Here is a 72,089-nt window from a genome sequence, read left to right as displayed (position 1 = left end):
GCTTTGCAAATAACATTAAATTTCATGAGAAACATCTTTCATGTATTTGAGCTTTACTCTTAAAATTGCATAAACCAACTTTCTCTGACTGAGAAAGAAGCTTTGCAGCAAATGTGGCCTTGCTTTCTCTTCATTTGCACTAAACACAGCCTTAGTGTTCTTAGAAGGTTTAATCTAGTGATAATGTGCATTGAAGCTCAAACGACTTTCTCTGCAAAAAAACTTTAACACATAAAAATCTGTCTTCTGCATTGCAAATAACATGACATTTCATGAGAAAGAAACATCTTTCATGTATTTGAGCTTTACTCTTAAAATTGCATAAACCAACTTTCTCTGACTGAGAAAGAAGCTTTGCAGCAAATGTGGCCTTGCTTTCTCTTCATTTGCACTAAACACAGCCTTAGTGTTCTTAGAAGGTTTAATCTAGTGATAATGTGCATTGAAGCTCAAACGACATTCTCTGCAAAAAAACTTTAACACATAAAAATCTGTCTTCTGCATTGCAAATAACATGACATTTCATGAGAAAGAAACATCTTTCATGTACTTGAGCTTTATTCTTAAAATTGCATAAACCAACTTTCTCTCACTGAGAAAGAAGCTTTTTAGCAAATGTGGCCTTGCTTTCTCTTCGTTTGCACTAATCACAGCATTAGTGTTCTTAGAAGGTTTAAACTATTGATAATGTGCATTGAAGCTCAAACATGACTTGCTCTGCAAAAAAACTTTAACACATGAAAATCTGACTTCTGCTTTGCAAATAACATTACATTTCATGAGAAAGAAACATCTTTCATGTATTTGAGTTTTACTCTTAAAATTGCATAAACCAACTTTCTCTGACTGAGAAAGAAGCTTTGCAGAAAATGTGGCCTTGCTTTCTCTTCATTTGCACTAAACACAGCCTTAGTGTTCTTAGAAGGTTTAATCTAGTGATAATGTGCATTGAAGCTCAAACGACTTTCTCTGCAAAAAAACTTTAACACATAAAAATCTGTCTTCTGCATTGCAAATAACATTACATTTCATGAGAAAGAAACATCTTTCATGTACTTGAGCTTTATTCTTAAAATTGAATAAACCAACTTTCTCTGACTGAGAAAGAAGCTTTGCAGCAAATGTGGCCTTGCTTTCTCTTCATTTGCACTAAACACAGCATTAGTGTTCTTAAAAGGTTTAAACTAGTGATAATGTGCATATAAGCTCAAACATGACTTGCTCTGCAAAAAAACTTTAACACATGAAAATCTGTCTTCTGCAAAGCAAATAACATTACATTTCATGAGAAAGAAACATCTTTCATGTACTTGACCTTTACTCTTGAAATTGCAGAAACCAACTTTCTCTCACTTAGAAAGAAGCTTTGCAGCAAATGTGGCCTTGCTTTCTCTTCATTTGCACTAAACACAGCATTAGTGTTCTTAGAAGGTTTAAACTAGTGATAATGTGTATTGAAGCTCAAACATGACTTTCTCTGCAAAAAAACTTTAACACATAAATATCTGTCTTCTGCATTGCAAATAACATTACATTTCATGAGAAAGAAACATCTTTCATGTACTTGAGCTTTATTCTTAAAATTGCATAAACCAACTTTCTCTCACTGAGAAAGAAGCTTTTTAGCAAATGTGGCCTTGCTTTCTCTTCGTTTGCACTAATCACAGCATTAGTGTTCTTAGAAGGTTTAAACTAGTGATAATGTGCATTGAAGCTCAAACATGACTTGCTCTGCAAAAAAACTTTAACACATAAAAATCTGTCTTCTGCATTGCAAATAACATTACATTTCATGAGAAAGAAACATCTTTCATGTACTTGAGCTTTGTTTTTAAAATTGCATAAACCAACTTTCTCTCACTGAGAAAGAAGCTTTTTAGCAAATGTGGCCTTGCTTTCTCTTCATTTGCACTAATCACAGCATTAGTGTTCTTAGAAGGTTTAAACTAGTGATAATGTGCATTGAAGCTCAAACATGACTTTCTCTGCAAAAAAACTTTAACACATGAAAATCTGACTTCTGCTTTGCAAATAACATTACATTTCATGAGAAAGAAACATCTTTCATGTATTTGAGTTTTACTCTTAAAATTGAATAAACCAACTTTCTCTGACTGAGAAAGAAGCTTTGCAGCAAATGTGGCCTTGCTTTCTCTTCATTTGCACTAAACACAGCATTAGTGTTCTTAAAAGGTTTAAACTAGTGATAATGTGCATATAAGCTCAAACATGACTTGCTCTGCAAAAAAACTTTAACACATGAAAATCTGTCTTCTGCAAAGCAAATAACATTACATTTCATGAGAAAGAAACATCTTTCATGTACTTGACCTTTACTCTTGAAATTGCAGAAACCAACTTTCTCTGACTTAGAAAGAAGCTTTGCAGCAAATGTGGCCTTGCTTTCTCTTCATTTGCACTAAACACAGCATTAGTGTTCTTAGAAGGTTTAAACTAGTGATAATGTGTATTGAAGCTCAAACATGACTTTCTCTGCAAAAAACTTTAACACATAAAAATCTGTCTTCTGCATTGCAAATAACATTACATTTCATGAGAAAGAAACATCTTTCATGTACTTGAGGTTTGTTTTTAAAATTGCATAAACCAACTTTGTCTCACTGAGAAAGAAGCTTTTTAGCAAATGTGGCCTTGCTTTCTCTTCATTTGCACTAAACACAGCATTAGTGTTCTTAGAAGGTTTAAACTAGTGATAATGTGCATTGAAGCTCAAACATGACTTTCTCTGCAAAAAAACTTTAACACATGAAAATCTGACTTCTGCTTTGCAAATAACATTAAATTTCATGAGAAACATCTTTCATGTATTTGAGCTTTACTCTTAAAATTGCATAAACCAACTTTCTCTGACTGAGAAAGAAGCTTTGCAGCAAATGTGGCCTTGCTTTCTCTTCATTTGCACTAAACACAGCATTAGTGTTCTTAGAAGGTTTAAACTAGTGATAATGTGCATTGAAGCTCAAACATGACTTGCTCTGCAAAGAAACTTTAACACATGAAAATCTGACTTCTGCTTTGCAAATAACATTACATTTCATGAGAAAGAAACATCTTTCATGTATTTGAGCTTTACTCTTAAAATTGCATAAACCAACTTTCTCTGACTGAGAAAGAAGCTTTGCAGCAAATGTGGCCTTGCTTTCTCTTCATTTGCACTAAACACAGCATTAGTGTTCTTAGAAGGTTTAAACTAGTGATAATGTGCATTGAAGCTCAAACATGACTTTCTCTGCAAAAAAACTTTAACACATGAAAATCTGACTTCTGCTTTGCAAATAACATTAAATTTCATGAGAAACATCTTTCATGTATTTGAGCTTTACTCTTAAAATTGCATAAACCAACTTTCTCTGACTGAGAAAGAAGCTTTGCAGCAAATGTGGCCTTGCTTTCTCTTCATTTGCACTAAACACAGCATTAGTGTTCTTAGAAGGTTTAAACTAGTGATAATGTGCATTGAAGCTCAAACATGACTTTCTCTGCAAAAAAACTTTAACACATGAAAATCTGACTTCTGCTTTGCAAATAACATTACATTTCATGAGAAAGAAACATCTTTCATGTATTTGAGCTTTACTCTTAAAATTGCATAAACCAACTTTCTCTGACTGAGAAAGAAGCTTTGCAGCAAATGTGGCCTTGCTTTCTCTTCATTTGCACTAAACACAGCATTAGTGTTCTTAGAAGGTTTAAACTATTGATAATGTGCATTGAAGCTCAAACATGACTTGCTCTGCAAAAAAACTTTAACACATAAAAATCTGTCTTCTGCATTGCAAATAACATTACAGTTCATGAGAAAGAAACATCTTTCATGTACTTGAGCTTTGTTTTTAAAATTGCATAAACCAACTTTCTCTCACTGAGAAAGAAGCTTTTTAGCAAATGTGGCCTTGCTTTCTCTTCATTTGCACTAATCACAGCATTAGTGTTCTTAGAAGGTTTAAACTAGTGATAATTTGCATTGAAGCTCAAACATGACTTTCTCTGCAAAAAAACTTTAACACATGAAAATCTGACTTCTGCTTTGCAAATAACATTACATTTCATGAGAAAGAAACATCTTTCATGTACTTGAGCTTTGTTTTTAAAATTGCATAAACCAACTTTCTCTCACTGAGAAAGAAGCTTTTTAGCAAATGTGGCCTTGCTTTCTCTTCATTTGCACTAATCACAGCATTAGTGTTCTTAGAAGGTTTAAACTAGTGATAATGTGCATTGAAACTCAAACATGACTTTCTCTGCAAAAAAACTTTAACACATGAAAATCTGACTTCTGCTTTGCAAATAACATTACTTTTCATGAGAAAGAAACATCTTTCATGTACTTGAGCTTTACTCTTAAAATTGCATAAACCAACTTTCTCTGACTGAGAAAGAAGCTTTGCAGCTAATGTGGCCTTGCTTTCTCTTCGTTTGCTTACTTGCACTAAACACAGCATTAGTGTTCTTAGAAGGTTTAAACTAGTGATAATGTGCATTGAAGCTCAAACATGACTTGCTCTGCAAAAAAACTTTAACACATGAAAATCTGACTTCCTGCTTTGCAAATAACATTACATTTCATGAGAAAGAAACATCTTTCATGTACTTGAGCTTTACTCTTAAAATTGCATAAACCAACTTTCTCTCACTGAGAAAGAAGCTTTGCAGCAAATGTGGCCTTGCTTTCTCTTCATTTGCTTACTTGCACTAAACACAGCATTAGTGTTCTTAGAAGGTTTAAACTAGTGATAATGTGCCTTGAAGCTCAAACATGACTTGCTCTGCAAAAAAACTTTAACACATGAAAATTTGTCTTCTGCATTGCAAATCACATTACATTTCATGAGAAAGAAACATCTTTCATGTACTTGTGATAATGTGCATTGAAGCTCAAACATGACTTGCTCTGCAAAAAAACTTTAACACATAAAAATCTGTCTTCTGCATTGCAAATAACATTACATTTCATGAGAAAGAAACATATTTCATGTACTTGAGCTTTATTCTTAAAATTGCATAAACCAACTTTCTCTCACTGAGAAAGAAGCTTTTTAGCAAATGTGGCCTTGCTTTCTCTTCATTTGCACTAATCACAGCATTAGTGTTCTTAGAAGGTTTAATCTAGTGATAATGTGCATTGAAGCTCAAACATGACTTTCTCTGCAAAAAAACTTTAACACATGAAAATCTGACTTCTGCTTTGCAAATAACATGACATTTCATGAGAAAGAAACATCTTTCATGTATTTGAGCTTTACTCTTAAAATTGCATAAACCAACTTTCTCTGACTGAGAAAGAAGCTTTGCAGCAAATGTGGCCTTGCTTTCTCTTCATTTGCACTAAACACAGCATTAGTGTTCTTAGAAGGTTTAAACTAGTGATAATGTGCATTGAAGCTCAAACATGACTTGCTCTGCAAAGAAACTTTAACACATGAAAATCTGACTTCTGCTTTGCAAATAACATTACATTTCATGAGAAAGAAACATCTTTCATGTATTTGAGCTTTACTCTTAAAATTGCATAAACCAACTTTCTCTGACTGAGAAAGAAGCTTTGCAGCAAATGTGGCCTTGCTTTCTCTTCATTTGCACTAAACACAGCCTTAGTGTTCTTAGAAGGTTTAAACTAGTGATAATGTGCATTGAAGCTCAAACGACTTTCTCTGCAAAAAAACTTTAACACATGAAAATCTGACTTCTGCTTTGCAAATAACATTACATTTCATGAGAAAGAAACATCATTCATGTATTTGAGCTTTACTCTTAAAATTGCATAAACCAACTTTCTCTGACTGAGAAAGAAGCTTTGCAGCAAATGTGGCCTTGCTTTCTCTTCATTTGCACTAAACACAGCATTAGTGTTCTTAGAAGGTTTAAACTAGTGATAATGTGCATTGAAGCTCAAACATGACTTTCTCTGCAAAAAAACTTTAACACATGAAAATCTGACTTCGGCTTTGCAAATAACATTACATTTCATGAGAAAGAAACATCTTTCATGTACTTGAGCTTTATTCTTAAAATTGCATAAACCAACTTTCTCTCACTGAGAAAGAAGCTTTTTAGCAAATGTGGCCTTGCTTTCTCTTCGTTTGCACTAATCACAGCATTAGTGTTCTTAGAAGGTTTAAACTAGTGATAATGTGCATTGAAGCTCAAACATGACTTTCTCTGCAAAAACACTTTAACACATTAAAATCTGACTTCTGCTTTGCAAATAACATTACATTTCATGAGAAAGAAACATCTTTCATGTATTTGAGCTTTACTCTTAAAATTGCATAAACCAACTTTCTCTGACTGAGAAAGAAGCTTTGCAGCAAATGTGGCCTTGCTTTCTCTTCATTTGCACTAAACACAGCATTAGTGTTCTTAGAAGGTTTAAACTAGTGATAATGTGTATTGAAGCTCAAACATGACTTTCTCTGCAAAAAAACTTTAACAGATGAAAATCTGACTTCTGCTTTGCAAATAACATTACATTTCATGATAAAGAAACATCTTTCATGTATTTGAGCTTTACTCTTAAAATTGCATAAACCAACTTTCTCTGACTAAGAAAGAAGCTTTGCAGCAAATGTGGCCTTGCTTTCTCTTCATTTGCACTAAACACAGCCTTAGTGTTCTTAGAAGGTTTAAACTAGTGATAATGTGCATTGAAGCTCAAACATGACTTGCTCTGCAAAAAAACTTTAACACATGAAAATCTGACTTCTGCTTTGCAAATAACATTACATTTCATGAGAAAGAAACATCTTTCATGTACTTGAGGTTTGTTTTTAAAATTGCATAAACCAACTTTCTCTCACTGAGAAAGAAGCTTTTTAGCAAATGTGGCCTTGCTTTCTCTTCATTTGCACTAAACACAGCATTAGTGTTCTTAGAAGGTTTAAACTAGTGATAATGTGCATTGAAGCTCAAACATGACTTTCTCTGCAAAAAAACTTTAACACATGAAAATCTGACTTCTGCTTTGCAAATAACATTAAATTTCATGAGAAACATCTTTCATGTATTTGAGCTTTACTCTTAAAATTGCATAAACCAACTTTCTCTGACTGAGAAAGAAGCTTTGCAGCAAATGTGGCCTTGCTTTCTCTTCATTTGCACTAAACACAGCATTAGTGTTCTTAGAAGGTTTAAACTAGTGATAATGTGCATTGAAGCTCAAACATGACTTTCTCTGCAAAAAAACTTTAACACATGAAAATCTGACTTCTGCTTTGCAAATAACATTACATTTCATGAGAAAGAAACATCTTTCATGTATTTGAGCTTTACTCTTAAAATTGCATAAACCAACTTTCTCTGACTGAGAAAGAAGCTTTGCAGCAAATGTGGCCTTGCTTTCTCTTCATTTGCACTAAACACAGCCTTAGTGTTCTTAGAAGGTTTAATCTAGTGATAATGTGCATTGAAGCTCAAACGACTTTCTCTGCAAAAAAACTTTAACACATAAAAATCTGTCTTCTGCATTGCAAATAACATGACATTTCATGAGAAAGAAACATCTTTCATGTATTTGAGCTTTACTCTTAAAATTGCATAAACCAACTTTCTCTGACTGAGAAAGAAGCTTTGCAGCAAATGTGGCCTTGCTTTCTCTTCATTTGCACTAAACACAGCCTTAGTGTTCTTAGAAGGTTTAATCTAGTGATAATGTGCATTGAAGCTCAAACGACTTTCTCTGCAAAAAAACTTTAACACATAAAAATCTGTCTTCTGCATTGCAAATAACATGACATTTCATGAGAAAGAAACATCTTTCATGTACTTGAGCTTTATTCTTAAAATTGCATAAACCAACTTTCTCTCACTGAGAAAGAAGCTTTTTAGCAAATGTGGCCTTGCTTTCTCTTCGTTTGCACTAATCACAGCATTAGTGTTCTTAGAAGGTTTAAACTATTGATAATGTGCATTGAAGCTCAAACATGACTTGCTCTGCAAAAAAACTTTAACACATAAAAATCTGTCTTCTGCATTGCAAATAACATTACAGTTCATGAGAAAGAAACATCTTTCATGTACTTGAGCTTTGTTTTTAAAATTGCATAAACCAACTTTCTCTCACTGAGAAAGAAGCTTTTTAGCAAATGTGGCCTTGCTTTCTCTTCATTTGCACTAATCACAGCATTAGTGTTCTTAGAAGGTTTAAACTAGTGATAATTTGCATTGAAGCTCAAACATGACTTTCTCTGCAAAAAAACTTTAACACATGAAAATCTGACTTCTGCTTTGCAAATAACATTACATTTCATGAGAAAGAAACATCTTTCATGTATTTGAGTTTTACTCTTAAAATTGAATAAACCAACTTTCTCTGACTGAGAAAGAAGCTTTGCAGAAAATGTGGCCTTGCTTTCTCTTCATTTGCACTAAACACAGCCTTAGTGTTCTTAGAAGGTTTAATCTAGTGATAATGTGCATTGAAGCTCAAACGACTTTCTCTGCAAAAAAACTTTAACACATAAAAATCTGTCTTCTGCATTGCAAATAACATTACATTTCATGAGAAAGAAACATCTTTCATGTACTTGAGCTTTATTCTTAAAATTGAATAAACCAACTTTCTCTGACTGAGAAAGAAGCTTTGCAGCAAATGTGGCCTTGCTTTCTCTTCATTTGCACTAAACACAGCATTAGTGTTCTTAAAAGGTTTAAACTAGTGATAATGTGCATATAAGCTCAAACATGACTTGCTCTGCAAAAAAACTTTAACACATGAAAATCTGTCTTCTGCAAAGCAAATAACATTACATTTCATGAGAAAGAAACATCTTTCATGTACTTGACCTTTACTCTTGAAATTGCAGAAACCAACTTTCTCTCACTTAGAAAGAAGCTTTGCAGCAAATGTGGCCTTGCTTTCTCTTCATTTGCACTAAACACAGCATTAGTGTTCTTAGAAGGTTTAAACTAGTGATAATGTGTATTGAAGCTCAAACATGACTTTCTCTGCAAAAAAACTTTAACACATAAATATCTGTCTTCTGCATTGCAAATAACATTACATTTCATGAGAAAGAAACATCTTTCATGTACTTGAGCTTTATTCTTAAAATTGCATAAACCAACTTTCTCTCACTGAGAAAGAAGCTTTTTAGCAAATGTGGCCTTGCTTTCTCTTCGTTTGCACTAATCACAGCATTAGTGTTCTTAGAAGGTTTAAACTAGTGATAATGTGCATTGAAGCTCAAACATGACTTTCTCTGCAAAAAAACTTTAACACATGAAAATCTGACTTCTGCTTTGCAAATAACATTACATTTCATGAGAAAGAAACATCTTTCATGTATTTGAGTTTTACTCTTAAAATTGAATAAACCAACTTTCTCTGACTGAGAAAGAAGCTTTGCAGCAAATGTGGCCTTGCTTTCTCTTCATTTGCACTAAACACAGCATTAGTGTTCTTAAAAGGTTTAAACTAGTGATAATGTGCATATAAGCTCAAACATGACTTGCTCTGCAAAAAAACTTTAACACATGAAAATCTGTCTTCTGCAAAGCAAATAACATTACATTTCATGAGAAAGAAACATCTTTCATGTACTTGACCTTTACTCTTGAAATTGCAGAAACCAACTTTCTCTCACTTAGAAAGAAGCTTTGCAGCAAATGTGGCCTTGCTTTCTCTTCATTTGCACTAAACACAGCATTAGTGTTCTTAGAAGGTTTAAACTAGTGATAATGTGCATTGAAGCTCAAACATGACTTTCTCTGCAAAAAAACTTTAACACATGAAAATCTGACTTCTGCTTTGCAAATAACATTAAATTTCATGAGAAACATCTTTCATGTATTTGAGCTTTACTCTTAAAATTGCATAAACCAACTTTCTCTGACTGAGAAAGAAGCTTTGCAGCAAATGTGGCCTTGCTTTCTCTTCATTTGCACTAAACACAGCCTTAGTGTTCTTAGAAGGTTTAATCTAGTGATAATGTGCATTGAAGCTCAAACGACTTTCTCTGCAAAAAAACTTTAACACATAAAAATCTGTCTTCTGCATTGCAAATAACATGACATTTCATGAAAAAGAAACATCTTTCATGTACTTGAGCTTTATTCTTAAAATTGCATAAACCAACTTTCTCTCACTGAGAAAGAAGCTTTTTAGCAAATGTGGCCTTGCTTTCTCTTCGTTTGCACTAATCACAGCATTAGTGTTCTTAGAAGGTTTAAACTATTGATAATGTGCATTGAAGCTCAAACATGACTTGCTCTGCAAAAAAACTTTAACACATAAAAATCTGTCTTCTGCATTGCAAATAACATTACAGTTCATGAGAAAGAAACATCTTTCATGTACTTGAGCTTTGTTTTTAAAATTGCATAAACCAACTTTCTCTCACTGAGAAAGAAGCTTTTTAGCAAATGTGGCCTTGCTTTCTCTTCATTTGCACTAATCACAGCATTAGTGTTCTTAGAAGGTTTAAACTAGTGATAATTTGCATTGAAGCTCAAACATGACTTTCTCTGCAAAAAAACTTTAACACATGAAAATCTGACTTCTGCTTTGCAAATAACATTACATTTCATGAGAAAGAAACATCTTTCATGTATTTGAGTTTTACTCTTAAAATTGAATAAACCAACTTTCTCTGACTGAGAAAGAAGCTTTGCAGCAAATGTGGCCTTGCTTTCTCTTCATTTGCACTAAACACAGCCTTAGTGTTCTTAGAAGGTTTAATCTAGTGATAATGTGCATTGAAGCTCAAACGACTTTCTCTGCAAAAAAACTTTAACACATAAAAATCTGTCTTCTGCATTGCAAATAACATTACATTTCATGAGAAAGAAACATCTTTCATGTACTTGAGCTTTATTCTTAAAATTGCATAAACCAACTTTCTCTCACTGAGAAAGAAGCTTTTTAGCAAATGTGGCCTTGCTTTCTCTTCATTTGCACTAAACACAGCATTAGTGTTCTTAAAAGGTTTAAACTAGTGATAATGTGCATATAAGCTCAAACATGACTTGCTCTGCAAAAAAACTTTAACACATGAAAATCTGTCTTCTGCAAAGCAAATAACATTACATTTCATGAGAAAGAAACATCTTTCATGTACTTGACCTTTACTCTTGAAATTGCAGAAACCAACTTTCTCTCACTTAGAAAGAAGCTTTGCAGCAAATGTGGCCTTGCTTTCTCTTCATTTGCACTAAACACAGCATTAGTGTTCTTAGAAGGTTTAAACTAGTGATAATGTGTATTGAAGCTCAAACATGACTTTCTCCGCAAAAAAACTTTAACACATAAAAATCTGTCTTCTGCATTGCAAATAACATTACATTTCATGAGAAAGAAACATCTTTCATGTACTTGAGGTTTGTTTTTAAAATTGCATAAACCAACTTTCTCTCACTGAGAAAGAAGCTTTTTAGCAAATGTGGCCTTGCTTTCTCTTCATTTGCACTAAACACAGCATTAGTGTTCTTAGAAGGTTTAAACTAGTGATAATGTGCATTGAAGCTCAAACATGACTTTCTCTGCAAAAAAACTTTAACACATGAAAATCTGACTTCTGCTTTGCAAATAACATTAAATTTCATGAGAAACATCTTTCATGTATTTGAGCTTTACTCTTAAAATTGCATAAACCAACTTTCTCTGACTGAGAAAGAAGCTTTGCAGCAAATGTGGCCTTGCTTTCTCTTCATTTGCACTAAACACAGCATTAGTGTTCTTAGAAGGTTTAAACTAGTGATAATGTGCATTGAAGCTCAAACATGACTTTCTCTGCAAAAAAACTTTAACACATGAAAATCTGACTTCTGCTTTGCAAATAACATTACATTTCATGAGAAAGAAACATCTTTCATGTATTTGAGCTTTACTCTTAAAATTGCATAAACCAACTTTCTCTGACTGAGAAAGAAGCTTTGCAGCAAATGTGGCCTTGCTTTCTCTTCATTTGCACTAAACACAGCCTTAGTGTTCTTAGAAGGTTTAATCTAGTGATAATGTGCATTGAAGCTCAAACGACTTTCTCTGCAAAAAAACTTTAACACATAAAAATCTGTCTTCTGCAAAGCAAATAACATTACATTTCATGAGAAAGAAACATCTTTCATGTACTTGACCTTTACTCTTGAAATTGCATAAACCAACTTTCTCTCACTGAGAAAGAAGCTTTTTAGCAAATGTGGCCTTGCTTTCTCTTCGTTTGCACTAATCACAGCATTAGTGTTCTTAGAAGGTTTAAACTAGTGATAATGTGCATTGAAGCTCAAACATGACTTTCTCTGCAAAAAAACTTTAACACATGAAAATCTGACTTCTGCTTTGCAAATAACATTACATTTCATGAGAAAGAAACATCTTTCATGTATTTGAGTTTTACTCTTAAAATTGAATAAACCAACTTTCTCTGACTGAGAAAGAAGCTTTGCAGCAAATGTGGCCTTGCTTTCTCTTCATTTGCACTAAACACAGCATTAGTGTTCTTAAAAGGTTTAAACTAGTGATAATGTGCATATAAGCTCAAACATGACTTGCTCTGCAAAAAAACTTTAACACATGAAAATCTGTCTTCTGCAAAGCAAATAACATTACATTTCATGAGAAAGAAACATCTTTCATGTACTTGACCTTTACTCTTGAAATTGCAGAAACCAACTTTCTCTCACTTAGAAAGAAGCTTTGCAGCAAATGTGGCCTTGCTTTCTCTTCATTTGCACTAAACACAGCATTAGTGTTCTTAGAAGGTTTAAACTAGTGATAATGTGTATTGAAGCTCAAACATGACTTTCTCTGCAAAAAAACTTTAACACATAAAAATCTGTCTTCTGCATTGCAAATAACATTACATTTCATGAGAAAGAAACATCTTTCATGTACTTGAGGTTTGTTTTTAAAATTGCATAAACCAACTTTCTCTCACTGAGAAAGAAGCTTTTTAGCAAATGTGGCCTTGCTTTCTCTTCATTTGCACTAAACACAGCATTAGTGTTCTTAGAAGGTTTAAACTAGTGATAATGTGCATTGAAGCTCAAACATGACTTTCTCTGCAAAAAAACTTTAACACATGAAAATCTGACTTCTGCTTTGCAAATAACATTACATTTCATGAGAAAGAAACATCTTTCATGTATTTGAGCTTTACTCTTAAAATTGCATAAACCAACTTTCTCTGACTGAGAAAGAAGCTTTGGAGCAAATGTGGCCTTGCTTTCTCTTCATTTGCACTAAACACAGCCTTAGTGTTCTTAGAAGGTTTAATCTAATGATAATGTGCATTGAAGCTCAAGCGACTTTCTCTGCAAAAAAACTTTAACACATAAAAATCTGTCTTCTGCATTGCAAATAACATGACATTTCATGAGAAAGAAACATCTTTCATGTATTTGAGCTTTACTCTTAAAATTGCATAAACCAACTTTCTCTGACTGAGAAAGAAGCTTTGCAGCAAATGTGGCCTTGCTTTCTCTTCATTTGCACTAAACACAGCATTAGTGTTCTTAGAAGGTTTAAACTAGTGATAATGTGCATTGAAGCTCAAACATGACTTTCTCTGCAAAAAAACTTTAACACATGAAAATCTGACTTCTGCTTTGCAAATAACATTACATTTCATGAGAAAGAAACATCTTTCATGTACTTGAGCTTTATTCTTAAAATTGCATAAACCAACTTTCTCTCACTGAGAAAGAAGCTTTTTAGCAAATGTGGCCTTGCTTTCTCTTCGTTTGCACTAATCACAGCATTAGTGTTCTTAGAAGGTTTAAACTAGTGATAATGTGCATTGAAGCTCAAACATGACTTGCTCTGCAAAAAAAACTTTAACACATAAAAATCTGTCTTCTGCATTGCAAATAACATTACATTTCATGAGAAAGAAACATCTTTCATGTACTTGAGCTTTGTTTTTAAAATTGCATAAACCAACTTTCTCTCACTGAGAAAGAAGCTTTTTAGCAAATGTGGCCTTGCTTTCTCTTCATTTGCACTAATCACAGCATTAGTGTTCTTAGAAGGTTTAAACTAGTGATAATGTGCATTGAAGCTCAAACATGACTTTCTCTGCAAAAAAACTTTAACACATGAAAATCTGACTTCTGCTTTGCAAATAACATTACATTTCATGAGAAAGAAACATCTTTCATGTATTTGAGTTTTACTCTTAAAATTGAATAAACCAACTTTCTCTGACTGAGAAAGAAGCTTTGCAGCAAATGTGGCCTTGCTTTCTCTTCATTTGCACTAAACACAGCATTAGTGTTCTTAAAAGGTTTAAACTAGTGATAATGTGCATATAAGCTCAAACATGACTTGCTCTGCAAAAAAACTTTAACACATAAAAATCTGTCTTCTGCAAAGCAAATAACATTACATTTCATGAGAAAGAAACATCTTTCATGTACTTGACCTTTACTCTTGAAATTGCAGAAACCAACTTTCTCTCACTGAGAAAGAAGCTTTTTAGCAAATGTGGCCTTGCTTTCTCTTCGTTTGCACTAATCACAGCATTAGTGTTCTTAGAAGGTTTAAACTAGTGATAATGTGCATTGAAGCTCAAACATGACTTTCTCTGCAAAAAAACTTTAACACATGAAAATCTGACTTCTGCTTTGCAAATAACATTACATTTCATGAGAAAGAAACATCTTTCATGTATTTGAGTTTTACTCTTAAAATTGAATAAACCAACTTTCTCTGACTGAGAAAGAAGCTTTGCAGCAAATGTGGCCTTGCTTTCTCTTCATTTGCACTAAACACAGCATTAGTGTTCTTAAAAGGTTTAAACTAGTGATAATGTGCATATAAGCTCAAACATGACTTGCTCTGCAAAAAAACTTTAACACATGAAAATCTGTCTTCTGCAAAGCAAATAACATTACATTTCATGAGAAAGAAACATCTTTCATGTACTTGACCTTTACTCTTGAAATTGCAGAAACCAACTTTCTCTCACTTAGAAAGAAGCTTTGCAGCAAATGTGGCCTTGCTTTCTCTTCATTTGCACTAAACACAGCATTAGTGTTCTTAGAAGGTTTAAACTAGTGATAATGTGTATTGAAGCTCAAACATGACTTTCTCTGCAAAAAAACTTTAACACATAAAAATCTGTCTTCTGCATTGCAAATAACATTACATTTCATGAGAAAGAAACATCTTTCATGTACTTGAGGTTTGTTTTTAAAATTGCATAAACCAACTTTCTCTCACTGAGAAAGAAGCTTTTTAGCAAATGTGGCCTTGCTTTCTCTTCATTTGCACTAAACACAGCATTAGTGTTCTTAGAAGGTTTAAACTAGTGATAATGTGCATTGAAGCTCAAACATGACTTTCTCTGCAAAAAAACTTTAACACATGAAAATCTGACTTCTGCTTTGCAAATAACATTACATTTCATGAGAAAGAAACATCTTTCATGTATTTGAGCTTTACTCTTAAAATTGCATAAACCAACTTTCTCTGACTGAGAAAGAAGCTTTGCAGCAAATGTGGCCTTGCTTTCTCTTCATTTGCACTAAACACAGCCTTAGTGTTCTTAGAAGGTTTAATCTAATGATAATGTGCATTGAAGCTCAAACGACTTTCTCTGCAAAAAAAACTTTAACACATAAAAATCTGTCTTCTGCATTGCAAATAACATGACATTTCATGAGAAAGAAACATCTTTCATGTACTTGAGCTTTATTCTTAAAATTGCATAAACCAACTTTCTCTCACTGAGAAAGAAGCTTTTTAGCAAATGTGGCCTTGCTTTCTCTTCGTTTGCACTAATCACAGCATTAGTGTTCTTAGAAGGTTTAAACTATTGATAATGTGCATTGAAGCTCAAACATGACTTTCTCTGCAAAAAAACTTTAACACATGAAAATCTTACTTCTGCTTTGCAAATAACATTAAATTTCATGAGAAACATCTTTCATGTATTTGAGCTTTACTCTTAAAATTGCATAAACCAACTTTCTCTGACTGAGAAAGAAGCTTTGCAGCAAATGTGGCCTTGCTTTCTCTTCATTTGCACTAAACACAGCATTAGTGTTCTTAAAAGGTTTAAACTAGTGATAATGTGCATATAAGCTCAAACATGACTTGCTCTGCAAAAAAACTTTAACACATGAAAATCTGTCTTCTGCAAAGCAAATAACATTACATTTCATGAGAAAGAAACATCTTTCATGTACTTGACCTTTACTCTTGAAATTGCAGAAACCAACTTTCTCTCACTTAGAAAGAAGCTTTGCAGCAAATGTGGCCTTGCTTTCTCTTCATTTGCACTAAACACAGCATTAGTGTTCTTAGAAGGTTTAAACTAGTGATAATGTGTATTGAAGCTCAAACATGACTTTCTCTGCAAAAAAACTTTAACACATAAATATCTGTCTTCTGCATTGCAAATAACATTACATTTCATGAGAAAGAAACATCTTTCATGTACTTGAGCTTTATTCTTAAAATTGCATAAACCAACTTTCTCTCACTGAGAAAGAAGCTTTTTAGCAAATGTGGCCTTGCTTTCTCTTCGTTTGCACTAATCACAGCATTAGTGTTCTTAGAAGGTTTAAACTAGTGATAATGTGCATTGAAGCTCAAACATGACTTGCTCTGCAAAAAAACTTTAACACATAAAAATCTGTCTTCTGCATTGCAAATAACATTACATTTCATGAGAAAGAAACATCTTTCATGTACTTGAGCTTTGTTTTTAAAATTGCATAAACCAACTTTCTCTCACTGAGAAAGAAGCTTTTTAGCAAATGTGGCCTTGCTTTCTCTTCATTTGCACTAATCACAGCATTAGTGTTCTTAGAAGGTTTAAACTAGTGATAATGTGCATTGAAGCTCAAACATGACTTTCTCTGCAAAAAAACTTTAACACATGAAAATCTGACTTCTGCTTTGCAAATAACATTACATTTCATGAGAAAGAAACATCTTTCATGTATTTGAGTTTTACTCTTAAAATTGAATAAACCAACTTTCTCTGACTGAGAAAGAAGCTTTGCAGCAAATGTGGCCTTGCTTTCTCTTCATTTGCACTAAACACAGCATTAGTGTTCTTAAAAGGTTTAAACTAGTGATAATGTGCATATAAGCTCAAACATGACTTGCTCTGCAAAAAAACTTTAACACATGAAAATCTGTCTTCTGCAAAGCAAATAACATTACATTTCATGAGAAAGAAACATCTTTCATGTACTTGACCTTTACTCTTGAAATTGCAGAAACCAACTTTCTCTCACTTAGAAAGAAGCTTTGCAGCAAATGTGGCCTTGCTTTCTCTTCATTTGCACTAAACACAGCATTAGTGTTCTTAGAAGGTTTAAACTAGTGATAATGTGTATTGAAGCTCAAACATGACTTTCTCTGCAAAAAAACTTTAACACATAAAAATCTGTCTTCTGCATTGCAAATAACATTACATTTCATGAGAAAGAAACATCTTTCATGTACTTGAGGTTTGTTTTTAAAATTGCATAAACCAACTTTGTCTCACTGAGAAAGAAGCTTTTTAGCAAATGTGGCCTTGCTTTCTCTTCATTTGCACTAAACACAGCATTAGTGTTCTTAGAAGGTTTAAACTAGTGATAATGTGCATTGAAGCTCAAACATGACTTTCTCTGCAAAAAAACTTTAACACATGAAAATCTGACTTCTGCTTTGCAAATAACATTAAATTTCATGAGAAACATCTTTCATGTATTTGAGCTTTACTCTTAAAATTGCATAAACCAACTTTCTCTGACTGAGAAAGAAGCTTTGCAGCAAATGTGGCCTTGCTTTCTCTTCATTTGCACTAAACACAGCATTAGTGTTCTTAGAAGGTTTAAACTAGTGATAATGTGCATTGAAGCTCAAACATGACTTGCTCTGCAAAGAAACTTTAACACATGAAAATCTGACTTCTGCTTTGCAAATAACATTACATTTCATGAGAAAGAAACATCTTTCATGTATTTGAGCTTTACTCTTAAAATTGCATAAACCAACTTTCTCTGACTGAGAAAGAAGCTTTGCAGCAAATGTGGCCTTGCTTTCTCTTCATTTGCACTAAACACAGCATTAGTGTTCTTAGAAGGTTTAAACTAGTGATAATGTGCATTGAAGCTCAAACATGACTTTCTCTGCAAAAAAACTTTAACACATGAAAATCTGACTTCTGCTTTGCAAATAACATTAAATTTCATGAGAAACATCTTTCATGTATTTGAGCTTTACTCTTAAAATTGCATAAACCAACTTTCTCTGACTGAGAAAGAAGCTTTGCAGCAAATGTGGCCTTGCTTTCTCTTCATTTGCACTAAACACAGCATTAGTGTTCTTAGAAGGTTTAAACTAGTGATAATGTGCATTGAAGCTCAAACATGACTTTCTCTGCAAAAAAACTTTAACACATGAAAATCTGACTTCTGCTTTGCAAATAACATTACATTTCATGAGAAAGAAACATCTTTCATGTATTTGAGCTTTACTCTTAAAATTGCATAAACCAACTTTCTCTGACTGAGAAAGAAGCTTTGCAGCAAATGTGGCCTTGCTTTCTCTTCATTTGCACTAAACACAGCATTAGTGTTCTTAGAAGGTTTAAACTATTGATAATGTGCATTGAAGCTCAAACATGACTTGCTCTGCAAAAAAACTTTAACACATAAAAATCTGTCTTCTGCATTGCAAATAACATTACAGTTCATGAGAAAGAAACATCTTTCATGTACTTGAGCTTTGTTTTTAAAATTGCATAAACCAACTTTCTCTCACTGAGAAAGAAGCTTTTTAGCAAATGTGGCCTTGCTTTCTCTTCATTTGCACTAATCACAGCATTAGTGTTCTTAGAAGGTTTAAACTAGTGATAATTTGCATTGAAGCTCAAACATGACTTTCTCTGCAAAAAAACTTTAACACATGAAAATCTGACTTCTGCTTTGCAAATAACATTACATTTCATGAGAAAGAAACATCTTTCATGTACTTGAGCTTTGTTTTTAAAATTGCATAAACCAACTTTCTCTCACTGAGAAAGAAGCTTTTTAGCAAATGTGGCCTTGCTTTCTCTTCATTTGCACTAATCACAGCATTAGTGTTCTTAGAAGGTTTAAACTAGTGATAATGTGCATTGAAACTCAAACATGACTTTCTCTGCAAAAAAACTTTAACACATGAAAATCTGACTTCTGCTTTGCAAATAACATTACTTTTCATGAGAAAGAAACATCTTTCATGTATTTGAGCTTTACTCTTAAAATTGCATAAACCAACTTTCTCTGACTGAGAAAGAAGCTTTGCAGCTAATGTGGCCTTGCTTTCTCTTCGTTTGCTTACTTGCACTAAACACAGCATTAGTGTTCTTAGAAGGTTTAAACTAGTGATAATGTGCATTGAAGCTCAAACATGACTTGCTCTGCAAAAAAACTTTAACACATGAAAATCTGACTTCCTGCTTTGCAAATAACATTACATTTCATGAGAAAGAAACATCTTTCATGTACTTGAGCTTTACTCTTAAAATTGCATAAACCAACTTTCTCTCACTGAGAAAGAAGCTTTGCAGCAAATGTGGCCTTGCTTTCTCTTCATTTGCTTACTTGCACTAAACACAGCATTAGTGTTCTTAGAAGGTTTAAACTAGTGATAATGTGCCTTGAAGCTCAAACATGACTTGCTCTGCAAAAAAACTTTAACACATGAAAATTTGTCTTCTGCATTGCAAATCACATTACATTTCATGAGAAAGAAACATCTTTCATGTACTTGTGATAATGTGCATTGAAGCTCAAACATGACTTGCTCTGCAAAAAAACTTTAACACATAAAAATCTGTCTTCTGCATTGCAAATAACATTACATTTCATGAGAAAGAAACATATTTCATGTACTTGAGCTTTATTCTTAAAATTGCATAAACCAACTTTCTCTCACTGAGAAAGAAGCTTTTTAGCAAATGTGGCCTTGCTTTCTCTTCATTTGCACTAATCACAGCATTAGTGTTCTTAGAAGGTTTAATCTAGTGATAATGTGCATTGAAGCTCAAACATGACTTTCTCTGCAAAAAAACTTTAACACATGAAAATCTGACTTCTGCTTTGCAAATAACATGACATTTCATGAGAAAGAAACATCTTTCATGTATTTGAGCTTTACTCTTAAAATTGCATAAACCAACTTTCTCTGACTGAGAAAGAAGCTTTGCAGCAAATGTGGCCTTGCTTTCTCTTCATTTGCACTAAACACAGCATTAGTGTTCTTAGAAGGTTTAAACTAGTGATAATGTGCATTGAAGCTCAAACATGACTTGCTCTGCAAAGAAACTTTAACACATGAAAATCTGACTTCTGCTTTGCAAATAACATTACATTTCATGAGAAAGAAACATCTTTCATGTATTTGAGCTTTACTCTTAAAATTGCATAAACCAACTTTCTCTGACTGAGAAAGAAGCTTTGCAGCAAATGTGGCCTTGCTTTCTCTTCATTTGCACTAAACACAGCCTTAGTGTTCTTAGAAGGTTTAAACTAGTGATAATGTGCATTGAAGCTCAAACGACTTTCTCTGCAAAAAAACTTTAACACATGAAAATCTGACTTCTGCTTTGCAAATAACATTACATTTCATGAGAAAGAAACATCATTCATGTATTTGAGCTTTACTCTTAAAATTGCATAAACCAACTTTCTCTGACTGAGAAAGAAGCTTTGCAGCAAATGTGGCCTTGCTTTCTCTTCATTTGCACTAAACACAGCATTAGTGTTCTTAGAAGGTTTAAACTAGTGATAATGTGCATTGAAGCTCAAACATGACTTTCTCTGCAAAAAAACTTTAACACATGAAAATCTGACTTCGGCTTTGCAAATAACATTACATTTCATGAGAAAGAAACATCTTTCATGTACTTGAGCTTTATTCTTAAAATTGCATAAACCAACTTTCTCTCACTGAGAAAGAAGCTTTTTAGCAAATGTGGCCTTGCTTTCTCTTCGTTTGCACTAATCACAGCATTAGTGTTCTTAGAAGGTTTAAACTAGTGATAATGTGCATTGAAGCTCAAACATGACTTTCTCTGCAAAAACACTTTAACACATTAAAATCTGACTTCTGCTTTGCAAATAACATTACATTTCATGAGAAAGAAACATCTTTCATGTATTTGAGCTTTACTCTTAAAATTGCATAAACCAACTTTCTCTGACTGAGAAAGAAGCTTTGCAGCAAATGTGGCCTTGCTTTCTCTTCATTTGCACTAAACACAGCATTAGTGTTCTTAGAAGGTTTAAACTAGTGATAATGTGTATTGAAGCTCAAACATGACTTTCTCTGCAAAAAAACTTTAACAGATGAAAATCTGACTTCTGCTTTGCAAATAACATTACATTTCATGATAAAGAAACATCTTTCATGTATTTGAGCTTTACTCTTAAAATTGCATAAACCAACTTTCTCTGACTAAGAAAGAAGCTTTGCAGCAAATGTGGCCTTGCTTTCTCTTCATTTGCACTAAACACAGCCTTAGTGTTCTTAGAAGGTTTAAACTAGTGATAATGTGCATTGAAGCTCAAACATGACTTGCTCTGCAAAAAAACTTTAACACATGAAAATCTGACTTCTGCTTTGCAAATAACATTACATTTCATGAGAAAGAAACATCTTTCATGTACTTGAGGTTTGTTTTTAAAATTGCATAAACCAACTTTCTCTCACTGAGAAAGAAGCTTTGCAGCAAATGTGGCCTTGCTTTCTCTTCATTTGCACTAAACACAGCATTAGTGTTCTTAAAAGGTTTAAACTAGTGATAATGTGCATATAAGCTCAAACATGACTTGCTCTGCAAAAAAACTTTAACACATAAAAATCTGTCTTCTGCAAAGCAAATAACATTACATTTCATGAGAAAGAAACATCTTTCATGTACTTGACCTTTACTCTTGAAATTGCAGAAACCAACTTTCTCTCACTGAGAAAGAAGCTTTTTAGCAAATGTGGCCTTGCTTTCTCTTCGTTTGCACTAATCACAGCATTAGTGTTCTTAGAAGGTTTAAACTAGTGATAATGTGCATTGAAGCTCAAACATGACTTTCTCTGCAAAAAAACTTTAACACATGAAAATCTGACTTCTGCTTTGCAAATAACATTACATTTCATGAGAAAGAAACATCTTTCATGTATTTGAGTTTTACTCTTAAAATTGAATAAACCAACTTTCTCTGACTGAGAAAGAAGCTTTGCAGCAAATGTGGCCTTGCTTTCTCTTCATTTGCACTAAACACAGCATTAGTGTTCTTAAAAGGTTTAAACTAGTGATAATTTGCATTGAAGCTCAAACATGACTTGCTCTGCAAAAAAACTTTAACACATAAAAATCTGTCTTCTGCATTGCAAATAACATTACAGTTCATGAGAAAGAAACATCTTTCATGTACTTGAGCTTTGTTTTTAAAATTGCATAAACCAACTTTCTCTCACTGAGAAAGAAGCTTTTTAGCAAATGTGGCCTTGCTTTCTCTTCATTTGCACTAATCACAGCATTAGTGTTCTTAGAAGGTTTAAACTAGTGATAATTTGCATTGAAGCTCAAACATGACTTTCTCTGCAAAAAAACTTTAACACATGAAAATCTGACTTCTGCTTTGCAAATAACATTACATTTCATGAGAAAGAAACATCTTTCATGTATTTGAGTTTTACTCTTAAAATTGAATAAACCAACTTTCTCTGACTGAGAAAGAAGCTTTGCAGCAAATGTGGCCTTGCTTTCTCTTCATTTGCACTAAACACAGCCTTAGTGTTCTTAGAAGGTTTAATCTAGTGATAATGTGCATTGAAGCTCAAACGACTTTCTCTGCAAAAAAACTTTAACACATAAAAATCTGTCTTCTGCATTGCAAATAACATGACATTTCATGAGAAAGAAACATCTTTCATGTACTTGAGCTTTATTCTTAAAATTGCATAAACCAACTTTCTCTCACTGAGAAAGAAGCTTTTTAGCAAATGTGGCCTTGCTTTCTCTTCATTTGCACTAATCACAGCATTAGTGTTCTTAGAAGGTTTAAACTATTGATAATGTGCATTGAAGCTCAAACATGACTTGCTCTGCAAAGAAACTTTAACACATGAAAATCTGACTTCTGCTTTGCAAATAACATTACATTTCATGAGAAAGAAACATCTTTCATGTACTTGAGCTTTATTCTTAAAATTGAATAAACCAACTTTCTCTGACTGAGAAAGAAGCTTTGCAGCAAATGTGGCCTTGCTTTCTCTTCATTTGCACTAAACACAGCATTAGTGTTCTTAAAAGGTTTAAACTAGTGATAATGTGCATATAAGCTCAAACATGACTTGCTCTGCAAAAAAACTTTAACACATGAAAATCTGTCTTCTGCAAAGCAAATAACATTACATTTCATGAGAAAGAAACATCTTTCATGTACTTGACCTTTACTCTTGAAATTGCAGAAACCAACTTTCTCTCACTTAGAAAGAAGCTTTGCAGCAAATGTGGCCTTGCTTTCTCTTCATTTGCACTAAACACAGCATTAGTGTTCTTAGAAGGTTTAAACTAGTGATAATGTGTATTGAAGCTCAAACATGACTTTCTCTGCAAAAAAACTTTAACACATAAATATCTGTCTTCTGCATTGCAAATAACATTACATTTCATGAGAAAGAAACATCTTTCATGTACTTGAGCTTTATTCTTAAAATTGCATAAACCAACTTTCTCTCACTGAGAAAGAAGCTTTTTAGCAAATGTGGCCTTGCTTTCTCTTCGTTTGCACTAATCACAGCATTAGTGTTCTTAGAAGGTTTAAACTAGTGATAATGTGCATTGAAGCTCAAACATGACTTTCTCTGCAAAAAAACTTTAACACATGAAAATCTGACTTCTGCTTTGCAAATAACATTACATTTCATGAGAAAGAAACATCTTTCATGTATTTGAGTTTTACTCTTAAAATTGAATAAACCAACTTTCTCTGACTGAGAAAGAAGCTTTGCAGCAAATGTGGCCTTGCTTTCTCTTCATTTGCACTAAACACAGCATTAGTGTTCTTAAAAGGTTTAAACTAGTGATAATGTGCATATAAGCTCAAACATGACTTGCTCTGCAAAAAAACTTTAACACATGAAAATCTGTCTTCTGCAAAGCAAATAACATTACATTTCATGAGAAAGAAACATCTTTCATGTACTTGACCTTTACTCTTGAAATTGCAGAAACCAACTTTCTCTCACTTAGAAAGAAGCTTTGCAGCAAATGTGGCCTTGCTTTCTCTTCATTTGCACTAAACACAGCATTAGTGTTCTTAGAAGGTTTAAACTAGTGATAATGTGTATTGAAGCTCAAACATGACTTTCTCTGCAAAAAAACTTTAACACATAAAAATCTGTCTTCTGCATTGCAAATAACATTACATTTCATGAGAAAGAAACATCTTTCATGTACTTGAGGTTTGTTTTTAAAATTGCATAAACCAACTTTCTCTCACTGAGAAAGAAGCTTTTTAGCAAATGTGGCCTTGCTTTCTCTTCATTTGCACTAAACACAGCATTAGTGTTCTTAGAAGGTTTAAACTAGTGATAATGTGCATTGAAGCTCAAACATGACTTTCTCTGCAAAAAAACTTTAACACATGAAAATCTGACTTCTGCTTTGCAAATAACATTAAATTTCATGAGAAACATCTTTCATGTATTTGAGCTTTACTCTTAAAATTGCATAAACCAACTTTCTCTGACTGAGAAAGAAGCTTTGCAGCAAATGTGGCCTTGCTTTCTCTTCATTTGCACTAAACACAGCCTTAGTGTTCTTAGAAGGTTTAATCTAGTGATAATGTGCATTGAAGCTCAAACGACTTTCTCTGCAAAAAAACTTTAACACATAAAAATCTGTCTTCTGCATTGCAAATAACATGACATTTCATGAAAAAGAAACATCTTTCATGTACTTGAGCTTTATTCTTAAAATTGCATAAACCAACTTTCTCTCACTGAGAAAGAAGCTTTTTAGCAAATGTGGCCTTGCTTTCTCTTCGTTTGCACTAATCACAGCATTAGTGTTCTTAGAAGGTTTAAACTATTGATAATGTGCATTGAAGCTCAAACATGACTTGCTCTGCAAAAAAACTTTAACACATAAAAATCTGTCTTCTGCATTGCAAATAACATTACAGTTCATGAGAAAGAAACATCTTTCATGTACTTGAGGTTTGTTTTTAAAATTGCATAAACCAACTTTCTCTCACTGAGAAAGAAGCTTTTTAGCAAATGTGGCCTTGCTTTCTCTTCATTTGCACTAAACACAGCATTAGTGTTCTTAGAAGGTTTAAACTAGTGATAATGTGCATTGAAGCTCAAACATGACTTTCTCTGCAAAAAAACTTTAACACATGAAAATCTGACTTCTGCTTTGCAAATAACATTAAATTTCATGAGAAACATCTTTCATGTATTTGAGCTTTACTCTTAAAATTGCATAAACCAACTTTCTCTGACTGAGAAAGAAGCTTTGCAGCAAATGTGGCCTTGCTTTCTCTTCATTTGCACTAAACACAGCCTTAGTGTTCTTAGAAGGTTTAATCTAGTGATAATGTGCATTGAAGCTCAAACGACTTTCTCTGCAAAAAAACTTTAACACATAAAAATCTGTCTTCTGCATTGCAAATAACATGACATTTCATGAAAAAGAAACATCTTTCATGTACTTGAGCTTTATTCTTAAAATTGCATAAACCAACTTTCTCTCACTGAGAAAGAAGCTTTTTAGCAAATGTGGCCTTGCTTTCTCTTCGTTTGCACTAATCACAGCATTAGTGTTCTTAGAAGGTTTAAACTATTGATAATGTGCATTGAAGCTCAAACATGACTTGCTCTGCAAAAAAACTTTAACACATAAAAATCTGTCTTCTGCATTGCAAATAACATTACAGTTCATGAGAAAGAAACATCTTTCATGTACTTGAGCTTTGTTTTTAAAATTGCATAAACCAACTTTCTCTCACTGAGAAAGAAGCTTTTTAGCAAATGTGGCCTTGCTTTCTCTTCATTTGCACTAATCACAGCATTAGTGTTCTTAGAAGGTTTAAACTAGTGATAATTTGCATTGAAGCTCAAACATGACTTTCTCTGCAAAAAAACTTTAACACATGAAAATCTGACTTCTGCTTTGCAAATAACATTACATTTCATGAGAAAGAAACATCTTTCATGTATTTGAGTTTTACTCTTAAAATTGAATAAACCAACTTTCTCTGACTGAGAAAGAAGCTTTGCAGCAAATGTGGCCTTGCTTTCTCTTCATTTGCACTAAACACAGCCTTAGTGTTCTTAGAAGGTTTAATCTAGTGATAATGTGCATTGAAGCTCAAACGACTTTCTCTGCAAAAAAACTTTAACACATAAAAATCTGTCTTCTGCATTGCAAATAACATTACATTTCATGAGAAAGAAACATCTTTCATGTACTTGAGCTTTATTCTTAAAATTGCATAAACCAACTTTCTCTCACTGAGAAAGAAGCTTTTTAGCAAATGTGGCCTTGCTTTCTCTTCATTTGCACTAAACACAGCATTAGTGTTCTTAAAAGGTTTAAACTAGTGATAATGTGCATATAAGCTCAAACATGACTTGCTCTGCAAAAAAACTTTAACACATGAAAATCTGTCTTCTGCAAAGCAAATAACATTACATTTCATGAGAAAGAAACATCTTTCATGTACTTGACCTTTACTCTTGAAATTGCAGAAACCAACTTTCTCTCACTTAGAAAGAAGCTTTGCAGCAAATGTGGCCTTGCTTTCTCTTCATTTGCACTAAACACAGCATTAGTGTTCTTAGAAGGTTTAAACTAGTGATAATGTGTATTGAAGCTCAAACATGACTTTCTCCGCAAAAAAACTTTAACACATAAAAATCTGTCTTCTGCATTGCAAATAACATTACATTTCATGAGAAAGAAACATCTTTCATGTACTTGAGGTTTGTTTTTAAAATTGCATAAACCAACTTTCTCTCACTGAGAAAGAAGCTTTTTAGCAAATGTGGCCTTGCTTTCTCTTCATTTGCACTAAACACAGCATTAGTGTTCTTAGAAGGTTTAAACTAGTGATAATGTGCATTGAAGCTCAAACATGACTTTCTCTGCAAAAAAACTTTAACACATGAAAATCTGACTTCTGCTTTGCAAATAACATTAAATTTCATGAGAAACATCTTTCATGTATTTGAGCTTTACTCTTAAAATTGCATAAACCAACTTTCTCTGACTGAGAAAGAAGCTTTGCAGCAAATGTGGCCTTGCTTTCTCTTCATTTGCACTAAACACAGCATTAGTGTTCTTAGAAGGTTTAAACTAGTGATAATGTGCATTGAAGCTCAAACATGACTTTCTCTGCAAAAAAACTTTAACACATGAAAATCTGACTTCTGCTTTGCAAATAACATTACATTTCATGAGAAAGAAACATCTTTCATGTATTTGAGCTTTACTCTTAAAATTGCATAAACCAACTTTCTCTGACTGAGAAAGAAGCTTTGCAGCAAATGTGGCCTTGCTTTCTCTTCATTTGCACTAAACACAGCATTAGTGTTCTTAGAAGGTTTAAACTATTGATAATGTGCATTGAAGCTCAAACATGACTTGCTCTGCAAAAAAACTTTAACACATAAAAATCTGTCTTCTGCATTGCAAATAACATTACAGTTCATGAGAAAGAAACATCTTTCATGTACTTGAGCTTTGTTTTTAAAATTGCATAAACCAACTTTCTCTCACTGAGAAAGAAGCTTTTTAGCAAATGTGGCCTTGCTTTCTCTTCATTTGCACTAATCACAGCATTAGTGTTCTTAGAAGGTTTAAACTAGTGATAATTTGCATTGAAGCTCAAACATGACTTTCTCTGCAAAAAAACTTTAACACATGAAAATCTGACTTCTGCTTTGCAAATAACATTACATTTCATGAGAAAGAAACATCTTTCATGTACTTGAGCTTTGTTTTTAAAATTGCATAAACCAACTTTCTCTCACTGAGAAAGAAGCTTTTTAGCAAATGTGGCCTTGCTTTCTCTTCATTTGCACTAATCACAGCATTAGTGTTCTTAGAAGGTTTAAACTAGTGATAATGTGCATTGAAACTCAAACATGACTTTCTCTGCAAAAAAACTTTAACACATGAAAATCTGACTTCTGCTTTGCAAATAACATTACTTTTCATGAGAAAGAAACATCTTTCATGTACTTGAGCTTTACTCTTAAAATTGCATAAACCAACTTTCTCTGACTGAGAAAGAAGCTTTGCAGCTAATGTGGCCTTGCTTTCTCTTCGTTTGCTTACTTGCACTAAACACAGCATTAGTGTTCTTAGAAGGTTTAAACTAGTGATAATGTGCATTGAAGCTCAAACATGACTTGCTCTGCAAAAAAACTTTAACACATGAAAATCTGACTTCCTGCTTTGCAAATAACATTACATTTCATGAGAAAGAAACATCTTTCATGTACTTGAGCTTTACTCTTAAAATTGCATAAACCAACTTTCTCTCACTGAGAAAGAAGCTTTGCAGCAAATGTGGCCTTGCTTTCTCTTCATTTGCTTACTTGCACTAAACACAGCATTAGTGTTCTTAGAAGGTTTAAACTAGTGATAATGTGCCTTGAAGCTCAAACATGACTTGCTCTGCAAAAAAACTTTAACACATGAAAATTTGTCTTCTGCATTGCAAATCACATTACATTTCATGAGAAAGAAACATCTTTCATGTACTTGTGATAATGTGCATTGAAGCTCAAACATGACTTGCTCTGCAAAAAAACTTTAACACATAAAAATCTGTCTTCTGCATTGCAAATAACATTACATTTCATGAGAAAGAAACATATTTCATGTACTTGAGCTTTATTCTTAAAATTGCATAAACCAACTTTCTCTCACTGAGAAAGAAGCTTTTTAGCAAATGTGGCCTTGCTTTCTCTTCATTTGCACTAATCACAGCATTAGTGTTCTTAGAAGGTTTAATCTAGTGATAATGTGCATTGAAGCTCAAACATGACTTTCTCTGCAAAAAAACTTTAACACATGAAAATCTGACTTCTGCTTTGCAAATAACATGACATTTCATGAGAAAGAAACATCTTTCATGTATTTGAGCTTTACTCTTAAAATTGCATAAACCAACTTTCTCTGACTGAGAAAGAAGCTTTGCAGCAAATGTGGCCTTGCTTTCTCTTCATTTGCACTAAACACAGCATTAGTGTTCTTAGAAGGTTTAAACTAGTGATAATGTGCATTGAAGCTCAAACATGACTTGCTCTGCAAAGAAACTTTAACACATGAAAATCTGACTTCTGCTTTGCAAATAACATTACATTTCATGAGAAAGAAACATCTTTCATGTATTTGAGCTTTACTCTTAAAATTGCATAAACCAACTTTCTCTGACTGAGAAAGAAGCTTTGCAGCAAATGTGGCCTTGCTTTCTCTTCATTTGCACTAAACACAGCCTTAGTGTTCTTAGAAGGTTTAAACTAGTGATAATGTGCATTGAAGCTCAAACGACTTTCTCTGCAAAAAAACTTTAACACATGAAAATCTGACTTCTGCTTTGCAAATAACATTACATTTCATGAGAAAGAAACATCATTCATGTATTTGAGCTTTACTCTTAAAATTGCATAAACCAACTTTCTCTGACTGAGAAAGAAGCTTTGCAGCAAATGTGGCCTTGCTTTCTCTTCATTTGCACTAAACACAGCATTAGTGTTCTTAGAAGGTTTAAACTAGTGATAATGTGCATTGAAGCTCAAACATGACTTTCTCTGCAAAAAAACTTTAACACATGAAAATCTGACTTCGGCTTTGCAAATAACATTACATTTCATGAGAAAGAAACATCTTTCATGTACTTGAGCTTTATTCTTAAAATTGCATAAACCAACTTTCTCTCACTGAGAAAGAAGCTTTTTAGCAAATGTGGCCTTGCTTTCTCTTCGTTTGCACTAATCACAGCATTAGTGTTCTTAGAAGGTTTAAACTAGTGATAATGTGCATTGAAGCTCAAACATGACTTTCTCTGCAAAAACACTTTAACACATTAAAATCTGACTTCTGCTTTGCAAATAACATTACATTTCATGAGAAAGAAACATCTTTCATGTATTTGAGCTTTACTCTTAAAATTGCATAAACCAACTTTCTCTGACTGAGAAAGAAGCTTTGCAGCAAATGTGGCCTTGCTTTCTCTTCATTTGCACTAAACACAGCATTAGTGTTCTTAGAAGGTTTAAACTAGTGATAATGTGTATTGAAGCTCAAACATGACTTTCTCTGCAAAAAAACTTTAACAGATGAAAATCTGACTTCTGCTTTGCAAATAACATTACATTTCATGATAAAGAAACATCTTTCATGTATTTGAGCTTTACTCTTAAAATTGCATAAACCAACTTTCTCTGACTAAGAAAGAAGCTTTGCAGCAAATGTGGCCTTGCTTTCTCTTCATTTGCACTAAACACAGCCTTAGTGTTCTTAGAAGGTTTAAACTAGTGATAATGTGCATTGAAGCTCAAACATGACTTGCTCTGCAAAAAAACTTTAACACATGAAAATCTGACTTCTGCTTTGCAAATAACATTACATTTCATGAGAAAGAAACATCTTTCATGTACTTGAGGTTTGTTTTTAAAATTGCATAAACCAACTTTCTCTCACTGAGAAAGAAGCTTTTTAGCAAATGTGGCCTTGCTTTCTCTTCATTTGCACTAAACACAGCATTAGTGTTCTTAGAAGGTTTAAACTAGTGTTAATGTGCATTGAAGCTCAAACATGACTTTCTCTGCAAAAAAACTTTAACACATGAAAATCTGACTTCTGCTTTGCAAATAACATTAAATTTCATGAGAAACATCTTTCATGTATTTGAGCTTTACTCTTAAAATTGCATAAACCAACTTTCTCTGACTGAGAAAGAAGCTTTGCAGCAAATGTGGCCTTGCTTTCTCTTCATTTGCACTAAACACAGCATTAGTGTTCTTAGAAGGTTTAAACTAGTGATAATGTGCATTGAAGCTCAAACATGACTTTCTCTGCAAAAAAACTTTAACACATGAAAATCTGACTTCTGCTTTGCAAATAACATTACATTTCATGAGAAAGAAACATCTTTCATGTATTTGAGCTTTACTCTTAAAATTGCATAAACCAACTTTCTCTGACTGAGAAAGAAGCTTTGCAGCAAATGTGGCCTTGCTTTCTCTTCATTTGCACTAAACACAGCCTTAGTGTTCTTAGAAGGTTTAATCTAGTGATAATGTGCATTGAAGCTCAAACGACTTTCTCTGCAAAAAAACTTTAACACATAAAAATCTGTCTTCTGCATTGCAAATAACATGACATTTCATGAGAAAGAAACATCTTTCATGTATTTGAGCTTTACTCTTAAAATTGCATAAACCAACTTTCTCTGACTGAGAAAGAAGCTTTGCAGCAAATGTGGCCTTGCTTTCTCTTCATTTGCACTAAACACAGCCTTAGTGTTCTTAGAAGGTTTAATCTAGTGATAATGTGCATTGAAGCTCAAACGACTTTCTCTGCAAAAAAACTTTAACACATAAAAATCTGTCTTCTGCATTGCAAATAACATGACATTTCATGAGAAAGAAACATCTTTCATGTACTTGAGCTTTATTCTTAAAATTGCATAAACCAACTTTCTCTCACTGAGAAAGAAGCTTTTTAGCAAATGTGGCCTTGCTTTCTCTTCGTTTGCACTAATCACAGCATTAGTGTTCTTAGAAGGTTTAAACTATTGATAATGTGCATTGAAGCTCAAACATGACTTGCTCTGCAAAAAAACTTTAACACATAAAAATCTGTCTTCTGCATTGCAAATAACATTACAGTTCATGAGAAAGAAACATCTTTCATGTACTTGAGCTTTGTTTTTAAAATTGCATAAACCAACTTTCTCTCACTGAGAAAGAAGCTTTTTAGCAAATGTGGCCTTGCTTTCTCTTCATTTGCACTAATCACAGCATTAGTGTTCTTAGAAGGTTTAAACTAGTGATAATTTGCATTGAAGCTCAAACATGACTTTCTCTGCAAAAAAACTTTAACACATGAAAATCTGACTTCTGCTTTGCAAATAACATTACATTTCATGAGAAAGAAACATCTTTCATGTATTTGAGTTTTACTCTTAAAATTGAATAAACCAACTTTCTCTGACTGAGAAAGAAGCTTTGCAGAAAATGTGGCCTTGCTTTCTCTTCATTTGCACTAAACACAGCCTTAGTGTTCTTAGAAGGTTTAATCTAGTGATAATGTGCATTGAAGCTCAAACGACTTTCTCTGCAAAAAAACTTTAACACATAAAAATCTGTCTTCTGCATTGCAAATAACATTACATTTCATGAGAAAGAAACATCTTTCATGTACTTGAGCTTTATTCTTAAAATTGAATAAACCAACTTTCTCTGACTGAGAAAGAAGCTTTGCAGCAAATGTGGCCTTGCTTTCTCTTCATTTGCACTAAACACAGCATTAGTGTTCTTAAAAGGTTTAAACTAGTGATAATGTGCATATAAGCTCAAACATGACTTGCTCTGCAAAAAAACTTTAACACATGAAAATCTGTCTTCTGCAAAGCAAATAACATTACATTTCATGAGAAAGAAACATCTTTCATGTACTTGACCTTTACTCTTGAAATTGCAGAAACCAACTTTCTCTCACTTAGAAAGAAGCTTTGCAGCAAATGTGGCCTTGCTTTCTCTTCATTTGCACTAAACACAGCATTAGTGTTCTTAGAAGGTTTAAACTAGTGATAATGTGTATTGAAGCTCAAACATGACTTTCTCTGCAAAAAAACTTTAACACATAAATATCTGTCTTCTGCATTGCAAATAACATTACATTTCATGAGAAAGAAACATCTTTCATGTACTTGAGCTTTATTCTTAAAATTGCATAAACCAACTTTCTCTCACTGAGAAAGAAGCTTTTTAGCAAATGTGGCCTTGCTTTCTCTTCGTTTGCACTAATCACAGCATTAGTGTTCTTAGAAGGTTTAAACTAGTGATAATGTGCATTGAAGCTCAAACATGACTTTCTCTGCAAAAAAACTTTAACACATGAAAATCTGACTTCTGCTTTGCAAATAACATTACATTTCATGAGAAAGAAACATCTTTCATGTATTTGAGTTTTACTCTTAAAATTGAATAAACCAACTTTCTCTGACTGAGAAAGAAGCTTTGCAGCAAATGTGGCCTTGCTTTCTCTTCATTTGCACTAAACACAGCATTAGTGTTCTTAAAAGGTTTAAACTAGTGATAATGTGCATATAAGCTCAAACATGACTTGCTCTGCAAAAAAACTTTAACACATGAAAATCTGTCTTCTGCAAAGCAAATAACATTACATTTCATGAGAAAGAAACATCTTTCATGTACTTGACCTTTACTCTTGAAATTGCAGAAACCAACTTTCTCTCACTTAGAAAGAAGCTTTGCAGCAAATGTGGCCTTGCTTTCTCTTCATTTGCACTAAACACAGCATTAGTGTTCTTAGAAGGTTTAAACTAGTGATAATGTGTATTGAAGCTCAAACATGACTTTCTCTGCAAAAAAACTTTAACACATAAAAATCTGTCTTCTGCATTGCAAATAACATTACATTTCATGAGAAAGAAACATCTTTCATGTACTTGAGGTTTGTTTTTAAAATTGCATAAACCAACTTTCTCTCACTGAGAAAGAAGCTTTTTAGCAAATGTGGCCTTGCTTTCTCTTCATTTGCACTAAACACAGCATTAGTGTTCTTAGAAGGTTTAAACTAGTGATAATGTGCATTGAAGCTCAAACATGACTTTCTCTGCAAAAAAACTTTAACACATGAAAATCTGACTTCTGCTTTGCAAATAACATTAAATTTCATGAGAAACATCTTTCATGTATTTGAGCTTTACTCTTAAAATTGCATAAACCAACTTTCTCTGACTGAGAAAGAAGCTTTGCAGCAAATGTGGCCTTGCTTTCTCTTCATTTGCACTAAACACAGCCTTAGTGTTCTTAGAAGGTTTAATCTAGTGATAATGTGCATTGAAGCTCAAACGACTTTCTCTGCAAAAAAACTTTAACACATAAAAATCTGTCTTCTGCATTGCAAATAACATGACATTTCATGAAAAAGAAACATCTTTCATGTACTTGAGCTTTATTCTTAAAATTGCATAAACCAACTTTCTCTCACTGAGAAAGAAGCTTTTTAGCAAATGTGGCCTTGCTTTCTCTTCGTTTGCACTAATCACAGCATTAGTGTTCTTAGAAGGTTTAAACTATTGATAATGTGCATTGAAGCTCAAACATGACTTGCTCTGCAAAAAAACTTTAACACATAAAAATCTGTCTTCTGCATTGCAAATAACATTACAGTTCATGAGAAAGAAACATCTTTCATGTACTTGAGGTTTGTTTTTAAAATTGCATAAACCAACTTTCTCTCACTGAGAAAGAAGCTTTTTAGCAAATGTGGCCTTGCTTTCTCTTCATTTGCACTAAACACAGCATTAGTGTTCTTAGAAGGTTTAAACTAGTGATAATGTGCATTGAAGCTCAAACATGACTTTCTCTGCAAAAAAACTTTAACACATGAAAATCTGACTTCTGCTTTGCAAATAACATTAAATTTCATGAGAAACATCTTTCATGTATTTGAGCTTTACTCTTAAAATTGCATAAACCAACTTTCTCTGACTGAGAAAGAAGCTTTGCAGCAAATGTGGCCTTGCTTTCTCTTCATTTGCACTAAACACAGCCTTAGTGTTCTTAGAAGGTTTAATCTAGTGATAATGTGCATTGAAGCTCAAACGACTTTCTCTGCAAAAAAACTTTAACACATAAAAATCTGTCTTCTGCATTGCAAATAACATGACATTTCATGAAAAAGAAACATCTTTCATGTACTTGAGCTTTATTCTTAAAATTGCATAAACCAACTTTCTCTCACTGAGAAAGAAGCTTTTTAGCAAATGTGGCCTTGCTTTCTCTTCGTTTGCACTAATCACAGCATTAGTGTTCTTAGAAGGTTTAAACTATTGATAATGTGCATTGAAGCTCAAACATGACTTGCTCTGCAAAAAAACTTTAACACATAAAAATCTGTCTTCTGCATTGCAAATAACATTACAGTTCATGAGAAAGAAACATCTTTCATGTACTTGAGCTTTGTTTTTAAAATTGCATAAACCAACTTTCTCTCACTGAGAAAGAAGCTTTTTAGCAAATGTGGCCTTGCTTTCTCTTCATTTGCACTAATCACAGCATTAGTGTTCTTAGAAGGTTTAAACTAGTGATAATTTGCATTGAAGCTCAAACATGACTTTCTCTGCAAAAAAACTTTAACACATGAAAATCTGACTTCTGCTTTGCAAATAACATTACATTTCATGAGAAAGAAACATCTTTCATGTATTTGAGTTTTACTCTTAAAATTGAATAAACCAACTTTCTCTGACTGAGAAAGAAGCTTTGCAGCAAATGTGGCCTTGCTTTCTCTTCATTTGCACTAAACACAGCCTTAGTGTTCTTAGAAGGTTTAATCTAGTGATAATGTGCATTGAAGCTCAAACGACTTTCTCTGCAAAAAAACTTTAACACATAAAAATCTGTCTTCTGCATTGCAAATAACATTACATTTCATGAGAAAGAAACATCTTTCATGTACTTGAGCTTTATTCTTAAAATTGCATAAACCAACTTTCTCTCACTGAGAAAGAAGCTTTTTAGCAAATGTGGCCTTGCTTTCTCTTCATTTGCACTAAACACAGCATTAGTGTTCTTAAAAGGTTTAAACTAGTGATAATGTGCATATAAGCTCAAACATGACTTGCTCTGCAAAAAAACTTTAACACATGAAAATCTGTCTTCTGCAAAGCAAATAACATTACATTTCATGAGAAAGAAACATCTTTCATGTACTTGACCTTTACTCTTGAAATTGCAGAAACCAACTTTCTCTCACTTAGAAAGAAGCTTTGCAGCAAATGTGGCCTTGCTTTCTCTTCATTTGCACTAAACACAGCATTAGTGTTCTTAGAAGGTTTAAACTAGTGATAATGTGTATTGAAGCTCAAACATGACTTTCTCCGCAAAAAAACTTTAACACATAAAAATCTGTCTTCTGCATTGCAAATAACATTACATTTCATGAGAAAGAAACATCTTTCATGTACTTGAGGTTTGTTTTTAAAATTGCATAAACCAACTTTCTCTCACTGAGAAAGAAGCTTTTTAGCAAATGTGGCCTTGCTTTCTCTTCATTTGCACTAAACACAGCATTAGTGTTCTTAGAAGGTTTAAACTAGTGATAATGTGCATTGAAGCTCAAACATGACTTTCTCTGCAAAAAAACTTTAACACATGAAAATCTGACTTCTGCTTTGCAAATAACATTAAATTTCATGAGAAACATCTTTCATGTATTTGAGCTTTACTCTTAAAATTGCATAAACCAACTTTCTCTGACTGAGAAAGAAGCTTTGCAGCAAATGTGGCCTTGCTTTCTCTTCATTTGCACTAAACACAGCATTAGTGTTCTTAGAAGGTTTAAACTAGTGATAATGTGCATTGAAGCTCAAACATGACTTTCTCTGCAAAAAAACTTTAACACATGAAAATCTGACTTCTGCTTTGCAAATAACATTACATTTCATGAGAAAGAAACATCTTTCATGTATTTGAGCTTTACTCTTAAAATTGCATAAACCAACTTTCTCTGACTGAGAAAGAAGCTTTGCAGCAAATGTGGCCTTGCTTTCTCTTCATTTGCACTAAACACAGCCTTAGTGTTCTTAGAAGGTTTAATCTAGTGATAATGTGCATTGAAGCTCAAACGACTTTCTCTGCAAAAAAACTTTAACACATAAAAATCTGTCTTCTGCAAAGCAAATAACATTACATTTCATGAGAAAGAAACATCTTTCATGTACTTGACCTTTACTCTTGAAATTGCATAAACCAACTTTCTCTGACTGAGAAAGAAGCTTTGCAGCAAATGTGGCCTTGCTTTCTCTTCATTTGCACTAAACACAGCATTAGTGTTCTTAGAAGGTTTAAACTAGTGATAATGTGCATTGAAGCTCAAACATGACTTGCTCTGCAAAGAAACTTTAACACATGAAAATCTGACTTCTGCTTTGCAAATAACATTACATTTCATGAGAAAGAAACATCTTTCATGTATTTGAGCTTTACTCTTAAAATTGCATAAACCAACTTTCTCTGACTGAGAAAGAAGCTTTGCAGCAAATGTGGCCTTGCTTTCTCTTCATTTGCACTAAACACAGCCTTAGTGTTCTTAGAAGGTTTAAACTAGTGATAATGTGCATTGAAGCTCAAACGACTTTCTCTGCAAAAAAACTTTAACACATGAAAATCTGACTTCTGCTTTGCAAATAACATTACATTTCATGAGAAAGAAACATCATTCATGTATTTGAGCTTTACTCTTAAAATTGCATAAACCAACTTTCTCTGACTGAGAAAGAAGCTTTGCAGCAAATGTGGCCTTGCTTTCTCTTCATTTGCACTAAACACAGCATTAGTGTTCTTAGAAGGTTTAAACTAGTGATAATGTGCATTGAAGCTCAAACATGACTTTCTCTGCAAAAAAACTTTAACACATGAAAATCTGACTTCGGCTTTGCAAATAACATTACATTTCATGAGAAAGAAACATCTTTCATGTACTTGAGCTTTATTCTTAAAATTGCATAAACCAACTTTCTCTCACTGAGAAAGAAGCTTTTTAGCAAATGTGGCCTTGCTTTCTCTTCGTTTGCACTAATCACAGCATTAGTGTTCTTAGAAGGTTTAAACTAGTGATAATGTGCATTGAAGCTCAAACATGACTTTCTCTGCAAAAACACTTTAACACATTAAAATCTGACTTCTGCTTTGCAAATAACATTACATTTCATGAGAAAGAAACATCTTTCATGTATTTGAGCTTTACTCTTAAAATTGCATAAACCAACTTTCTCTGACTGAGAAAGAAGCTTTGCAGCAAATGTGGCCTTGCTTTCTCTTCATTTGCACTAAACACAGCATTAGTGTTCTTAGAAGGTTTAAACTAGTGATAATGTGTATTGAAGCTCAAACATGACTTTCTCTGCAAAAAAACTTTAACAGATGAAAATCTGACTTCTGCTTTGCAAATAACATTACATTTCATGATAAAGAAACATCTTTCATGTATTTGAGCTTTACTCTTAAAATTGCATAAACCAACTTTCTCTGACTAAGAAAGAAGCTTTGCAGCAAATGTGGCCTTGCTTTCTCTTCATTTGCACTAAACACAGCCTTAGTGTTCTTAGAAGGTTTAAACTAGTGATAATGTGCATTGAAGCTCAAACATGACTTGCTCTGCAAAAAAACTTTAACACATGAAAATCTGACTTCTGCTTTGCAAATAACATTACATTTCATGAGAAAGAAACATCTTTCATGTACTTGAGGTTTGTTTTTAAAATTGCATAAACCAACTTTCTCTCACTGAGAAAGAAGCTTTTTAGCAAATGTGGCCTTGCTTTCTCTTCATTTGCACTAAACACAGCATTAGTGTTCTTAGAAGGTTTAAACTAGTGATAATGTGCATTGAAGCTCAAACATGACTTTCTCTGCAAAAAAACTTTAACACATGAAAATCTGACTTCTGCTTTGCAAATAACATTAAATTTCATGAGAAACATCTTTCATGTATTTGAGCTTTACTCTTAAAATTGCATAAACCAACTTTCTCTGACTGAGAAAGAAGCTTTGCAGCAAATGTGGCCTTGCTTTCTCTTCATTTGCACTAAACACAGCATTAGTGTTCTTAGAAGGTTTAAACTAGTGATAATGTGCATTGAAGCTCAAACATGACTTTCTCTGCAAAAAAACTTTAACACATGAAAATCTGACTTCTGCTTTGCAAATAACATTACATTTCATGAGAAAGAAACATCTTTCATGTATTTGAGCTTTACTCTTAAAATTGCATAAACCAACTTTCTCTGACTGAGAAAGAAGCTTTGCAGCAAATGTGGCCTTGCTTTCTCTTCATTTGCACTAAACACAGCCTTAGTGTTCTTAGAAGGTTTAATCTAGTGATAATGTGCATTGAAGCTCAAACGACTTTCTCTGCAAAAAAACTTTAACACATAAAAATCTGTCTTCTGCATTGCAAATAACATGACATTTCATGAGAAAGAAACATCTTTCATGTATTTGAGCTTTACTCTTAAAATTGCATAAACCAACTTTCTCTGACTGAGAAAGAAGCTTTGCAGCAAATGTGGCCTTGCTTTCTCTTCATTTGCACTAAACACAGCCTTAGTGTTCTTAGAAGGTTTAATCTAGTGATAATGTGCATTGAAGCTCAAACGACTTTCTCTGCAAAAAAACTTTAACACATAAAAATCTGTCTTCTGCATTGCAAATAACATGACATTTCATGAGAAAGAAACATCTTTCATGTACTTGAGCTTTATTCTTAAAATTGCATAAACCAACTTTCTCTCACTGAGAAAGAAGCTTTTTAGCAAATGTGGCCTTGCTTTCTCTTCGTTTGCACTAATCACAGCATTAGTGTTCTTAGAAGGTTTAAACTATTGATAATGTGCATTGAAGCTCAAACATGACTTGCTCTGCAAAAAAACTTTAACACATAAAAATCTGTCTTCTGCATTGCAAATAACATTACAGTTCATGAGAAAGAAACATCTTTCATGTACTTGAGCTTTGTTTTTAAAATTGCATAAACCAACTTTCTCTCACTGAGAAAGAAGCTTTTTAGCAAATGTGGCCTTGCTTTCTCTTCATTTGCACTAATCACAGCATTAGTGTTCTTAGAAGGTTTAAACTAGTGATAATTTGCATTGAAGCTCAAACATGACTTTCTCTGCAAAAAAACTTTAACACATGAAAATCTGACTTCTGCTTTGCAAATAACATTACATTTCATGAGAAAGAAACATCTTTCATGTATTTGAGTTTTACTCTTAAAATTGAATAAACCAACTTTCTCTGACTGAGAAAGAAGCTTTGCAGAAAATGTGGCCTTGCTTTCTCTTCATTTGCACTAAACACAGCCTTAGTGTTCTTAGAAGGTTTAATCTAGTGATAATGTGCATTGAAGCTCAAACGACTTTCTCTGCAAAAAAACTTTAACACATAAAAATCTGTCTTCTGCATTGCAAATAACATTACATTTCATGAGAAAGAAACATCTTTCATGTACTTGAGCTTTATTCTTAAAATTGAATAAACCAACTTTCTCTGACTGAGAAAGAAGCTTTGCAGCAAATGTGGCCTTGCTTTCTCTTCATTTGCACTAAACACAGCATTAGTGTTCTTAAAAGGTTTAAACTAGTGATAATGTGCATATAAGCTCAAACATGACTTGCTCTGCAAAAAAACTTTAACACATGAAAATCTGTCTTCTGCAAAGCAAATAACATTACATTTCATGAGAAAGAAACATCTTTCATGTACTTGACCTTTACTCTTGAAATTGCAGAAACCAACTTTCTCTCACTTAGAAAGAAGCTTTGCAGCAAATGTGGCCTTGCTTTCTCTTCATTTGCACTAAACACAGCATTAGTGTTCTTAGAAGGTTTAAACTAGTGATAATGTGTATTGAAGCTCAAACATGACTTTCTCTGCAAAAAAACTTTAACACATAAATATCTGTCTTCTGCATTGCAAATAACATTACATTTCATGAGAAAGAAACATCTTTCATGTACTTGAGCTTTATTCTTAAAATTGCATAAACCAACTTTCTCTCACTGAGAAAGAAGCTTTTTAGCAAATGTGGCCTTGCTTTCTCTTCGTTTGCACTAATCACAGCATTAGTGTTCTTAGAAGGTTTAAACTAGTGATAATGTGCATTGAAGCTCAAACATGACTTTCTCTGCAAAAAAACTTTAACACATGAAAATCTGACTTCTGCTTTGCAAATAACATTACATTTCATGAGAAAGAAACATCTTTCATGTATTTGAGTTTTACTCTTAAAATTGAATAAACCAACTTTCTCTGACTGAGAAAGAAGCTTTGCAGCAAATGTGGCCTTGCTTTCTCTTCATTTGCACTAAACACAGCATTAGTGTTCTTAAAAGGTTTAAACTAGTGATAATGTGCATATAAGCTCAAACATGACTTGCTCTGCAAAAAAACTTTAACACATGAAAATCTGTCTTCTGCAAAGCAAATAACATTACATTTCATGAGAAAGAAACATCTTTCATGTACTTGACCTTTACTCTTGAAATTGCAGAAACCAACTTTCTCTCACTTAGAAAGAAGCTTTGCAGCAAATGTGGCCTTGCTTTCTCTTCATTTGCACTAAACACAGCATTAGTGTTCTTAGAAGGTTTAAACTAGTGATAATGTGTATTGAAGCTCAAACATGACTTTCTCTGCAAAAAAACTTTAACACATAAAAATCTGTCTTCTGCATTGCAAATAACATTACATTTCATGAGAAAGAAACATCTTTCATGTACTTGAGGTTTGTTTTTAAAATTGCATAAACCAACTTTCTCTCACTGAGAAAGAAGCTTTTTAGCAAATGTGGCCTTGCTTTCTCTTCATTTGCACTAAACACAGCATTAGTGTTCTTAGGTTTAAACTAGTGATAATGTGCATTGAAGCTCAAACATGACTTTCTCTGCAAAAAAACTTTAACACATAAAAATCTGTCTTCTGCATTGCAAATAACATGACATTTCATGAAAAAGAAACATCTTTCATGTACTTGAGCTTTATTCTTAAAATTGCATAAACCAACTTTCTCTCACTGAGAAAGAAGCTTTTTAGCAAATGTGGCCTTGCTTTCTCTTCGTTTGCACTAATCACAGCATTAGTGTTCTTAGAAGGTTTAAACTATTGATAATGTGCATTGAAGCTCAAACATGACTTGCTCTGCAAAAAAACTTTAACACATAAAAATCTGTCTTCTGCATTGCAAATAACATTACAGTTCATGAGAAAGAAACATCTTTCATGTACTTGAGGTTTGTTTTTAAAATTGCATAAACCAACTTTCTCTCACTGAGAAAGAAGCTTTTTAGCAAATGTGGCCTTGCTTTCTCTTCATTTGCACTAAACACAGCATTAGTGTTCTTAGAAGGTTTAAACTAGTGATAATGTGCATTGAAGCTCAAACATGACTTTCTCTGCAAAAAAACTTTAACACATGAAAATCTGACTTCTGCTTTGCAAATAACATTAAATTTCATGAGAAACATCTTTCATGTATTTGAGCTTTACTCTTAAAATTGCATAAACCAACTTTCTCTGACTGAGAAAGAAGCTTTGCAGCAAATGTGGCCTTGCTTTCTCTTCATTTGCACTAAACACAGCCTTAGTGTTCTTAGAAGGTTTAATCTAGTGATAATGTGCATTGAAGCTCAAACGACTTTCTCTGCAAAAAAACTTTAACACATAAAAATCTGTCTTCTGCATTGCAAATAACATGACATTTCATGAAAAAGAAACATCTTTCATGTACTTGAGCTTTATTCTTAAAATTGCATAAACCAACTTTCTCTCACTGAGAAAGAAGCTTTTTAGCAAATGTGGCCTTGCTTTCTCTTCGTTTGCACTAATCACAGCATTAGTGTTCTTAGAAGGTTTAAACTATTGATAATGTGCATTGAAGCTCAAACATGACTTGCTCTGCAAAAAAACTTTAACACATAAAAATCTGTCTTCTGCATTGCAAATAACATTACAGTTCATGAGAAAGAAACATCTTTCATGTACTTGAGCTTTGTTTTTAAAATTGCATAAACCAACTTTCTCTCACTGAGAAAGAAGCTTTTTAGCAAATGTGGCCTTGCTTTCTCTTCATTTGCACTAATCACAGCATTAGTGTTCTTAGAAGGTTTAAACTAGTGATAATTTGCATTGAAGCTCAAACATGACTTTCTCTGCAAAAAAACTTTAACACATGAAAATCTGACTTCTGCTTTGCAAATAACATTACATTTCATGAGAAAGAAACATCTTTCATGTATTTGAGTTTTACTCTTAAAATTGAATAAACCAACTTTCTCTGACTGAGAAAGAAGCTTTGCAGCAAATGTGGCCTTGCTTTCTCTTCATTTGCACTAAACACAGCCTTAGTGTTCTTAGAAGGTTTAATCTAGTGATAATGTGCATTGAAGCTCAAACGACTTTCTCTGCAAAAAAACTTTAACACATAAAAATCTGTCTTCTGCATTGCAAATAACATTACATTTCATGAGAAAGAAACATCTTTCATGTACTTGAGCTTTATTCTTAAAATTGCATAAACCAACTTTCTCTCACTGAGAAAGAAGCTTTTTAGCAAATGTGGCCTTGCTTTCTCTTCATTTGCACTAAACACAGCATTAGTGTTCTTAAAAGGTTTAAACTAGTGATAATGTGCATATAAGCTCAAACATGACTTGCTCTGCAAAAAAACTTTAACACATGAAAATCTGTCTTCTGCAAAGCAAATAACATTACATTTCATGAGAAAGAAACATCTTTCATGTACTTGACCTTTACTCTTGAAATTGCAGAAACCAACTTTCTCTCACTTAGAAAGAAGCTTTGCAGCAAATGTGGCCTTGCTTTCTCTTCATTTGCACTAAACACAGCATTAGTGTTCTTAGAAGGTTTAAACTAGTGATAATGTGTATTGAAGCTCAAACATGACTTTCTCCGCAAAAAAACTTTAACACATAAAAATCTGTCTTCTGCATTGCAAATAACATTACATTTCATGAGAAAGAAACATCTTTCATGTACTTGAGGTTTGTTTTTAAAATTGCATAAACCAACTTTCTCTCACTGAGAAAGAAGCTTTTTAGCAAATGTGGCCTTGCTTTCTCTTCATTTGCACTAAACACAGCATTAGTGTTCTTAGAAGGTTTAAACTAGTGATAATGTGCATTGAAGCTCAAACATGACTTTCTCTGCAAAAAAACTTTAACACATGAAAATCTGACTTCTGCTTTGCAAATAACATTAAATTTCATGAGAAACATCTTTCATGTATTTGAGCTTTACTCTTAAAATTGCATAAACCAACTTTCTCTGACTGAGAAAGAAGCTTTGCAGCAAATGTGGCCTTGCTTTCTCTTCATTTGCACTAAACACAGCATTAGTGTTCTTAGAAGGTTTAAACTAGTGATAATGTGCATTGAAGCTCAAACATGACTTTCTCTGCAAAAAAACTTTAACACATGAAAATCTGACTTCTGCTTTGCAAATAACATTACATTTCATGAGAAAGAAACATCTTTCATGTATTTGAGCTTTACTCTTAAAATTGCATAAACCAACTTTCTCTGACTGAGAAAGAAGCTTTGCAGCAAATGTGGCCTTGCTTTCTCTTCATTTGCACTAAACACAGCCTTAGTGTTCTTAGAAGGTTTAATCTAGTGATAATGTGCATTGAAGCTCAAACGACTTTCTCTGCAAAAAAACTTTAACACATAAAAATCTGTCTTCTGCAAAGCAAATAACATTACATTTCATGAGAAAGAAACATCTTTCATGTACTTGACCTTTACTCTTGAAATTGCATAAACCAACTTTCTCTGACTGAGAAAGAAGCTTTGCAGCAAATGTGGCCTTGCTTTCTCTTCATTTGCACTAAACACAGCATTAGTGTTCTTAGAAGGTTTAAACTAGTGATAATGTGCATTGAAGCTCAAACATGACTTGCTCTGCAAAGAAACTTTAACACATGAAAATCTGACTTCTGCTTTGCAAATAACATTACATTTCATGAGAAAGAAACATCTTTCATGTATTTGAGCTTTACTCTTAAAATTGCATAAACCAACTTTCTCTGACTGAGAAAGAAGCTTTGCAGCAAATGTGGCCTTGCTTTCTCTTCATTTGCACTAAACACAGCCTTAGTGTTCTTAGAAGGTTTAAACTAGTGATAATGTGCATTGAAGCTCAAACGACTTTCTCTGCAAAAAAACTTTAACACATGAAAATCTGACTTCTGCTTTGCAAATAACATTACATTTCATGAGAAAGAAACATCATTCATGTATTTGAGCTTTACTCTTAAAATTGCATAAACCAACTTTCTCTGACTGAGAAAGAAGCTTTGCAGCAAATGTGGCCTTGCTTTCTCTTCATTTGCACTAAACACAGCATTAGTGTTCTTAGAAGGTTTAAACTAGTGATAATGTGCATTGAAGCTCAAACATGACTTTCTCTGCAAAAAAACTTTAACACATGAAAATCTGACTTCGGCTTTGCAAATAACATTACATTTCATGAGAAAGAAACATCTTTCATGTACTTGAGCTTTATTCTTAAAATTGCATAAACCAACTTTCTCTCACTGAGAAAGAAGCTTTTTAGCAAATGTGGCCTTGCTTTCTCTTCGTTTGCACTAATCACAGCATTAGTGTTCTTAGAAGGTTTAAACTAGTGATAATGTGCATTGAAGCTCAAACATGACTTTCTCTGCAAAAACACTTTAACACATTAAAATCTGACTTCTGCTTTGCAAATAACATTACATTTCATGAGAAAGAAACATCTTTCATGTATTTGAGCTTTACTCTTAAAATTGCATAAACCAACTTTCTCTGACTGAGAAAGAAGCTTTGCAGCAAATGTGGCCTTGCTTTCTCTTCATTTGCACTAAACACAGCATTAGTGTTCTTAGAAGGTTTAAACTAGTGATAATGTGTATTGAAGCTCAAACATGACTTTCTCTGCAAAAAAACTTTAACAGATGAAAATCTGACTTCTGCTTTGCAAATAACATTACATTTCATGATAAAGAAACATCTTTCATGTATTTGAGCTTTACTCTTAAAATTGCATAAACCAACTTTCTCTGACTAAGAAAGAAGCTTTGCAGCAAATGTGGCCTTGCTTTCTCTTCATTTGCACTAAACACAGCCTTAGTGTTCTTAGAAGGTTTAAACTAGTGATAATGTGCATTGAAGCTCAAACATGACTTGCTCTGCAAAAAAACTTTAACACATGAAAATCTGACTTCTGCTTTGCAAATAACATTACATTTCATGAGAAAGAAACATCTTTCATGTACTTGAGGTTTGTTTTTAAAATTGCATAAACCAACTTTCTCTCACTGAGAAAGAAGCTTTTTAGCAAATGTGGCCTTGCTTTCTCTTCATTTGCACTAAACACAGCATTAGTGTTCTTAGAAGGTTTAAACTAGTGATAATGTGCATTGAAGCTCAAACATGACTTTCTCTGCAAAAAAACTTTAACACATGAAAATCTGACTTCTGCTTTGCAAATAACATTAAATTTCATGAGAAACATCTTTCATGTATTTGAGCTTTACTCTTAAAATTGCATAAACCAACTTTCTCTGACTGAGAAAGAAGCTTTGCAGCAAATGTGGCCTTGCTTTCTCTTCATTTGCACTAAACACAGCATTAGTGTTCTTAGAAGGTTTAAACTAGTGATAATGTGCATTGAAGCTCAAACATGACTTTCTCTGCAAAAAAACTTTAACACATGAAAATCTGACTTCTGCTTTGCAAATAACATTACATTTCATGAGAAAGAAACATCTTTCATGTATTTGAGCTTTACTCTTAAAATTGCATAAACCAACTTTCTCTGACTGAGAAAGAAGCTTTGCAGCAAATGTGGCCTTGCTTTCTCTTCATTTGCACTAAACACAGCCTTAGTGTTCTTAGAAGGTTTAATCTAGTGATAATGTGCATTGAAGCTCAAACGACTTTCTCTGCAAAAAAACTTTAACACATAAAAATCTGTCTTCTGCATTGCAAATAACATGACATTTCATGAGAAAGAAACATCTTTCATGTATTTGAGCTTTACTCTTAAAATTGCATAAACCAACTTTCTCTGACTGAGAAAGAAGCTTTGCAGCAAATGTGGCCTTGCTTTCTCTTCATTTGCACTAAACACAGCCTTAGTGTTCTTAGAAGGTTTAATCTAGTGATAATGTGCATTGAAGCTCAAACGACTTTCTCTGCAAAAAAACTTTAACACATAAAAATCTGTCTTCTGCATTGCAAATAACATGACATTTCATGAGAAAGAAACATCTTTCATGTACTTGAGCTTTATTCTTAAAATTGCATAAACCAACTTTCTCTCACTGAGAAAGAAGCTTTTTAGCAAATGTGGCCTTGCTTTCTCTTCGTTTGCACTAATCACAGCATTAGTGTTCTTAGAAGGTTTAAACTATTGATAATGTGCATTGAAGCTCAAACATGACTTGCTCTGCAAAAAAACTTTAACACATAAAAATCTGTCTTCTGCATTGCAAATAACATTACAGTTCATGAGAAAGAAACATCTTTCATGTACTTGAGCTTTGTTTTTAAAATTGCATAAACCAACTTTCTCTCACTGAGAAAGAAGCTTTTTAGCAAATGTGGCCTTGCTTTCTCTTCATTTGCACTAATCACAGCATTAGTGTTCTTAGAAGGTTTAAACTAGTGATAATTTGCATTGAAGCTCAAACATGACTTTCTCTGCAAAAAAACTTTAACACATGAAAATCTGACTTCTGCTTTGCAAATAACATTACATTTCATGAGAAAGAAACATCTTTCATGTATTTGAGTTTTACTCTTAAAATTGAATAAACCAACTTTCTCTGACTGAGAAAGAAGCTTTGCAGAAAATGTGGCCTTGCTTTCTCTTCATTTGCACTAAACACAGCCTTAGTGTTCTTAGAAGGTTTAATCTAGTGATAATGTGCATTGAAGCTCAAACGACTTTCTCTGCAAAAAAACTTTAACACATAAAAATCTGTCTTCTGCATTGCAAATAACATTACATTTCATGAGAAAGAAACATCTTTCATGTACTTGAGCTTTATTCTTAAAATTGAATAAACCAACTTTCTCTGACTGAGAAAGAAGCTTTGCAGCAAATGTGGCCTTGCTTTCTCTTCATTTGCACTAAACACAGCATTAGTGTTCTTAAAAGGTTTAAACTAGTGATAATGTGCATATAAGCTCAAACATGACTTGCTCTGCAAAAAAACTTTAACACATGAAAATCTGTCTTCTGCAAAGCAAATAACATTACATTTCATGAGAAAGAAACATCTTTCATGTACTTGACCTTTACTCTTGAAATTGCAGAAACCAACTTTCTCTCACTTAGAAAGAAGCTTTGCAGCAAATGTGGCCTTGCTTTCTCTTCATTTGCACTAAACACAGCATTAGTGTTCTTAGAAGGTTTAAACTAGTGATAATGTGTATTGAAGCTCAAACATGACTTTCTCTGCAAAAAAACTTTAACACATAAATATCTGTCTTCTGCATTGCAAATAACATTACATTTCATGAGAAAGAAACATCTTTCATGTACTTGAGCTTTATTCTTAAAATTGCATAAACCAACTTTCTCTCACTGAGAAAGAAGCTTTTTAGCAAATGTGGCCTTGCTTTCTCTTCGTTTGCACTAATCACAGCATTAGTGTTCTTAGAAGGTTTAAACTAGTGATAATGTGCATTGAAGCTCAAACATGACTTTCTCTGCAAAAAAACTTTAACACATGAAAATCTGACTTCTGCTTTGCAAATAACATTACATTTCATGAGAAAGAAACATCTTTCATGTATTTGAGTTTTACTCTTAAAATTGAATAAACCAACTTTCTCTGACTGAGAAAGAAGCTTTGCAGCAAATGTGGCCTTGCTTTCTCTTCATTTGCACTAAACACAGCATTAGTGTTCTTAAAAGGTTTAAACTAGTGATAATGTGCATATAAGCTCAAACATGACTTGCTCTGCAAAAAAACTTTAACACATGAAAATCTGTCTTCTGCAAAGCAAATAACATTACATTTCATGAGAAAGAAACATCTTTCATGTACTTGACCTTTACTCTTGAAATTGCAGAAACCAACTTTCTCTCACTTAGAAAGAAGCTTTGCAGCAAATGTGGCCTTGCTTTCTCTTCATTTGCACTAAACACAGCATTAGTGTTCTTAGAAGGTTTAAACTAGTGATAATGTGTATTGAAGCTCAAACATGACTTTCTCTGCAAAAAAACTTTAACACATAAAAATCTGTCTTCTGCATTGCAAATAACATTACATTTCATGAGAAAGAAACATCTTTCATGTACTTGAGGTTTGTTTTTAAAATTGCATAAACCAACTTTCTCTCACTGAGAAAGAAGCTTTTTAGCAAATGTGGCCTTGCTTTCTCTTCATTTGCACTAAACACAGCATTAGTGTTCTTAGAAGGTTTAAACTAGTGATAATGTGCATTGAAGCTCAAACATGACTTTCTCTGCAAAAAAACTTTAACACATAAAAATCTGTCTTCTGCATTGCAAATAACATGACATTTCATGAAAAAGAAACATCTTTCATGTACTTGAGCTTTATTCTTAAAATTGCATAAACCAACTTTCTCTCACTGAGAAAGAAGCTTTTTAGCAAATGTGGCCTTGCTTTCTCTTCGTTTGCACTAATCACAGCATTAGTGTTCTTAGAAGGTTTAAACTATTGATAATGTGCATTGAAGCTCAAACATGACTTGCTCTGCAAAAAAACTTTAACACATAAAAATCTGTCTTCTGCATTGCAAATAACATTACAGTTCATGAGAAAGAAACATCTTTCATGTACTTGAGGTTTGTTTTTAAAATTGCATAAACCAACTTTCTCTCACTGAGAAAGAAGCTTTTTAGCAAATGTGGCCTTGCTTTCTCTTCATTTGCACTAAACACAGCATTAGTGTTCTTAGAAGGTTTAAACTAGTGATAATGTGCATTGAAGCTCAAACATGACTTTCTCTGCAAAAAAACTTTAACACATGAAAATCTGACTTCTGCTTTGCAAATAACATTAAATTTCATGAGAAACATCTTTCATGTATTTGAGCTTTACTCTTAAAATTGCATAAACCAACTTTCTCTGACTGAGAAAGAAGCTTTGCAGCAAATGTGGCCTTGCTTTCTCTTCATTTGCACTAAACACAGCCTTAGTGTTCTTAGAAGGTTTAATCTAGTGATAATGTGCATTGAAGCTCAAACGACTTTCTCTGCAAAAAAACTTTAACACATAAAAATCTGTCTTCTGCATTGCAAATAACATGACATTTCATGAAAAAGAAACATCTTTCATGTACTTGAGCTTTATTCTTAAAATTGCATAAACCAACTTTCTCTCACTGAGAAAGAAGCTTTTTAGCAAATGTGGCCTTGCTTTCTCTTCGTTTGCACTAATCACAGCATTAGTGTTCTTAGAAGGTTTAAACTATTGATAATGTGCATTGAAGCTCAAACATGACTTGCTCTGCAAAAAAACTTTAACACATAAAAATCTGTCTTCTGCATTGCAAATAACATTACAGTTCATGAGAAAGAAACATCTTTCATGTACTTGAGCTTTGTTTTTAAAATTGCATAAACCAACTTTCTCTCACTGAGAAAGAAGCTTTTTAGCAAATGTGGCCTTGCTTTCTCTTCATTTGCACTAATCACAGCATTAGTGTTCTTAGAAGGTTTAAACTAGTGATAATTTGCATTGAAGCTCAAACATGACTTTCTCTGCAAAAAAACTTTAACACATGAAAATCTGACTTCTGCTTTGCAAATAACATTACATTTCATGAGAAAGAAACATCTTTCATGTATTTGAGTTTTACTCTTAAAATTGAATAAACCAACTTTCTCTGACTGAGAAAGAAGCTTTGCAGCAAATGTGGCCTTGCTTTCTCTTCATTTGCACTAAACACAGCCTTAGTGTTCTTAGAAGGTTTAATCTAGTGATAATGTGCATTGAAGCTCAAACGACTTTCTCTGCAAAAAAACTTTAACACATAAAAATCTGTCTTCTGCATTGCAAATAACATTACATTTCATGAGAAAGAAACATCTTTCATGTACTTGAGCTTTATTCTTAAAATTGCATAAACCAACTTTCTCTCACTGAGAAAGAAGCTTTTTAGCAAATGTGGCCTTGCTTTCTCTTCATTTGCACTAAACACAGCATTAGTGTTCTTAAAAGGTTTAAACTAGTGATAATGTGCATATAAGCTCAAACATGACTTGCTCTGCAAAAAAACTTTAACACATGAAAATCTGTCTTCTGCAAAGCAAATAACATTACATTTCATGAGAAAGAAACATCTTTCATGTACTTGACCTTTACTCTTGAAATTGCAGAAACCAACTTTCTCTCACTTAGAAAGAAGCTTTGCAGCAAATGTGGCCTTGCTTTCTCTTCATTTGCACTAAACACAGCATTAGTGTTCTTAGAAGGTTTAAACTAGTGATAATGTGTATTGAAGCTCAAACATGACTTTCTCCGCAAAAAAACTTTAACACATAAAAATCTGTCTTCTGCATTGCAAATAACATTACATTTCATGAGAAAGAAACATCTTTCATGTACTTGAGGTTTGTTTTTAAAATTGCATAAACCAACTTTCTCTCACTGAGAAAGAAGCTTTTTAGCAAATGTGGCCTTGCTTTCTCTTCATTTGCACTAAACACAGCATTAGTGTTCTTAGAAGGTTTAAACTAGTGATAATGTGCATTGAAGCTCAAACATGACTTTCTCTGCAAAAAAACTTTAACACATGAAAATCTGACTTCTGCTTTGCAAATAACATTAAATTTCATGAGAAACATCTTTCATGTATTTGAGCTTTACTCTTAAAATTGCATAAACCAACTTTCTCTGACTGAGAAAGAAGCTTTGCAGCAAATGTGGCCTTGCTTTCTCTTCATTTGCACTAAACACAGCATTAGTGTTCTTAGAAGGTTTAAACTAGTGATAATGTGCATTGAAGCTCAAACATGACTTTCTCTGCAAAAAAACTTTAACACATGAAAATCTGACTTCTGCTTTGCAAATAACATTACATTTCATGAGAAAGAAACATCTTTCATGTATTTGAGTTTTACTCTTAAAATTGAATAAACCAACTTTCTCTGACTGAGAAAGAAGCTTTGCAGCAAATGTGGCCTTGCTTTCTCTTCATTTGCACTAAACACAGCATTAGTGTTCTTAAAAGGTTTAAACTAGTGATAATGTGCATATAAGCTCAAACATGACTTGCTCTGCAAAAAAACTTTAACACATAAAAATCTGTCTTCTGCATTGCAAATAACATTACATTTCATGAGAAAGAAACATCTTTCATGTACTTGAGGTTTGTTTTTAAAATTGCATAAACCAACTTTCTCTCACTGAGAAAGAAGCTTTTTAGCAAATGTGGCCTTGCTTTCTCTTCATTTGCACTAAACACAGCATTAGTGTTCTTAGAAGGTTTAAACTAGTGATAATGTGCATTGAAGCTCAAACATGACTTTCTCTGCAAAAAAACTTTAACACATGAAAATCTGACTTCTGCTTTGCAAATAACATTACATTTCATGAGAAAGAAACATCTTTCATGTATTTGAGCTTTACTCTTAAAATTGCATAAACCAACTTTCTCTGACTGAGAAAGAAGCTTTGGAGCAAATGTGGCCTTGCTTTCTCTTCATTTGCACTAAACACAGCCTTAGTGTTCTTAGAAGGTTTAATCTAATGATAATGTGCATTGAAGCTCAAACGACTTTCTCTGCAAAAAAACTTTAACACATAAAAATCTGTCTTCTGCATTGCAAATAACATGACATTTCATGAGAAAGAAACATCTTTCATGTATTTGAGCTTTACTCTTAAAATTGCATAAACCAACTTTCTCTGACTGAGAAAGAAGCTTTGCAGCAAATGTGGCCTTGCTTTCTCTTCATTTGCACTAAACACAGCATTAGTGTTCTTAGAAGGTTTAAACTAGTGATAATGTGCATTGAAGCTCAAACATGACTTTCTCTGCAAAAAAACTTTAACACATGAAAATCTGACTTCTGCTTTGCAAATAACATTACATTTCATGAGAAAGAAACATCTTTCATGTACTTGAGCTTTATTCTTAAAATTGCATAAACCAACTTTCTCTCACTGAGAAAGAAGCTTTTTAGCAAATGTGGCCTTGCTTTCTCTTCGTTTGCACTAATCACAGCATTAGTGTTCTTAGAAGGTTTAAACTAGTGATAATGTGCATTGAAGCTCAAACATGACTTGCTCTGCAAAAAAAACTTTAACACATAAAAATCTGTCTTCTGCATTGCAAATAACATTACATTTCATGAGAAAGAAACATCTTTCATGTACTTGAGCTTTGTTTTTAAAATTGCATAAACCAACTTTCTCTCACTGAGAAAGAAGCTTTTTAGCAAATGTGGCCTTGCTTTCTCTTCATTTGCACTAATCACAGCATTAGTGTTCTTAGAAGGTTTAAACTAGTGATAATGTGCATTGAAGCTCAAACATGACTTTCTCTGCAAAAAAACTTTAACACATGAAAATCTGACTTCTGCTTTGCAAATAACATTACATTTCATGAGAAAGAAACATCTTTCATGTATTTGAGTTTTACTCTTAAAATTGAATAAACCAACTTTCTCTGACTGAGAAAGAAGCTTTGCAGCAAATGTGGCCTTGCTTTCTCTTCATTTGCACTAAACACAGCATTAGTGTTCTTAAAAGGTTTAAACTAGTGATAATGTGCATATAAGCTCAAACATGACTTGCTCTGCAAAAAAACTTTAACACATAAAAATCTGTCTTCTGCAAAGCAAATAACATTACATTTCATGAGAAAGAAACATCTTTCATGTACTTGACCTTTACTCTTGAAATTGCAGAAACCAACTTTCTCTCACTGAGAAAGAAGCTTTTTAGCAAATGTGGCCTTGCTTTCTCTTCGTTTGCACTAATCACAGCATTAGTGTTCTTAGAAGGTTTAAACTAGTGATAATGTGCATTGAAGCTCAAACATGACTTTCTCTGCAAAAAAACTTTAACACATGAAAATCTGACTTCTGCTTTGCAAATAACATTACATTTCATGAGAAAGAAACATCTTTCATGTATTTGAGTTTTACTCTTAAAATTGAATAAACCAACTTTCTCTGACTGAGAAAGAAGCTTTGCAGCAAATGTGGCCTTGCTTTCTCTTCATTTGCACTAAACACAGCATTAGTGTTCTTAAAAGGTTTAAACTAGTGATAATGTGCATATAAGCTCAAACATGACTTGCTCTGCAAAAAAACTTTAACACATGAAAATCTGTCTTCTGCAAAGCAAATAACATTACATTTCATGAGAAAGAAACATCTTTCATGTACTTGACCTTTACTCTTGAAATTGCAGAAACCAACTTTCTCTCACTTAGAAAGAAGCTTTGCAGCAAATGTGGCCTTGCTTTCTCTTCATTTGCACTAAACACAGCATTAGTGTTCTTAGAAGGTTTAAACTAGTGATAATGTGTATTGAAGCTCAAACATGACTTTCTCTGCAAAAAAACTTTAACACATAAAAATCTGTCTTCTGCATTGCAAATAACATTACATTTCATGAGAAAGAAACATCTTTCATGTACTTGAGGTTTGTTTTTAAAATTGCATAAACCAACTTTCTCTCACTGAGAAAGAAGCTTTTTAGCAAATGTGGCCTTGCTTTCTCTTCATTTGCACTAAACACAGCATTAGTGTTCTTAGAAGGTTTAAACTAGTGATAATGTGCATTGAAGCTCAAACATGACTTTCTCTGCAAAAAAACTTTAACACATGAAAATCTGACTTCTGCTTTGCAAATAACATTACATTTCATGAGAAAGAAACATCTTTCATGTATTTGAGCTTTACTCTTAAAATTGCATAAACCAACTTTCTCTGACTGAGAAAGAAGCTTTGCAGCAAATGTGGCCTTGCTTTCTCTTCATTTGCACTAAACACAGCCTTAGTGTTCTTAGAAGGTTTAATCTAATGATAATGTGCATTGAAGCTCAAACGACTTTCTCTGCAAAAAAACTTTAACACATAAAAATCTGTCTTCTGCATTGCAAATAACATGACATTTCATGAGAAAGAAACATCTTTCATGTACTTGAGCTTTATTCTTAAAATTGCATAAACCAACTTTCTCTCACTGAGAAAGAAGCTTTTTAGCAAATGTGGCCTTGCTTTCTCTTCGTTTGCACTAATCACAGCATTAGTGTTCTTAGAAGGTTTAAACTATTGATAATGTGCATTGAAGCTCAAACATGACTTTCTCTGCAAAAAAACTTTAACACATGAAAATCTTACTTCTGCTTTGCAAATAACATTAAATTTCATGAGAAACATCTTTCATGTATTTGAGCTTTACTCTTAAAATTGCATAAACCAACTTTCTCTGACTGAGAAAGAAGCTTTGCAGCAAATGTGGCCTTGCTTTCTCTTCATTTGCACTAAACACAGCATTAGTGTTCTTAGAAGGTTTAAACTAGTGATAATGTGCATTGAAGCTCAAACATGACTTTCTCTGCAAAAAAACTTTAACACATGAAAATCTGACTTCTGCTTTGCAAATAACATTACATTTCATGAGAAAGAAACATCTTTCATGTATTTGAGTTTTACTCTTAAAATTGAATAAACCAACTTTCTCTGACTGAGAAAGAAGCTTTGCAGCAAATGTGGCCTTGCTTTCTCTTCATTTGCACTAAACACAGCATTAGTGTTCTTAGAAGGTTTAATCTAGTGATAATGTGCATTGAAGCTCAAACGACTTGCTCTGCAAAAAAACTTTAACACATAAAAATCTGTCTTCTGCATTGCAAATAACATGACATTTCATGAGAAAGAAACATCTTTCATGTACTTGAGCTTTATTCTTAAAATTGCATAAACCAACTTTCTCTCACTGAGAAAGAAGCTTTTTAGCAAATGTGGCCTTGCTTTCTCTTCGTTTGCACTAATCACAGCATTAGTGTTCTTAGAAGGTTTAAACTATTGATAATGTGCATTGAAGCTCAAACATGACTTGCTCTGCAAAAAAACTTTAACACATAAAAATCTGTCTTCTGCATTGCAAATAACATGACATTTCATGAGAAAGAAACATCTTTCATGTATTTGAGTTTTACTCTTAAAATTGAATAAACCAACTTTCTCTGACTGAGAAAGAAGCTTTGCAGCAAATGTGGCCTTGCTTTCTCTTCATTTGCACTAAACACAGCCTTAGTGTTCTTAGAAGGTTTAATCTAGTGATAATGTGCATTGAAGCTCAAACGACTTTCTCTGCAAAAAAACTTTAACACATGAAAATCTGACTTCTGCTTTGCAAATAACATTACATTTCATGAGAAAGAAACATCTTTCATGTATTTGAGCTTTACTCTTAAAATTGCATAAACCAACTTTCTCTGACTGAGAAAGAAGCTTTGCAGCAAATGTGGCCTTGCTTTCTCTTCATTTGCACTAAACACAGCCTTAGTGTTCTTAGAAGGTTTAATCTAGTGATAATGTGCATTGAAGCTCAAACGACTTTCTCTGCAAAAAAACTTTAACACATAAAAATCTGTCTTCTGCATTGCAAATAACATGACATTTCATGAGAAAGAAACATCTTTCATGTACTTGAGCTTTATTCTTAAAATTGCATAAACCAACTTTCTCTCACTGAGAAAGAAGCTTTTTAGCAAATGTGGCCTTGCTTTCTCTTCGTTTGCACTAATCACAGCATTAGTGTTCTTAGAAGGTTTAAACTATTGATAATGTGCATTGAAGCTCAAACATGACTTTCTCTGCAAAAAAACTTTAACACATGAAAATCTTACTTCTGCTTTGCAAATAACATTAAATTTCATGAGAAACATCTTTCATGTATTTGAGCTTTACTCTTAAAATTGCATAAACCAACTTTCTCTGACTGAGAAAGAAGCTTTGCAGCAAATGTGGCCTTGCTTTCTCTTCATTTGCACTAAACACAGCATTACTGTTCTTAGAAGGTTTAAACTAGTGATAATGTGCATTGAAGCTCAAACATGACTTTCTCTGCAAAAAAACTTTAACACATGAAAATCTGACTTCTGCTTTGCAAATAACATTACATTTCATGAGAAAGAAACATCTTTCATGTATTTGAGCTTTACTCTTAAAATTGCATAAACCAACTTTCTCTGACTGAGAAAGAAGCTTTGCAGCAAATGTGGCCTTGCTTTCTCTTCATTTGCACTAAACACAGCCTTAGTGTTCTTAGAAGGTTTAAACTAGTGATAATGTGCATTGAAGCTCAAACATGACTTGCTCTGCAAAAAAACTTTAACACATAAAAATCTGTCTTCTGCATTGCAAATAACATGACATTTCATGAGAAAGAAACATCTTTCATGTACTTGAGCTTTATTCTTAAAATTGCATAAACCAACTTTCTCTCACTGAGAAAGAAGCTTTTTAGCAAATGTGGCCTTGCTTTCTCTTCGTTTGCACTAATCACAGCATTAGTGTTCTTAGAAGGTTTAAACTAGTGATAATGTGCATTGAAGCTCAAACATGACTTGCTCTGCAAAAAAAACTTTAACACATAAAAATCTGTCTTCTGCATTGCAAATAACATTACATTTCATGAAAAAGAAACATCTTTCATGTACTTGAGCTTTGTTTTTAAAATTGCATAAACCAACTTTCTCTCACTGAGAAAGAAGCTTTTTAGCAAATGTGGCCTTGCTTTCTCTTCATTTGCACTAATCACAGCATTAGTGTTCTTAGAAGGTTTAAACTAGTGATAATGTGCATTGAAGCTCAAACATGACTTTCTCTGCAAAAAAACTTTAACACATGAAAATCTGACTTCTGCTTTGCAAATAACATTACATTTCATGAGAAAGAAACATCTTTCATGTATTTGAGTTTTACTCTTAAAATTGAATAAACCAACTTTCTCTGACTGAGAAAGAAGCTTTGCAGCAAATGTGGCCTTGCTTTCTCTTCATTTGCACTAAACACAGCATTAGTGTTCTTAAAAGGTTTAAACTAGTGATAATGTGCATATAAGCTCAAACATGACTTGCTCTGCAAAAAAACTTTAACACATGAAAATCTGTCTTCTGCAAAGCAAATAACATTACATTTCATGAGAAAGAAACATCTTTCATGTACTTGACCTTTACTCTTGAAATTGCAGAAACCAACTTTCTCTCACTTAGAAAGAAGCTTTGCAGCAAATGTGGCCTTGCTTTCTCTTCATTTGCACTAAACACAGCATTAGTGTTCTTAGAAGGTTTAAACTAGTGATAATGTGTATTGAAGCTCAAACATGACTTTCTCTGCAAAAAAACTTTAACACATAAAAATCTGTCTTCTGCATTGCAAATAACATTACATTTCATGAGAAAGAAACATCTTTCATGTACTTGAGGTTTGTTTTTAAAATTGCATAAACCAACTTTCTCTCACTGAGAAAGAAGCTTTTTAGCAAATGTGGCCTTGCTTTCTCTTCATTTGCACTAAACACAGCATTAGTGTTCTTAGAAGGTTTAAACTAGTGATAATGTGCATTGAAGCTCAAACATGACTTTCTCTGCAAAAAAACTTTAACACATGAAAATCTGACTTCTGCTTTGCAAATAACATTAAATTTCATGAGAAACATCTTTCATGTATTTGAGCTTTACTCTTAAAATTGCATAAACCAACTTTCTCTGACTGAGAAAGAAGCTTTGCAGCAAATGTGGCCTTGCTTTCTCTTCATTTGCACTAAACACAGCCTTAGTGTTCTTAGAAGGTTTAATCTAGTGATAATGTGCATTGAAGCTCAAACGACTTTCTCTGCAAAAAAACTATAACACATAAAAATCTGTCTTCTGCATTGCAAATAACATGACATTTCATGAGAAAGAAACATCTTTCATGTACTTGAGCTTTATTCTTAAAATTGCATAAACCAACTTTCTCTCACTGAGAAAGAAGCTTTTTAGCAAATGTGGCCTTGCTTTCTCTTCGTTTGCACTAATCACAGCATTAGTGTTCTTAGAAGGTTTAAACTATTGATAATGTGCATTGAAGCTCAAACATGACTTGCTCTGCAAAAAAACTTTAACACATAAAAATCTGTCTTCTGCATTGCAAATAACATTACAGTTCATGAGAAAGAAACATCTTTCATGTACTTGAGCTTTGTTTTTAAAATTGCATAAACCAACTTTCTCTCACTGAGAAAGAAGCTTTTTAGCAAATGTGGCCTTGCTTTCTCTTCGTTTGCACTAATCACAGCATTAGTGTTCTTAGAAGGTTTAAACTATTGATAATGTGCATTGAAGCTCAAACATGACTTGCTCTGCAAAAAAACTTTAACACATAAAAATCTGTCTTCTGCATTGCAAATAACATTACAGTTCATGAGAAAGAAACATCTTTCATGTACTTGAGCTTTGTTTTTAAAATTGCATAAACCAACTTTCTCTCACTGAGAAAGAAGCTTTTTAGCAAATGTGGCCTTGCTTTCTCTTCATTTGCACTAATCACAGCATTAGTGTTCTTAGAAGGTTTAAACTAGTGATAATTTGCATTGAAGCTCAAACATGACTTTCTCTGCAAAAAAACTTTAACACATGAAAATCTGACTTCTGCTTTGCAAATAACATTACATTTCATGAGAAAGAAACATCTTTCATGTATTTGAGTTTTACTCTTAAAATTGAATAAACCAACTTTCTCTGACTGAGAAAGAAGCTTTGCAGCAAATGTGGCCTTGCTTTCTCTTCATTTGCACTAAACACAGCCTTAGTGTTCTTAGAAGGTTTAATCTAGTGATAATGTGCATTGAAGCTCAAACGACTTTCTCTGCAAAAAAACTTTAACACATAAAAATCTGTCTTCTGCATTGCAAATAACATTACATTTCATGAGAAAGAAACATCTTTCATGTACTTGAGCTTTATTCTTAAAATTGCATAAACCAACTTTCTCTCACTGAGAAAGAAGCTTTTTAGCAAATGTGGCCTTGCTCTCTCTTCATTTGCACTAAACACAGCATTAGTGTTCTTAAAAGGTTTAAACTAGTGATAATGTGCATATAAGCTCAAACATGACTTGCTCTGCAAAAAAACTTTAACACATGAAAATCTGTCTTCTGCAAAGCAAATAACATTACATTTCATGAGAAAGAAACATCTTTCATGTACTTGACCTTTACTCTTGAAATTGCAGAAACCAACTTTCTCTCACTTAGAAAGAAGCTTTGCAGCAAATGTGGCCTTGCTTTCTCTTCATTTGCACTAAACACAGCATTAGTGTTCTTAGAAGGTTTAAACTAGTGATAATGTGTATTGAAGCTCAAACATGACTTTCTCTGCAAAAAAACTTTAACACATAAAAATCTGTCTTCTGCATTGCAAATAACATTACATTTCATGAGAAAGAAACATCTTTCATGTACTTGAGGTTTGTTTTTAAAATTGCATAAACCAACTTTCTCTCACTGAGAAAGAAGCTTTTTAGCAAATGTGGCCTTGCTTTCTCTTCATTTGCACTAAACACAGCATTAGTGTTCTTAGAAGGTTTAAACTAGTGATAATGTGCATTGAAGCTCAAACATGACTTTCTCTGCAAAAAAACTTTAACACATGAAAATCTGACTTCTGCTTTGCAAATAACATTAAATTTCATGAGAAACATCTTTCATGTATTTGAGCTTTACTCTTAAAATTGCATAAACCAACTTTCTCTGACTGAGAAAGAAGCTTTGCAGCAAATGTGGCCTTGCTTTCTCTTCATTTGCACTAAACACAGCCTTAGTGTTCTTAGAAGGTTTAATCTAGTGATAATGTGCATTGAAGCTCAAACGACTTTCTCTGCAAAAAAACTTTAACACATAAAAATCTGTCTTCTGCATTGCAAATAACATGACATTTCATGAGAAAGAAACATCTTTCATGTATTTGAGCTTTACTCTTAAAATTGCATAAACCAACTTTCTCTGACTGAGAAAGAAGCTTTGCAGCAAATGTGGCCTTGCTTTCTCTTCATTTGCACTAAACACAGCCTTAGTGTTCTTAGAAGGTTTAATCTAGTGATAATGTGCATTGAAGCTCAAACGACTTTCTCTGCAAAAAAACTTTAACACATAAAAATCTGTCTTCTGCATTGCAAATAACATGACATTTCATGAGAAAGAAACATCTTTCATGTACTTGAGCTTTATTCTTAAAATTGCATAAACCAACTTTCTCTCACTGAGAAAGAAGCTTTTTAGCAAATGTGGCCTTGCTTTCTCTTCGTTTGCACTAATCACAGCATTAGTGTTCTTAGAAGGTTTAAACTATTGATAATGTGCATTGAAGCTCAAACATGACTTGCTCTGCAAAAAAACTTTAACACATGAAAATCTGACTTCTGCTTTGCAAATAACATTACATTTCATGAGAAAGAAACATCTTTCATGTATTTGAGTTTTACTCTTAAAATTGAATAAACCAACTTTCTCTGACTGAGAAAGAAGCTTTGCAGAAAATGTGGCCTTGCTTTCTCTTCATTTGCACTAAACACAGCCTTAGTGTTCTTAGAAGGTTTAATCTAGTGATAATGTGCATTGAAGCTCAAACGACTTTCTCTGCAAAAAAACTTTAACACATAAAAATCTGTCTTCTGCATTGCAAATAACATGACATTTCATGAGAAAGAAACATCTTTCATGTACTTGAGCTTTATTCTTAAAATTGCATAAACCAACTTTCTCTCACTGAGAAAGAAGCTTTTTAGCAAATGTGGCCTTGCTTTCTCTTCGTTTGCACTAATCACAGCATTAGTGTTCTTAGAAGGTTTAAACTATTGATAATGTGCATTGAAGCTCAAACATGACTTGCTCTGCAAAAAAACTTTAACACATAAAAATCTGTCTTCTGCATTGCAAATAACATTACAGTTCATGAGAAAGAAACATCTTTCATGTACTTGAGCTTTGTTTTTAAAATTGCATAAACCAACTTTCTCTCACTGAGAAAGAAGCTTTTTAGCAAATGTGGCCTTGCTTTCTCTTCATTTGCACTAATCACAGCATTAGTGTTCTTAGAAGGTTTAAACTAGTGATAATTTGCATTGAAGCTCAAACATGACTTTCTCTGCAAAAAAACTTTAACACATGAAAATCTGACTTCTGCTTTGCAAATAACATTACATTTCATGAGAAAGAAACATCTTTCATGTATTTGAGTTTTACTCTTAAAATTGAATAAACCAACTTTCTCTGACTGAGAAAGAAGCTTTGCAGCAAATGTGGCCTTGCTTTCTCTTCATTTGCACTAAACACAGCCTTAGTGTTCTTAGAAGGTTTAATCTAGTGATAATGTGCATTGAAGCTCAAACGACTTTCTCTGCAAAAAAACTTTAACACATAAAAATCTGTCTTCTGCATTGCAAATAACATTACATTTCATGAGAAAGAAACATCTTTCATGTACTTGAGCTTTATTCTTAAAATTGCATAAACCAACTTTCTCTCACTGAGAAAGAAGCTTTTTAGCAAATGTGGCCTTGCTTTCTCTTCGTTTGCACTAATCACAGCATTAGTGTTCTTAGAAGGTTTAAACTAGTGATAATGTGCATTGAAGCTCAAACATGACTTGCTCTGCAAAAAAAACTTTAACACATAAAAATCTGTCTTCTGCATTGCAAATAACATTACATTTCATGAGAAAGAAACATCTTTCATGTACTTGAGCTTTGTTTTTAAAATTGCATAAACCAACTTTCTCTCACTGAGAAAGAAGCTTTTTAGCAAATGTGGCCTTGCTTTCTCTTCATTTGCACTAATCACAGCATTAGTGTTCTTAGAAGGTTTAAACTAGTGATAATGTGCATTGAAGCTCAAACATGACTTTCTCTGCAAAAAAACTTTAACACATGAAAATCTGACTTCTGCTTTGCAAATAACATTACATTTCATGAGAAAGAAACATCTTTCATGTATTTGAGTTTTACTCTTAAAATTGAATAAACCAACTTTCTCTGACTGAGAAAGAAGCTTTGCAGCAAATGTGGCCTTGCTTTCTCTTCATTTGCACTAAACACAGCATTAGTGTTCTTAAAAGGTTTAAACTAGTGATAATGTGCATATAAGCTCAAACATGACTTGCTCTGCAAAAAAACTTTAACACATGAAAATCTGTCTTCTGCAAAGCAAATAACATTACATTTCATGAGAAAGAAACATCTTTCATGTACTTGACCTTTACTCTTGAAATTGCAGAAACCAACTTTCTCTCACTTAGAAAGAAGCTTTGCAGCAAATGTGGCCTTGCTTTCTCTTCATTTGCACTAAACACAGCATTAGTGTTCTTAGAAGGTTTAAACTAGTGATAATGTGTATTGAAGCTCAAACATGACTTTCTCTGCAAAAAAACTTTAACACATAAAAATCTGTCTTCTGCATTGCAAATAACATTACATTTCATGAGAAAGAAACATCTTTCATGTACTTGAGGTTTGTTTTTAAAATTGCATAAACCAACTTTCTCTCACTGAGAAAGAAGCTTTTTAGCAAATGTGGCCTTGCTTTCTCTTCATTTGCACTAAACACAGCATTAGTGTTCTTAGAAGGTTTAAACTAGTGATAATGTGCATTGAAGCTCAAACATGACTTTCTCTGCAAAAAAACTTTAACACATGAAAATCTGACTTCTGCTTTGCAAATAACATTAAATTTCATGAGAAACATCTTTCATGTATTTGAGCTTTACTCTTAAAATTGCATAAACCAACTTTCTCTGACTGAGAAAGAAGCTTTGCAGCAAATGTGGCCTTGCTTTCTCTTCATTTGCACTAAACACAGCCTTAGTGTTCTTAGAAGGTTTAATCTAGTGATAATGTGCATTGAAGCTCAAACGACTTTCTCTGCAAAAAAACTATAACACATAAAAATCTGTCTTCTGCATTGCAAATAACATGACATTTCATGAGAAAGAAACATCTTTCATGTACTTGAGCTTTATTCTTAAAATTGCATAAACCAACTTTCTCTCACTGAGAAAGAAGCTTTTTAGCAAATGTGGCCTTGCTTTCTCTTCGTTTGCACTAATCACAGCATTAGTGTTCTTAGAAGGTTTAAACTATTGATAATGTGCATTGAAGCTCAAACATGACTTGCTCTGCAAAAAAACTTTAACACATAAAAATCTGTCTTCTGCATTGCAAATAACATTACAGTTCATGAGAAAGAAACATCTTTCATGTACTTGAGCTTTGTTTTTAAAATTGCATAAACCAACTTTCTCTCACTGAGAAAGAAGCTTTTTAGCAAATGTGGCCTTGCTTTCTCTTCGTTTGCACTAATCACAGCATTAGTGTTCTTAGAAGGTTTAAACTATTGATAATGTGCATTGAAGCTCAAACATGACTTGCTGCAAAAAAACTTTAACACATAAAAATCTGTCTTCTGCATTGCAAATAACATTACAGTTCATGAGAAAGAAACATCTTTCATGTACTTGAGCTTTGTTTTTAAAATTGCATAAACCAACTTTCTCTCACTGAGAAAGAAGCTTTTTAGCAAATGTGGCCTTGCTTTCTCTTCATTTGCACTAATCACAGCATTAGTGTTCTTAGAAGGTTTAAACTAGTGATAATTTGCATTGAAGCTCAAACATGACTTTCTCTGCAAAAAAACTTTAACACATGAAAATCTGACTTCTGCTTTGCAAATAACATTACATTTCATGAGAAAGAAACATCTTTCATGTATTTGAGTTTTACTCTTAAAATTGAATAAACTAACTTTCTCTGACTGAGAAAGAAGCTTTGCAGCAAATGTGGCCTTGCTTTCTCTTCATTTGCACTAAACACAGCCTTAGTGTTCTTAGAAGGTTTAATCTAGTGATAATGTGCATTGAAGCTCAAACGACTTTCTCTGCAAAAAAACTTTAACACATAAAAATCTGTCTTCTGCATTGCAAATAACATTACATTTCATGAGAAAGAAACATCTTTCATGTACTTGAGCTTTATTCTTAAAATTGCATAAACCAACTTTCTCTCACTGAGAAAGAAGCTTTTTAGCAAATGTGGCCTTGCTCTCTCTTCATTTGCACTAAACACAGCATTAGTGTTCTTAAAAGGTTTAAACTAGTGATAATGTGCATATAAGCTCAAACATGACTTGCTCTGCAAAAAAACTTTAACACATGAAAATCTGTCTTCTGCAAAGCAAATAACATTACATTTCATGAGAAAGAAACATCTTTCATGTACTTGACCTTTACTCTTGAAATTGCAGAAACCAACTTTCTCTCACTTAGAAAGAAGCTTTGCAGCAAATGTGGCCTTGCTTTCTCTTCATTTGCACTAAACACAGCATTAGTGTTCTTAGAAGGTTTAAACTAGTGATAATGTGTATTGAAGCTCAAACATGACTTTCTCTGCAAAAAAACTTTAACACATAAAAATCTGTCTTCTGCATTGCAAATAACATTACATTTCATGAGAAAGAAACATCTTTCATGTACTTGAGGTTTGTTTTTAAAATTGCATAAACCAACTTTCTCTCACTGAGAAAGAAGCTTTTTAGCAAATGTGGCCTTGCTTTCTCTTCATTTGCACTAAACACAGCATTAGTGTTCTTAGAAGGTTTAAACTAGTGATAATGTGCATTGAAGCTCAAACATGACTTTCTCTGCAAAAAAACTTTAACACATGAAAATCTGACTTCTGCTTTGCAAATAACATTAAATTTCATGAGAAACATCTTTCATGTATTTGAGCTTTACTCTTAAAATTGCATAAACCAACTTTCTCTGACTGAGAAAGAAGCTTTGCAGCAAATGTGGCCTTGCTTTCTCTTCATTTGCACTAAACACAGCCTTAGTGTTCTTAGAAGGTTTAATCTAGTGATAATGTGCATTGAAGCTCAAACGACTTTCTCTGCAAAAAAACTTTAACACATAAAAATCTGTCTTCTGCATTGCAAATAACATGACATTTCATGAGAAAGAAACATCTTTCATGTATTTGAGCTTTACTCTTAAAATTGCATAAACCAACTTTCTCTGACTGAGAAAGAAGCTTTGCAGCAAATGTGGCCTTGCTTTCTCTTCATTTGCACTAAACACAGCCTTAGTGTTCTTAGAAGGTTTAATCTAGTGATAATGTGCATTGAAGCTCAAACGACTTTCTCTGCAAAAAAACTTTAACACATAAAAATCTGTCTTCTGCATTGCAAATAACATGACATTTCATGAGAAAGAAACATCTTTCATGTACTTGAGCTTTATTCTTAAAATTGCATAAACCAACTTTCTCTCACTGAGAAAGAAGCTTTTTAGCAAATGTGGCCTTGCTTTCTCTTCGTTTGCACTAATCACAGCATTAGTGTTCTTAGAAGGTTTAAACTATTGATAATGTGCATTGAAGCTCAAACATGACTTGCTCTGCAAAAAAACTTTAACACATGAAAATCTGACTTCTGCTTTGCAAATAACATTACATTTCATGAGAAAGAAACATCTTTCATGTATTTGAGTTTTACTCTTAAAATTGAATAAACCAACTTTCTCTGACTGAGAAAGAAGCTTTGCAGAAAATGTGGCCTTGCTTTCTCTTCATTTGCACTAAACACAGCCTTAGTGTTCTTAGAAGGTTTAATCTAGTGATAATGTGCATTGAAGCTCAAACGACTTTCTCTGCAAAAAAACTTTAACACATAAAAATCTGTCTTCTGCATTGCAAATAACATGACATTTCATGAGAAAGAAACATCTTTCATGTACTTGAGCTTTATTCTTAAAATTGCATAAACCAACTTTCTCTCACTGAGAAAGAAGCTTTTTAGCAAATGTGGCCTTGCTTTCTCTTCGTTTGCACTAATCACAGCATTAGTGTTCTTAGAAGGTTTAAACTATTGATAATGTGCATTGAAGCTCAAACATGACTTGCTCTGCAAAAAAACTTTAACACATAAAAATCTGTCTTCTGCATTGCAAATAACATTACAGTTCATGAGAAAGAAACATCTTTCATGTACTTGAGCTTTGTTTTTAAAATTGCATAAACCAACTTTCTCTCACTGAGAAAGAAGCTTTTTAGCAAATGTGGCCTTGCTTTCTCTTCATTTGCACTAATCACAGCATTAGTGTTCTTAGAAGGTTTAAACTATTGATAATGTGCATTGAAGCTCAAACATGACTTGCTCTGCAAAAAAACTTTAACACATGAAAATCTGACTTCTGCTTTGCAAATAACATTACATTTCATGAGAAAGAAACATCTTTCATGTATTTGAGTTTTACTCTTAAAATTGAATAAACCAACTTTCTCTGACTGAGAAAGAAGCTTTGCAGAAAATGTGGCCTTGCTTTCTCTTCATTTGCACTAAACACAGCCTTAGTGTTCTTAGAAGGTTTAATCTAGTGATAATGTGCATTGAAGCTCAAACGACTTTCTCTGCAAAAAAACTTTAACACATAAAAATCTGTCTTCTGCATTGCAAATAACATGACATTTCATGAGAAAGAAACATCTTTCATGTACTTGAGCTTTATTCTTAAAATTGCATAAACCAACTTTCTCTCACTGAGAAAGAAGCTTTTTAGCAAATGTGGCCTTGCTTTCTCTTCGTTTGCACTAATCACAGCATTAGTGTTCTTAGAAGGTTTAAACTATTGATAATGTGCATTGAAGCTCAAACATGACTTGCTCTGCAAAAAAACTTTAACACATAAAAATCTGTCTTCTGCATTGCAAATAACATTACAGTTCATGAGAAAGAAACATCTTTCATGTACTTGAGCTTTGTTTTTAAAATTGCATAAACCAACTTTCTCTCACTGAGAAAGAAGCTTTTTAGCAAATGTGGCCTTGCTTTCTCTTCATTTGCACTAATCACAGCATTAGTGTTCTTAGAAGGTTTAAACTAGTGATAATTTGCATTGAAGCTCAAACATGACTTTCTCTGCAAAAAAACTTTAACACATGAAAATCTGACTTCTGCTTTGCAAATAACATTACATTTCATGAGAAAGAAACATCTTTCATGTATTTGAGTTTTACTCTTAAAATTGAATAAACCAACTTTCTCTGACTGAGAAAGAAGCTTTGCAGCAAATGTGGCCTTGCTTTCTCTTCATTTGCACTAAACACAGCCTTAGTGTTCTTAGAAGGTTTAATCTAGTGATAATGTGCATTGAAGCTCAAACGACTTTCTCTGCAAAAAAACTTTAACACATAAAAATCTGTCTTCTGCATTGCAAATAACATTACATTTCATGAGAAAGAAACATCTTTCATGTACTTGAGCTTTATTCTTAAAATTGCATAAACCAACTTTCTCTCACTGAGAAAGAAGCTTTTTAGCAAATGTGGCCTTGCTTTCTCTTCGTTTGCACTAATCACAGCATTAGTGTTCTTAGAAGGTTTAAACTAGTGATAATGTGCATTGAAGCTCAAACATGACTTGCTCTGCAAAAAAAACTTTAACACATAAAAATCTGTCTTCTGCATTGCAAATAACATTACATTTCATGAGAAAGAAACATCTTTCATGTACTTGAGCTTTGTTTTTAAAATTGCATAAACCAACTTTCTCTCACTGAGAAAGAAGCTTTTTAGCAAATGTGGCCTTGCTTTCTCTTCATTTGCACTAATCACAGCATTAGTGTTCTTAGAAGGTTTAAACTAGTGATAATGTGCATTGAAGCTCAAACATGACTTTCTCTGCAAAAAAACTTTAACACATGAAAATCTGACTTCTGCTTTGCAAATAACATTACATTTCATGAGAAAGAAACATCTTTCATGTATTTGAGTTTTACTCTTAAAATTGAATAAACCAACTTTCTCTGACTGAGAAAGAAGCTTTGCAGCAAATGTGGCCTTGCTTTCTCTTCATTTGCACTAAACACAGCATTAGTGTTCTTAAAAGGTTTAAACTAGTGATAATGTGCATATAAGCTCAAACATGACTTGCTCTGCAAAAAAACTTTAACACATGAAAATCTGTCTTCTGCAAAGCAAATAACATTACATTTCATGAGAAAGAAACATCTTTCATGTACTTGACCTTTACTCTTGAAATTGCAGAAACCAACTTTCTCTCACTTAGAAAGAAGCTTTGCAGCAAATGTGGCCTTGCTTTCTCTTCATTTGCACTAAACACAGCATTAGTGTTCTTAGAAGGTTTAAACTAGTGATAATGTGTATTGAAGCTCAAACATGACTTTCTCTGCAAAAAAACTTTAACACATAAAAATCTGTCTTCTGCATTGCAAATAACATTACATTTCATGAGAAAGAAACATCTTTCATGTACTTGAGGTTTGTTTTTAAAATTGCATAAACCAACTTTCTCTCACTGAGAAAGAAGCTTTTTAGCAAATGTGGCCTTGCTTTCTCTTCATTTGCACTAAACACAGCATTAGTGTTCTTAGAAGGTTTAAACTAGTGATAATGTGCATTGAAGCTCAAACATGACTTTCTCTGCAAAAAAACTTTAACACATGAAAATCTGACTTCTGCTTTGCAAATAACATTAAATTTCATGAGAAACATCTTTCATGTATTTGAGCTTTACTCTTAAAATTGCATAAACCAACTTTCTCTGACTGAGAAAGAAGCTTTGCAGCAAATGTGGCCTTGCTTTCTCTTCATTTGCACTAAACACAGCCTTAGTGTTCTTAGAAGGTTTAATCTAGTGATAATGTGCATTGAAGCTCAAACGACTTTCTCTGCAAAAAAACTATAACACATAAAAATCTGTCTTCTGCATTGCAAATAACATGACATTTCATGAGAAAGAAACATCTTTCATGTACTTGAGCTTTATTCTTAAAATTGCATAAACCAACTTTCTCTCACTGAGAAAGAAGCTTTTTAGCAAATGTGGCCTTGCTTTCTCTTCGTTTGCACTAATCACAGCATTAGTGTTCTTAGAAGGTTTAAACTATTGATAATGTGCATTGAAGCTCAAACATGACTTGCTCTGCAAAAAAACTTTAACACATAAAAATCTGTCTTCTGCATTGCAAATAACATTACAGTTCATGAGAAAGAAACATCTTTCATGTACTTGAGCTTTGTTTTTAAAATTGCATAAACCAACTTTCTCTCACTGAGAAAGAAGCTTTTTAGCAAATGTGGCCTTGCTTTCTCTTCGTTTGCACTAATCACAGCATTAGTGTTCTTAGAAGGTTTAAACTATTGATAATGTGCATTGAAGCTCAAACATGACTTGCTCTGCAAAAAAACTTTAACACATAAAAATCTGTCTTCTGCATTGCAAATAACATTACAGTTCATGAGAAAGAAACATCTTTCATGTACTTGAGCTTTGTTTTTAAAATTGCATAAACCAACTTTCTCTCACTGAGAAAGAAGCTTTTTAGCAAATGTGGCCTTGCTTTCTCTTCATTTGCACTAATCACAGCATTAGTGTTCTTAGAAGGTTTAAACTAGTGATAATTTGCATTGAAGCTCAAACATGACTTTCTCTGCAAAAAAACTTTAACACATGAAAATCTGACTTCTGCTTTGCAAATAACATTACATTTCATGAGAAAGAAACATCTTTCATGTATTTGAGTTTTACTCTTAAAATTGAATAAACTAACTTTCTCTGACTGAGAAAGAAGCTTTGCAGCAAATGTGGCCTTGCTTTCTCTTCATTTGCACTAAACACAGCCTTAGTGTTCTTAGAAGGTTTAATCTAGTGATAATGTGCATTGAAGCTCAAACGACTTTCTCTGCAAAAAAACTTTAACACATAAAAATCTGTCTTCTGCATTGCAAATAACATTACATTTCATGAGAAAGAAACATCTTTCATGTACTTGAGCTTTATTCTTAAAATTGCATAAACCAACTTTCTCTCACTGAGAAAGAAGCTTTTTAGCAAATGTGGCCTTGCTCTCTCTTCATTTGCACTAAACACAGCATTAGTGTTCTTAAAAGGTTTAAACTAGTGATAATGTGCATATAAGCTCAAACATGACTTGCTCTGCAAAAAAACTTTAACACATGAAAATCTGTCTTCTGCAAAGCAAATAACATTACATTTCATGAGAAAGAAACATCTTTCATGTACTTGACCTTTACTCTTGAAATTGCAGAAACCAACTTTCTCTCACTTAGAAAGAAGCTTTGCAGCAAATGTGGCCTTGCTTTCTCTTCATTTGCACTAAACACAGCATTAGTGTTCTTAGAAGGTTTAAACTAGTGATAATGTGTATTGAAGCTCAAACATGACTTTCTCTGCAAAAAAACTTTAACACATAAAAATCTGTCTTCTGCATTGCAAATAACATTACATTTCATGAGAAAGAAACATCTTTCATGTACTTGAGGTTTGTTTTTAAAATTGCATAAACCAACTTTCTCTCACTGAGAAAGAAGCTTTTTAGCAAATGTGGCCTTGCTTTCTCTTCATTTGCACTAAACACAGCATTAGTGTTCTTAGAAGGTTTAAACTAGTGATAATGTGCATTGAAGCTCAAACATGACTTTCTCTGCAAAAAAACTTTAACACATGAAAATCTGACTTCTGCTTTGCAAATAACATTAAATTTCATGAGAAACATCTTTCATGTATTTGAGCTTTACTCTTAAAATTGCATAAACCAACTTTCTCTGACTGAGAAAGAAGCTTTGCAGCAAATGTGGCCTTGCTTTCTCTTCATTTGCACTAAACACAGCCTTAGTGTTCTTAGAAGGTTTAATCTAGTGATAATGTGCATTGAAGCTCAAACGACTTTCTCTGCAAAAAAACTTTAACACATAAAAATCTGTCTTCTGCATTGCAAATAACATGACATTTCATGAGAAAGAAACATCTTTCATGTATTTGAGCTTTACTCTTAAAATTGCATAAACCAACTTTCTCTGACTGAGAAAGAAGCTTTGCAGCAAATGTGGCCTTGCTTTCTCTTCATTTGCACTAAACACAGCCTTAGTGTTCTTAGAAGGTTTAATCTAGTGATAATGTGCATTGAAGCTCAAACGACTTTCTCTGCAAAAAAACTTTAACACATAAAAATCTGTCTTCTGCATTGCAAATAACATGACATTTCATGAGAAAGAAACATCTTTCATGTACTTGAGCTTTATTCTTAAAATTGCATAAACCAACTTTCTCTCACTGAGAAAGAAGCTTTTTAGCAAATGTGGCCTTGCTTTCTCTTCGTTTGCACTAATCACAGCATTAGTGTTCTTAGAAGGTTTAAACTATTGATAATGTGCATTGAAGCTCAAACATGACTTGCTCTGCAAAAAAACTTTAACACATGAAAATCTGACTTCTGCTTTGCAAATAACATTACAT

The sequence above is a fragment of the Barbus barbus genome, assembly GCF_936440315.1.
Source record: "Barbus barbus genome assembly, chromosome: 1".
NCBI lineage: Eukaryota > Metazoa > Chordata > Actinopteri > Cypriniformes > Cyprinidae > Barbus > Barbus barbus.
The sequence above is the reverse complement of the archived record's forward strand: the minus strand, read 5'-3'. Positions refer to the sequence as shown.